Raw genomic sequence first — 72,089 nt, forward strand, 5'->3', positions numbered from 1 at the left:
CACTGTAACGACGTTCCTACGTGAAGCAGCGTCCCCGTGTTTCACTGGCTCGCGAGATGTTGGTGAGTAAACAGGACAACGTACCAATGGATAACAACTTCTGGTTTGTTGAAAACAGCGACGTTCCGATGGAGATTCTTACACCATTATCAAACTAGAGTCGCTACAACCAAGTGATGAGAGCATGTCAATCTGCTTCGTATTGGAACCTATCATCCACATACACCTCTCAGTTCGTGCTTGGCACGTTGTTCCCATTCAAAGAAGTAAATGCTGGAGCGCAGGCCTCCCACGAGAAAGTGACGTCAATATCAAAGGCTTGTTGGCGATGAACTTCCTTTTCCTTTTGCCAATCATCCCAAGCCATCTGTATTTGTAACATGTGAACACTAGAGTGGACCTTTTTGTAAATCAAATCTATATTCGCCCGTCAGCATCGTTTTTTAATGGAAGCAATTTTGCAATATGGAACAAAATACTCTTATAAAGCCGATTGCATTCAGTTTATTTCCTTCAATATTTTTAATTTCTTTGGCAACATATTTTTATATGTGAATACTAAAAAGGCTGCTGAGAATTAAACATTAGAAACACGTAACGGCCGTTAGCGTTCTGTGAAATTGGTTTCATGGGAATCTAAAAAATAATTAACTATAATTCATCAAAATTTCGTTATTCATTTTATTCAAATATTTTGACGAAACTCTTAACTATATTTAAAATCTAATTTTTGTGAAGGAATTTCTAACAGCCATTCATTCAACGTTTTGACGTGTTCATCAATAAATCCCTCGTCTTGTAAAACTCACAGCGAATAACGGTATAAGAAACGTTTTGAAAGCATTCGTTTCTCCAGTTTGCCCTGCTATTCCAATAAACTGTATTCAGATGATAATTTGGAAAGAAAGTATTTTATACAGCTAATCTGGTTCTTTTTGTTCGTCGTGTGATGTCAAGCTGTTTCCTCGCCTCATGTCAATACAGCTAATTTATCATCCCACCTCCAACGGCTGTGCTGCACCTACACAAGGCCATGACGAAGATTAGCGTTAAACGTCCTCGTTGGTCTTCATATCCGCTATTAACCTTTTAATCTGCTATTGACCCAATTCAGCAATCCCCCCTAAGCTTTGTTGAGAGAACAGCTAAGCGGTGATCAGATCAGTCGGAAATGAATCATTACCATTTATATAGATGGGATCTGTATGTGGGACAAGCATCTGATCAGTTTCGAGCATCCCCATTTTTCCAAGGGCAGGTGTTAACTATCTCATCAAACTGAGAGCGTGAGTGAATGCTGGTATTCCTTAGTATTACAGCTGGGGACACATTGCGCTTCAAACGTCGTACTCATGTGGGACGCATCTACTTCACAGATTTGGGAAACATACCTATTTCACAGATCTGGGTTAACACACCTACATGTGTACTTCACAGACCTGGGTTAACAAACCTACTTCACAGATCAGCGTTAACACACCTACTTCACAGATTTGGATTAACACACCTACTTCACAGATCTGCGTTAACACACCTACCTCACAGATCTGGGTTAACACACCTACATCACAGATCTGCGTTAACACACCTACCTCACAGATCTGCGTTAACACACCTACCTCACAGATCTGGGTTAACACACCTGATTCATGACATTATTCTCTCGTGGTTACGCGTTTAAAGTGGCAAAAGTGTCAGGTACTCGTTAGTTTCACCAACACGTTTCCTTCACTCGGTTGTGTTTAGACTCAATGCATCTACCACCGCAGGTCAGGTGAAATTGGGTTTAACGTCGCGTCCAAGATTGTTCCACTTACATAGCGACGTGCATGCACGTGTGTGTGTATGTATGTGTCTGCTTGTACTAGTCCGGACTAATGCCGATTTATAGTGCTAGCTCATTGAGATACCATGCCGCAGTTTAACATGAATACCCCACTCAGACACAGTATACTGACTCCGAGCCGACCGGTCCTTGTTTTAGCCCCTTTATGCCGAGCGTCAGACAGGGTAACAACAAGTACCATCTTTTCACGTCTTTTGGTATGACGCGGCCTTCCGCTCTCCTGGCGGACGCTCTACCACTAGACCACAGAGGCGGTCTACCACAGCAGGAGACGGGGCCGACATTGTATATGCGTCGTGTGTCAGGAGGGACCAGCAAGGCTGTACTTGGCAACAACACAAAAGCTATGGGAATGGAACTGGTATAAATATTTAATGATTAAGTGATTCGTGTTCGCCGCTTTCAGCAGTTTTTCACAAGATCCAAACATTTGTGCGCGATGTGTAGTGACCAGCTCCCGGACTTACCATTGTGAAACCTGACCACTCCTACATACCAGCAAGTGTCAGCTGCTGTCCCACCCACCCACTCGACTACTGCCTCACTACCCCACCTCACTATCTCACACACTACTGCCTCAATACCCCACCTCACTATCTCACACACTACTGCCTCAATACGATACGGTTTAGAATTGGTCTTCAGCAACCTCTGCAAGGCGACTGTGCTTCTCGTAAGAGGCGACTAACGGGATCGGGTGGTCAGGCTAACTGACTCGGCTGATGCATGTCATCGTATCCCAATTGTGTGGATCGATGCTCATGATGTCCATCACTGGATTGTCTGGCCCAGGCTCCGTTTATTTACAGACCGCTGTGACATTGTTGGAATATTGCTGAGTGCAGCATTAAAAACAAACAAAACAAAAACCTCACTATCACACCTCACTATACCACACACTACTGCCTCACTGCCCCACCTCACTGCTCCACCTAACTACCTCATCTCACTATCCTAACCGATTACTGCCTCGCTACCCCATCTCACTATCCAACCCGAATACTGTCTCACCTCACTATCCCAACCCGAATACTGTCTCACCTCACTATCCAACCAGACTACTGTCTCACCTCACTATCCAGCCCGACTACTGCCTCACCTCACAATCCAACCAGACTACTGCCTCACCTCACTATCCCACCCGACTACTGCCTTTCCTCACTATCCAACCAGACTACTGCCTCACCTCACTATCCAACCAGACTACTGTCTCGCCTCACTATCCTACCCGAATACTGTCTCACCTCACTATCCAACCAGACTACTGTCTCACCTCACTATCCAGCCCGACTACTGCCTCACCTCACAATCCAACCAGACTACTGCCTCACCTCACTATCCCACCCGACTACTGCCTTTCCTCACTATCCCGACCGACTACTGTCTCACCTCACTATCCAACCAGACTACTGCCTCACCTCACAATCCAACCAGACTACTGCCTCACCTCACTATCCAACCAGACTACTGTCTCACCTCACTATCCAACCAGACTACTACCTCACCTCACTATCCAACCAGACTACTGCCTTTCCTCATTATCCAACCAGACTACTGCCTCACCTCATTTTCCAACCAGACTACTGCCTCACTGCCTCACCTCACCATCCAACACGAATACTCACCTCACGCCAACCCACTACCTACAATACCCCTCTACCCATCACGCGTGCATCTGGAGTGTCACGGGAAAGAAAAGACCGTTACCTGGACTTTTTAGTAAGAGACAGAATATGTGTCTGTTACTGCTTCAATGAATATCTGTTTCCTCTGAAACGACGAGGTTCAGAAGCCGCCCAGCACATCCAGTGAGTAATGGTTGTTGGGTGAAAAAAAAAATTCTTAAAAATTCTAGACATCCCCGAAAGTCCTCCACCCCCACCTCCATCCCCAACCCCTAGAATATCAAACCGCCATGCTGCCTCTACCACCTCCACCCCCACCTCCATCCCCAATCCCTAGAATATCAAACCGCCGTGCTGCCACTACCACCCAGAAATGTGACATCCATATATTCCTGGAATAAATAGTTTCTTTGTTTTTAGACTTGTCATTTCAGGTGGGAAAAGACATGGTGTTTGTTCGAGGTAAATATTAAAATAACAACTCCACCAGGTGGTAATTTCTCGCTCCATCAACTTTAAACAACGCATATGTTACATATGCATGAACTGTGCTCCCTCAATGGGTTCATGGTAATGACTATCTTCGGTGTATGGAAATGGAATGACTCGTTGCATTGACAGTGAGTTTGTTGCTGATAGGAACACAGGCGTGTGTGTCTAGAGGGGGCGTCTGTATGTTTGCGGTGTGTAAGGCGGACTATTTTATCACATTAGGCTGATCGTCAGGACTAGTTGTTAGTCGAGCTGTATAGCAGAAAAAAAGCAACATACGGATGACAAGTCGCACTGTACGGAGGAAGGAAACAACATATAGCACTGGACGACGTGCCGTGCTGTAGAATATACACAGTACGAAGGACGTATTAACATTCGTCTAGTTGTTGAATGGCGTGTAAACTCATGGACAGTACCTCATCCAGCACCGGAAGTAGACATCCCTTCTTGCAACTGTATCCTGGTAGGTGTAGTCGTGTGGTTGACCAGATCGTCGCCATGATTTCTGTTGTTAAAGGTGTTGGTGTACTGTCCGGCACCTCTACTTTGTATTGTATTAGATTGTAGCTTTTCTCAACAAGAGCACACCAATGTATTCATACAACACGCACACGGCAATGTTAACACACATCCATTTGCACGGGCGTATTGTGTCTCCAGCAGCATGTAAATGCTAGTCGTACCAGGCGACTAAAATGATCGGGTGGTCATGTTCGGGGACTTGGTAATTTTGAGTGTCAACTTACCCCGACAGCTTGGGACATTTCTCATGATATTGTTACAAGATGACTCCCCGTGAAGAAATGAGCTGCGTCCCAGAGAGTACAGGTCCTGCCCTGAAAACGAGCAGCATTGCGGGGAACAAAAGTACTTTCATTTGAAGAAAATGAATCCTGAAGTGAATGATCCATGGAACTAGCAGCAAGACCAAAGTGGTATGTCTGATTTCAAATCCTGCGCGAAAGAACGCGTCACAGCCCATGAAGCAAACATACCAGGAACGACTCCCTGAAGAGATTTAGTGCTCTCCGAAGTGCTTGCATTAACATTACCCAGTGCAATTGTGACCATTACAATTTTTTAATCTTTCATAAAGTGCAAGAAGAAATATCAATTTTCGCGAAAACCTGGTGTAATCATTGATTTTCGGTGGACCATTAATATACGTTTCGCAACTATTTTGCCTTTTAAACCAAATGGAATCTGTTCTGGCGGATAATCAAAACTGTTTTTTCTCTTGTATTTTCGTTATATATTTAAGTGGGGATCACTCCGACCTTTCTTGTCACTTCAAAGTAATTTTGATGACGTTGAGTGAATTATTTTTGTTTTAAACTTCCAGTTCCAATAATATGAAATTTAATTCAATTCTTTCAAAAATCTTTCTCGTCTCTCTATCTTTCTCTTTTTGAAATTCTAATTCTAGCTTCTTCAATAAAACGCTTTCTCACTTCCCTCCAAAAACCAACGCTAAAGCTGATTAAACCAACAATTCCTCCTCAACCAAGTTTTCCACGAAAAGTAGATTAATTTTACTTCTTTCCATTGAAGGTTTGGCACTAAGGCGATAACGTCTAGCAACAGCCAACGATCTTGATTTCCCCCTCGCTTGGAGACTCAACACGTGTCTCAACCTTAAAATGTTATGATATCGCAATAATCATGTGCGGATAGAATTGAAATGGGGAAACGTGGCACTATGATAGTTCTGTTTACGAAATTAGAATTCTCACCAAATGTCATTCAAATGCCAGACGAGCCCCCAATCGCTGCTACGAGGCGAATCCCAAGTTGAAACGCGAAGTTGGTACGTACAGAGTTAAATTATGATACCAGTAGATAGACACACAAGATCAAAGAATAACTACCACATTATCTTGAGAGACACGGGATTTGGTTCACAATCACAAGAGGCAATACAATAGGTGGACTTAGTGGCAACAGCAATACATGGCAGGCCCTATAACAAATGGCAGTGCACTTACGGGTGCCCAGAATAAACTCGAGTGTGTAAAATGAGTCACGTGCTCCGTTCTTGAATCCGGAATGGTGATGAAGTCTGGCTTACTTGGTGTTTCCCGATATCCTGACGGCACGGGGCAAGTAAGAAAAAGGGCAGGTCAAGTCAACACTTCACCCTCCTTTCACTCTTATACTGGAACAACCAGAAGAAACGGTCACCTGTCTAAACTTCTTGAATGATGTAGTCTCACACAGTTTCAACAACAACTAAGGGAAGGTAACTCTAATCCGGAGCAGGTAGATACATTTTACGAGAGCCTCAATCATTTTGCTGCTACATAAAATATCAATTACTGGTTTGTCTGGCCTTGTCTAGATTATTCACAAGTCGAATACAGTAAACTACGGTTATAACGAACACGCTTATAACGAACTAACGGATATAACGAACTAACTTTTTAGTCCCGACTATTTGCTGTAGTTATACTGTATATATGCTTATAACGAATTACGGTTATAACGAACTAAAATTAGTAGTCCCTTTGAGTTCGTTATAACCGTAGTTTACTGTAGCTGAATATTGCTGAGTGCAGCGTTAAACAACAAACAAAATAACCACACAAAGATCTTGCCAAGGTTTGGAGAAGATTGCATTTGTGTATAACTAGATAACGTGTGAAGATCGTTCTATACTCCACATTGTGTTGCGCATTACGTATTTCGAATTCAGTTCAATCAAAATCAAAGTCAAATTGATCCTGTCGAAGAAATGTCGCAGGTTCTCCCTTGAGGTGTCATAACTGTTCTAAGGTAGCTCAGTGGTAGCCTAGTGGTAAAAGCGGTTGCTCGTCAATCTGAAGGAGCAATTGCAGGTACGATGGGTTTGTAAATCTATGTTACAATATCATTATGGTTGTTACCACTAGTTATTGAAGTACCGAGCATTAGACAGTCTGCGTGTCAGGAATTACATAAAATCGTTCCAGGAAATATATAATATTTAAAAAATAAAATTTAAATATTTTTGCGAAATTATACAAAAAACATATTCGGTGGACATGCTCGAAGTCCTGACTTAAATGTGAAAAAAACCCTTTCTACTCTTCTCAGTAAGAAAAAAATGTATTTCTTGAAATAGATACCAAAAAATATTTTGTCTCCAACAACAATCCATCCCCTTACCCCAACCCTGAATATTAAATTATCAGTCCACTATGACGTGTCTGTATTGCTGTAAAAAACATTGCGTTACCCTCAGGTACAGCACCAAAGATGTCAGAGTATGATACCAACGAACACCTCCCTATCCTGGCGCGGGGACACCCGGTGCGCATACATCTAGACGTCGTGAAGGGCAGCTGTGACAGTCTCCCTGTGAAGGCCGTGGCGAGTGACGAAGGCTACCACGGTTCATCGAATAACTCTCCTCGTGATTGCAAATATGAAACATTTGCCACGCATAACTCTGGCCTTGACCCCATCACACTGTCCTGGCAGAATATAACGGTCAGTGTCAAGGGCAAGGAGAAGGCTTGTTGCCTTGGAGATGGCGTTGCGACGCCGAAGCAGATCTTGAAGAATGGTGAGATAAAATATGGGATACATATCTGGGTTAATACGTAAAGATATCATGTGCTCAGGAACTGGAATTATAGTCATTAACACGTTCTGGTGAAGGTTCTTTAACTAAGCGTACATGTACGTACATCAGAACAAGATATATTTCTGATTAATGACGAATCTTCTACATGAAACTGCATAAATAGTTTATATAAATGTAGAATCTTTAACTAATTAAGAAGGAATTAGCGGGGTTTTAATAAGTGGATGAACACGTACGAATCGTGAAGCGAGCAAGGTGTAACTAAGTAACGCTATGTCTTTTGGAGGTGAATAATCTAATTGTGATTTTACCATATGGTCTTACTGGATGCCGCAGTCAGTTATGGACAGACACGTTTGTACCCCAGGTGCCTGGCTGTCAGCTCGAAATCATTAATCGAAACACTAGATGATCCAGTATTCTAAACGTCAACCATGGCGTGATTATGTATGTACGGAGTGATGTAGATTTATGGACAAATCTGTTATGTTCGAGTTGAAAATTCTATGAATCATCTTATAACATTATTGTAGTGATTGACGTGTAAGTGACATGGTGTCTCTTCAGTGACTGGCCTTGTGAAGCCGGGGATGCTGACAGCAGTGATGGGAGTCAGGTATGTCGACAGGTGTGATGGGAGTCAGGTATGTCGACAGGTGTGATGGGAGTCAGGTATGTTGCCAGGTGTGATTTGTATGTTAACAGGTGTGATAGGTATGTTGACATGTGTGATAGGTATGTTGACAGGTGTGATAGGTATGTTGGCAGGTGTTATATGTATGTTGACAGTTGTGATAGGTATATTGACATGAGTGATAGGTATATTGACAGGTGTGATAGGTATATTGACAGGTGTAATATGTATGTTGACAGGTGTGATAGGTATGTTGACAGGTGTGATAGGTATGTTGACAGGTGTGATGGGTATGTTGGCAGGTGTGATAGGTACATTGACAGGTGTGATAGGTATGTTGACAGGTGTGATAGGTATGTTGACAGGTGTGATAGGTATGTTGACAGGAGTGATTGGTATATTGACAGGTGTGATGGGTATGTTGACAGGTGTGATTTGTAAGTTAACAGATATGAATGGCGACAGGGGTGTATGTGATTGACATGGTGACATCAGCATGGAATCTCTCATACCCTCTCACTGACATATTCATGACCACCCATGTCTCCTCGTTGTAGCGGTACCGGAAAGTCTACCCTGATGAACGTGCTGGCCCACAGAAACACACAGCAATATGACGTCACTGGTGACATCAGTGTTAACGGCGTCAATGTAGGCAACGGCATCAGGAACATTTCCGCCTACTGTCAACAGGACGAGATGTTCATAGGAACACTTACAGTAAAGGAACATCTTGAGTTTAGGGTAGGTGATTGACATGTTTGATTTAATCTTTGAATTGAACTGATGTGTTCTTAGAAGTTTACTATTTTGGTGACAGACACCCCAAAACACTTGTACGTTGCTGAGAAACCAGAAATGATAATCAGGGCGTTCTGGGATTTGAACCCACAATGATAGGTTTCTTTCACGCCAAAGGGAAGTAACTCTTTATAACACATTTGAGGCAAGGCGACTTGATACCTGGGCTACCTACGTCTCCTGTTATTGATGATAGCAATGAATACAGCGAGTAAACCATTTCCCTATTCATAAGAAATCTCCGTTGTACGATTCCGACTATATCAGGAGCATGTTTTTATGAAACACTAACAAATGGTGATGACACCACGTGTTCGCTTTTTTCAGACGCTCCGGGTTCGATTCCCCACATGGTTGAAATGTGTTTAGCCCATTTGTAGTATCCCCCGCCGTGATACTGCTAGGCTATTGCTTAAAACGGCCTAAAATAATACTCACACACTTAGACCAAGGAGAACTTAAATATTCAACTATATCGTATTTCAGGAAAAGTTCTTCCCAATTAATTTCGCCAGAAATGTTCTGAAACTAAGACATCTCGCGTATGACGGTGTTTGAAAACAAAAAAAACCGACAATTATAATCTCATTTCCCTGCACAGCTTGTGCTGTCTTGTATGCACTTAAATCGGTTAACAGTTTATGTTTGACATTTCGAACTTGTTTTTAAACCCCAGCTGTCTCTGAAGACCGATGCAAAAATACGTAACTGCCGTGTTATATGTAGTTGTTATGTCGCCATAGCGTGTGCTAGACAGTTATAACGGCCTGGACAGATCTTTAATTGTTTTCACTATTGGTTCTGGAGAATTGAGAGCCTAACGAGTACTAACAAAGATGATGAAAAACTTGGACCCTGCAATGTTAGTGTTTGATGGTCGCTTTGATATTCCTCTGCACAATGCCATGCAACAGAACCGCTTAGAAATATGTCACAATCAAGCCAATTAGTGATCTGAAGGGTGTGTAGCCGTTATAAGAAAATATATGTGGTTTAATTCCTTTTTATTGCTCTTCCACAGGCCCTTCTGCGCATGGACAAGACGTTGCCTGAAAGAGCCAGGAAGCGGAGAGTCGAGGAAGTGATGAGCGAGGTCAGTCAGCTATAGAGCTGATGAGATGTGACTCGGGAGTCAGGAAGATGTTTTTTGTTATCACCTTCCACGTGAAGTTATAAATATCGCAACCCCTCACTTCTGATATCCCTTTCTTAACGGATTGCTAGGTAGACGGTTCTGTTCCGGTGATATCCCTTTCTTAACGGATTGCTAGTTAGACGGTTCTGTTCCCGTGGCTTGTGGGTGTGTCGTTTTGCTAAGGCGTTGACGACAGCCCACACCCCACAGCCCACCATCCCAACCCCTACCCCTTGAAAACACTTGGACCCAAACATTGAAATACTCGTGTTCAATGCCAAGGGCCATAGTGACATGTTGGCAAATCCTAAAAGACGGCATATGTTGGATAACAAAACGAAAACAATAATTGATCAATAGTATTTTACATTTCAATACGTCTAACGGTGATCGATAATAGCGCGGCATCGATGGTATTGATAGGATAACATGGGCAGTTTCGATACATCGTTGATTTGAACGATGGTAACATCCCTCGTATTTGATCACGAGGGATGATAACTCTTCCAAACTGAAAATGATGGCTGACCGACGGTGTGATGACGTGCTCTGAGTATTGATCAAAGCATGTTTTCATAAAGCGACTTCAGAACTAAGACTTTGAACTTCCCTACTTTAACGCCGAGTGGAGGAGGATGAACATTTCTCCTCCACTACAGATCCATGAACTAGGTGATCAACTGTGGCTTGTTTCAACTGAAATAGCCCCCATCAGTCACGCCGTGATACTGAAAAACTGTTCAAAGCAGGGTTAAACCAAGCTCATTCACCCACATCAACAACAACCGCTTGCACCTGTAAATATTATTTACATCAATTAACAAGCTGGGATTTGTGTGGAGACAAGGTATATTTTTCAGTTACAGCTGCAAAACCTTCTTAATATTGTCTTTTATTTAAACAACACCTTGCAACATGCCATTTCTGTGGAAAAAAATGTATTTAATTTCAAAGACACATCTGGGACAGTTTTCATTTTGGCAAAACATCCCAAGTAAAGGGGATAAAGAAAAGTCCCCAGTAAAGGTATACATGTGTTTTAGTGCCGGTACATTCTTGTGTTCTAGACTGGGCTGACGGTGTGTGCTGACACGGAGATCGGGACACCAGGGAAGAAAAAAGGGATTTCGGGTGGACAGATGCGAAGGCTGTCTTTCGCTTCTGAGGTGTATTGTTGATAGAGCTTATTGTTGCATGTTTCTGATCACAAAACTCCCGGGCAAAAGAACGTGTATTGAAAATTGGATTTGACAGACAAATTACAAGTTATCAAAACATTACTTGGCTGAAAACTGCCTCCGAAACACTACAACTTCAGGTCCAAAGCACAACTATGATACCCGTATATACCTGTGAAGATCCGGGGTAGAATAGGTCTTCAGCAACCCATGCTTGTTGTAAAAGGCGACTATGCTTGTCGTAAGAGGCGACTAACGGGATCAGGCTCTCTGACTTGGTTGATGCATGTCATTGTATTCCAATTGCGTGGATCGATGTTCATGATATCCATCACTGGATTGTCTTGTCCAGAATCGACTATTTACAGACCGCCGTCATATAGCTGGACTATTGCTGAGTGCGGCGTTTAAAAAACAACAACGAACAAACAAACAAACAATGTTCCATTTTGAGTGAAAGGTATTGCGACGGGATGATACGTATAGGTGTTCCCTCTTTCCCCCCAACACTTATTGTAAACAAAGCACAACAATCAATATCGTATCGTGGTGATATTACGTGTATATGTACATGTATATGTTCAGCGAAACACTTCAGCAAGTCTCGCCATGTTAACGTGTATGTGTGACTTCCACATCGTCCGTACGCATGTGCAGCACACATTCATTCAAGCATGTCATCTTCTCTCTACATTCTAATTGTTGCGCCCATGTTGAAGGACATTTGAAGTGGTATCCGATGTGGTCAAAAGTATAAGGAAACCTTACATTAGAGTCTTGTTTCTGACAAATGTTTCCAATTATTGACAAGGATCAATTGTCACGAGTCTGGATGGTGGTCATTGAGGCCTAATGGGATGACAGATATATAATTATATAGATTCAAGTCCATGTGTTGCAGACATCGAAACAGGATATACTAGTTGGTATCATTTAAATATATGCCTTTTGAATCATGCCTCTTTTCAACTTTTGTGAATGTGTACACGGTACCGGTAGTAATATGAGCTAGCAATGTGTCTGCAAACCCTTTAGCGCCGCATACGGCAGCCGGGTTCGTGTAATAAACTTACGGCCAAAAGAAACGTTACCAACGATATTTCTAGGATAAAATATGATCAACACAATTCGAAGCAGCAATAGCAATTGTATTGTAGAAATTCATCATTCAGAACAGTAAAATGCGAATTTACTAATTTAACAACAAAGTCCTTGACCTCCAACAGTGACATTTCTTGACAAGGGGTCATTTGTCCAGTATTCGATCAACAACATTGGTTACAACTTTAAGGTGACGACGGCCCAGACCGTTCAATACGGGATATGACCTCCATGAGCGGCAATGCATCTTCGAATGCGGCATCGAACTGAGTAGACAAGCGTCCTCACATCGACTGCAGGTATCCGATTCCATTCCTCACGGAGGGCAACGATCAACGCTTGTCTCGTGAAGGGAGGATGTTGACGTTTCCGAAGACGACGCCCCAGCTGGTCCCAGAGATGTTCTATGGGTGACAGATCTGGTGATCGAGCTGGCCACGGCAGGACAGTCACGTTGTTGGCGTTGAGGAAGTCTCTAGTAATACGGGCTTTATTGGGTGTGGCGTTATCTTGTTGGAACACCGTCCGTTGTTGACGCTGGATGAAAGGAAGAACCACTGGCCGTAAGATATTGTCAATGTAGCGTTGTGCTCTCAGATTGCCTTCGATGATGACAAGTTCCGTCTTCTCGTCCCCGCAAATGCCGCCCCAGACCATCACACCTCCGCCCCATGTCGTCGATAAACTCGCGTCCGCCCATCAGGTTTGAAGAGTTGGAACCTGCTCTCGTCACTAAACAGCACTCGCCGCCATTCCCTTTGTTGCCATCGCTGAGTTTGCCTGCACCACGTCAATCTGGCACGTCGATGTTGACGGGTCAAGGTAATGCCCTTGAAAGGGCGATAATCCCGGAGACCATAATGTCGTAGTCGTTTGGTCACTGTTTGTCTGCTGACCGGATGTCCTAAGCTGTTGGCAGCTGATGACGTCGCTCTGTCTGCGGTTCTGCCAGTCTGTCGGAGACGTGCGACCAGTCTGGTAATGGTCATCTTGGAGCAGTTCATGTTAATGGCAACCGCTCTCTGTGTCGCTCCCATCTGAAGCATACCTATGGCTCTCTCCCTCTGGACAGCGGTCAGTCTTGGCATGTTCGTTGGTGTTAATAATCGCAATCAATGATAGGGAACAGATCCGTGCGTAATTTATACCCGCAAATTGCACGATAATTTGGGAAAGAATGTTTTAAAAAATTGCTGACAAACACCAATAGCTCCCAAAATCCGCAAAGCACGTGCAAAGAACGACAGAGAACATGAAGGCTGTATTCGTGAGATGTGTTCTTTACTGTTTTTGAACAGGTTGGCATCTTTGCTTCAAAGTGGCAAATCAGTTAATGTTGGTAACGTTTCTTTTGGCCCTCAGTTTAATAATAAGATTATTTACAGACCGCCTTCATATAGCTGGAATATTGCTGACTTCGCCGTCAAACAACAAACAACAAACAACCAACAATCGAATTACCATTTCGTGTTTGTTTTGATTTTAGCAATTATCAAACATAGGTCTGTACTTTCTCTTTCCCCCAGTTTCTTGAAATTTAGTAAAGGAACAGTATTTTGTGCTGACATTTGAGATTATGGTTGAAAATAATTCAGGTTTTACACTCAAATAATTTTCACTTGACCTGCTGTTTCCTATATACGTGTCACGATGGGAAACATAAGTATATTGCAGGGCAGATTAGCTATAGTAATGTAAAAGAAACGGGTGGTCTTTAACTTCTTTTGAGTAGTATGCAACTGGTACAATAAATGTCTTATTGTGATATCGTCCTAGAATAACCAGATAACGTTGTATGCCTGCCTCAGATATTGACAAATCCTCCTCTGATGTTCTGTGATGAACCTACCTCTGGTCTGGACTGCTTCATGGCGGAGAGCATTGTGAAGACCTTGCAGACTATGGCACAGCGCGGCAGAACAATCGTGTGCACGATCCATCAGCCGTCGTCAGAGGTCTTCCAGCTGTTTGATCAGTGAGTGAACTGGCTCTCCTAGACCATACAGTCTCTGCCAACCCCATGGTCTAACAGTCTCTCCTACCTTGATCTACGTGACTCGGTTGGTTCTACAATCTTCCTGTCTCTTATACTCTGATCTAGCCTTCTTGTCTTGTCTCTGGTCTTACTGTCTCCCCTATCCTGATTTATCTGTATGTTCTAGTCCAAGGGTCTGTATGTCCTAGTCCAAGGATGTGTATGTCCTAGTCCAAGGGTCTGTGTGTTCTAGTCCAAGGGTCCGTGTGTCCTAGTCCAAGGGTCTGTATGACCTAATCCAAGGGTCTGTATGTTCTAGTCCAAGGGTCCTTGTTCTAGTCCAAGGGTCTGTATGTCCTAGTCCAAGGGTCTGTATGTCCTAGTCCAAGGGTCCGTGTGTCCTAGTCCAAGGGTCTGTATGACCTAATCCAAGGGTCTGTATGTTCTAGTCCAAGGGTCCTTGTTCTAGTCCAAGGGTCTGTATGTCCTAGTCCAAGGGTCTGTATGTCCTAGTCCAAGGGTCTGTATGTCCTAGTCCAAGGGTCCGTGTGTCCTAGTCCAAGGGTCCGTGTGTCCTAGTCCAAGGGTCTGTGTGTTCTAGTCCAAGGGTCCGTGTGTCCTAGTCCAAGGGTCTGTATGTCCTAGTCCAAGGGTCCGTGTGTCCTAGTCCAATGGTCCGTGTGTTCTAGTCCAAGGGTCCGTGTGTCCTAGTCCAAGGGTCTGTGTGTCCTAGTCCAAGGGTCCGTGTGTTCTAGTCCAAGGGTCCTTGTGTTCTAGTCCAAGGGTCCGTGTCCTAGTCCAAGGGTCCGTGTGTCCTTCTCAAAGGGTCTGTAGGTCGCACCTAATCCTATGGTGTTACAGTATAGCTCCATGGTCTAGCTGTACTTCCGACTCTGGATTAACTGTATCCCGTCTCTTCTAGTTTGGTTCACCTTGGTCTAAATGTCTCTCCTACTAGGGTTAACCTGTCTCTCCTACTCCCATGGTCTAACTGTCTCTCATTCCGCTGTCTACAAAGTCTCTCCTTCCCCGGTCTACAAAGTCTCTCCTACTCTCATAGTCTCTCCGCCTCTCTTACTCCCAATGCCCAACTTACTCTATTATAAGGAACTACCTGCATCTCTTTCTAAGGCACATCGCTCCCACCTGCAAATTCTAATTGTCGTCCAGAAGTTTTCAACCTAGCTGCCCCGCTACCGGGTTCAGAGTATATCTTGTCATACAGTAGTATGATACTACTACTACTACTACTACTACTACTACTACTACTACTACTACTACACTACTACTACTACTACTACTGCTGCTGCTGCTATTACTACTACTACTACTACTACTACTGCTGCTGCTGCTGCTGCTACTATTACTACCACCACCACTACTACTACTACTACTACTGCTGCTGCTGCTATTACTACTACTACTACTACTACTACTACTACTACTACTGCTGCTGCTGATATTACTACTACTACTACTGCTGCTGCTATTATTATTACTACTACTACTACTACTACTACTACTACTACTACTGCTGCTGCTGCTGCTGTTGCTACTACTACCACTGCTACTATTACTACTGATGTAATAGTCACTAGTTTCTACAACTTCTATCTCCCTCTGTGGGTCCCTCCTCCTCCTCCTCCTCCTCCTCCTACTACGTCTACTATGACTACTACTACAACTGCTGCCACTACGACTAATACTACAACGACTACTACGACTACGACTACTACAACTAGAACTACTACTACGACTACTACTACAACGACTACTACAGCTACAACTACGACTACTACAACTAGTACTACTACAACGACTACTACAACACCAACTACTACTGCTACTACTACAACGACTACTACAGCTACTACTACGACTACTACAACTAGTACTACTACTACGACTACTACAATAACAACTACTACAACGACGACTACAACTAGTACTACTACTACGACAACGAAAACAGGTACTACTACTACTACAACTTCTACTACGACTACTGTAACTAGTACTACTACTACTACTACGTCTACTACTAGGACAACTACTACTACTAGTACGGCTACTACTACGACTACGACTAATACAACCACTACGACTTCAATTACCACTACTACTACTGCTGCTGCTGCTACTACTTCTACTACTACTGCTGCTGCTATTACTTCTACTACTGCTACTACTGCTGCTGCTGCTGCTGCTACTACTACCACTGCTACTATAACTACTGATGTAATAGTCACTAGTTTCTACAACTTCTAACTCCCCCTGTGTGTTCCAGCTTGTGTCTGCTGTCTGAAGGCTATATAGCCTACCTTGGATCAGCCGGGCAAGCGGAGAAATTCTTTCTAAGGTAGAGAGTTCTTTAATCCTGCATACTTACTTTGATTTACTTTCACCATAAAATATTTATTTTGTCTAAAACGGCCTCCATAATTAATAAGTAGTACTTCAATGACCGACACATTGTAACAGATGTCAGGGTACTCATCGGAAGACGTGTGGCTGCAAATGAAAGTATTAATACATAAAAATGAGACACCTGCTAATCTCAGCCGTTGTGTGTTGAAGTCAAGGGCACCTGTGTCCTGCAAACCACAATCTGGCTGACTTCTACATCAACACACTGGCCATTGACCCTGGCAGAGAGGAGGACTGCCGACGGAAAGCAGTGGTGAGTCTTACTTACATCAGATGTCGTGCAAGCTGTAGTGAGTCTTACATCAGATGTCGTGCAAGCTGTAGTGAGTCTTACATCAGATGTAGTGTGAGCTGTAGTGAGTCTTACATTTGATGTAGTGTGAGCTGTAGTGAGTCTTACATAAGATGTAGTGTGAGCTGTAGTGAGTCTTACATCAGATGTCCTGTCAGCTGTAGTGAATCTTACATCAGTTTCGCGTTTCTTTTAGCGGTGAGTATATTACTGCCTCCTCAACTTGTAGCCAAGATACAATTTGTACTGTTTCTAGATGTACATGACAAATACACTGCCTTGAAATGCTCACGTCATATAAAATATGGAACGGGAGTGTGATGGGTGGGGGTTTGGAAACGTGTTTGGATGTGTGTGTGTGTGTGTGTGTGTCTGTGTGTGTGTGCGTGCGTGCGTGCGTGCGTGCGGGGGGTGGATGTGGGGTGTGCGGGGTGGGGGTTTTGAAACGTGTGTGGGTTATGTGGGTGTGGGTGTGTTGTCTGATGTGGGTGTGTTACTACAGACAGAATAATTTGTCTGTCATTGCTTCATTATCTTTGTGTGTAAAGCCTTAGAGCTTAGTTTCAGTATTTTCTAGATCAAATGTTTGTCTCCGTTAGGTCACGTGTTGCTGCTGACTTTACCAATTTCCAAAAACGAAATCCTAAAAAATAGTACACAAAAAAAACATCATCAGAGGATAATTTGTTTTAGCATTTTAGCCTTTAGCATTCCTTGTTTATAAATTCAAACATCTTAAGGAAAAGACTTACTCCAGAACTGTCCCATGGAGGTTATAATGGACTTTCAGTCTATATTCTATTATAGTTTCTGTACATTGTTCATGAACTCGGACAAAAACTGATGGTATTACCCATGGTAATAACCTTGACTTATCACCAGGATTGAACTTTAGCATTACAAACGTGGACGTTTCAATTTTTCAGGCGCTGTGTGACGCCTTCAGGAAGAGCGAGGTTAATCAGACTTTACTCTGTAATCTGCAGGAGGTGACAGGTCAAAGCCAAGCAAACATCAATTCTTCTTTGGTAAGCAGTTAACATATAGTCTCAGCATCAGTCTCTGTTATCTGGCTAGATGGACACTTGACATGTGCCTACGGGAGCGAGAACTGTGCCAAAATCAAAATAACACTACGAATAGTCATTTTTGTAAAATGTTAACCGCTCATAATAACAACGTGCACAGACGGTAAGTTAAATGAGATTAAATTAATAAATAAATGCCATCTGGTCGTCAGAGGTGCTGACAGTGGTAGTTTTTGCTGCTTCTGGTTGACTCTAGGAGGTGATGGGGTAGCGGTGGGGTAGCCGAGAGGTATAAGCGTTTGTTCGTTAAGCCCAAGAGAACCGTGGCATTGCTGGAATAGTTCTAACAGCGTTGTAAAGTCACACTCACTCACTCACAACTGCTTTAATATTAAATCTAGAAAAATCATAGTCCCCTCTGTTACAAGACACGGTGTCAATATATCGTCTGCGAATACATAAACTGCATCTGTCTACCTTGACCATCTTATCAACGTTTTGCGATTTTAAAACTAAAGCAATTATGCTTGTGTTTTATTTCAGTTTCAACACGCCTTTAACAATGGAAATGACAGGTAAGGCAACGTGACTTTGTTCTCAGTACCTTATTCAGTTGTCTCGATGGGCTCAAGGAATGGCTTGAAGCCAAGACTACAAGAGCTGTCCAGTACTCGCCAGCATAATAAACTGGGCGGCAAATAAAGTAAAGGTCGAGTTCCATGATCGATAAAAAAATAACAAGAAGAGGTTTTGTTGTGAATTATAATATAATCGAGGGAGGGTAACAAATGATTGATCAACCATAGTTTGAATGAAATTGTGCAATCACAGGTAATGTTAGCTCAAGGTAAACTATGGTGGGGTAAGAAATTTCATTTTCAAAACTTGTCTGAAATGTCACCCAAAAAGGGTCAGACACACTACAAGTTCATTGTCGACACAGTTACGTTCAATAGCGTGTATGACGTCCAGCTGCCTCAATGCATGCTGTGATACGCCGCCTCATCGATGACGTCAGTCTTCTGATAACGTGGACTGGAATCCGTTGCCACTCGTCTCTCAGGGCCTGCTGCAATTCTTGTCTGTTGACGGGAGGCTGATGGCGTGCTCTAATCTGTCTGTCAAGATGGTACAACAGAAGTTCAATAGGATTCATATCGGGTGAGTGGGCAGGCCAGGGCTAAACGTCAGCGTTCCGAATCAGTCTTGCAGTATGGGTCCTGGCATTGTCGTATTGAAACAATGTCCCCTGCTGTTGGTTTTGTAAGAACGGAAGCACAACTGGCTGCAACACTTGGTCTCTGTACTGCACAGCGTTCAGGTTTCCCTGTATAATCACCAAATCAGTCTTCGAATTCTGATCTCCACAAATACCGCCCCACATCATGACACCTCCCCCGCCGAATGGATGGACCTCTTGAATACACGCCGTAGCCAAACGTTCCCCTCTGCGTCGATAAACTCGTTCTCTGCCGTTATTTTGAAACAAGTTAAACCGGCTTTCATCAGTAAACAGCACTCGACGCCAATTTCTCACTTGCCAGCGTCGAACCTGCCTCGCCCATCGTAGTCTCAGGGGTCGATGTTGAGCAGTCAGTACCATTTCTCGGAAAGGACGATACGCTCGGATTCCAGCAGCACGAAGTCGTCGTAGTACTGTACGTTGGCTAATGGGATGTCCCAACGTTGTTGCTGCCGTCGCCTGTTTCGCAGGTGAATGAGCCGTATCTGACCGTCTTCCAGTGGTGTTGTCACTCGGGGTCGTCCGGTTCTAGGCCTGTCCTGTGTCCTCCCTGTCTGCCTGTACCGTTGAATCAGCCTGGCTACTGTCAATGGTGTACAACCAAACCTTTTGGCAATTTGGACCTGTGTTGCCCCCATTTCGGCCATACCGATGGCTCTCTCTCTGCTCCTGTGACAGTCGTGGCATTTCTTTTGTGTGCTTTCATCACTTGTGGTTATACCCTGCAGACGAACGCATTTTTACGGCTAACGTGCACGTGCAGTTTATGCCATAGGCGGGAAACCTGTTTCACCATTTTTTGTCACCGCACGAGCACCGTCAAAGGTGGCGCGTTCGGGTGAGGTGTTTTTTTTTGTACCTGTTCCTGGGCAGTCATATTCCCAATACCCACTTTCCACTAGTTCGCTGTTTTTAGGAAAATTACAAATTGCCAACCTATACTTTCTTTTACCTCTTAGTTTATAATCCTACACTTTCCCAGGTGTAAGATTTTGGCGACAATTCGATCACTTCACTTCACATTTACCGTGAATATGTTATCATACACTGTGTAGTCTTTTTAGAAGTTGGGAGAATATGAATACAAGAAACTTCTTTTTATAGATAGCAACTTCTTATATTCAATGAACGTCGTTTCAGCGCTACTTTTTGCTCCTTCATCAGGTGTATCCATAAAAAGTGTCATGTATTAATACACTGTGTAAACACTTCCAGTACAATAGAACACTACAGACTGGGCAAGATAGACACTAATATAGCGGAGAACCATATCCCAGCGGCTTAATTTGTTTTGTAAAACCAGAGACAAAGTATTTTCAGCCAGAATTTCCTGGAACAAATTATTTGTTTACCTCACCTCTCAAAAGAATATAAACTGGTCGTCCCTTAGCACATAACAATATTGACCTAAAAGGAATTTTCCTGTCACAACGTAACTGAATAAACAAGCCATATATTATATCCATTGTTAAATCTCTCAAGATCATTCACAGATCCGTTACCTGAAGACAGATCACTGTATGTATGTTGACACTCCGTCACGTTTGAGCGATGTATACACCAGTGTCCGGAGCTGAACAGACAATCCTGTATTATAAGGATTTCGTTAAGTGCACTTGAGTTACCCGGAGAAACAGACGTAGTGCCCTCAACACTGTCAAGAGGTTGGGCTCTGAGGTTTGGAAGGAACCCATTATTTGTTGAAGGATATGGCTGCAAGCATCCATCATCTGCTTCAAGTAACATCCCTAGGAGATGCAGGAGATGACCTGTTTAAGATGGAATAAGGTTTGACAGTTGTGGAGGAGCCACTACATACAAAACTCGCGGTTGATTTTGAAGTTAACAGTATGTCCCTTGGTTTTACAGTATGGCGTTGTTTTACACCGCTGACTTGACGAACACCGGAAGTAAAGCTTCCCGACATAAATGTCAGACATACATTTGACGGAAACCACAAGTCGACGAAGAACGTTTTTTATCGTTAAGAAACTACTTTTCAGTGTATATAATAATATTTCCTGTGCGTCTTCAAAATCCCATCTGCGTCATGGGAAGGTTTCAATAACAAATACAATCTACATTGCAGAAACCAACCATCACATGCTCCTAAACAGCTTGCGATGTCTCCTTCATGGCTGTGTGTTGGTTCTGACATGGCACCGTTGTCCTGTTTCTCTGACATGGCACCGTTGTCCTGTTTCTCTGACATGACAACGTTTAACAAATGTTATATTTGGGATAACGCTTTCTTAGTAAAGTACAGATTCTCGTACTTTATTTGGTTGAGTCCCGTGAAAAGAAAGTGTTATTCCAACTATAACATTTGTTACATTGGACCACTTTCTAAATGGCATGTATGGCATATATTTAGCATATTATGGCACAGTGGTTAAAACATTCGCTTGTCACGCCAATGAACCAGGTTTGACTCCAACATTGGCTGAATTCCGATTCTTGGTGACCTCTGTTGTTATAATTATGGACAGTTCAAAACAGGATTATCTTCAAGGTGAGTGAGTGAGTGAGTTGGGTTTAACGCCGCAGTTATATCACGGCGTGTCAGCTTAATGTGGGAGGAAAGCCCGAAGTGATGCAGGTCTCAGACGTTTACCACTTCGGTGAAACCCACGAGCACGGGTATGGTGCTGACAAACCTAGAAACATAATCGGGGTGAACCGGGATTCGAACCCACAATCATAGGTTTCTGGCGTGTCCAGGGGACGCAACTCTGCACAGCGAATCGCGGCGCCTTAGACGACTGGGCCACCCGTGCTCCCTTCTTCAAGGTGACGTCTCTAACGCATCCGAGCGCCTCCGTTCTCTGCAGTACAAAGAGAAGTAACTAGAAGTAACTCTGCAGTAACTAAAGAATTGAGGCTTTATCACTTTTTTGTCTTGCAGTGTTGACTTAGATTTTAATTTGAATGAAAACCCTTTTTATACTTTAAATGCGTCAGACAGTGGTAATAGTACTGGCATCCACTGTGTGGTTAAATTGTCTCCAATTTAATATGAAATACATATTAATACAATACAAGTTATTCCCTGGCAGTTGATTGGCTAAACAATTGTTTGTGTTCATATTTCCGTGAATCGAAATTTCTTCACCCAACGCCGCTAACGGACTACTGTTTGCTAAGACCCGGAGAACTGGGGTAGAATAGGTCTTCAGCAACCCATGCTTGTCGTAAAAGGCGACTATGCTTGTCGAAAGAGGCGACTAACGGGATCGGGTGTTCAGGCTCGCTGACTTGGTTGATACATGTCAGCGTATCACAATTGTGTGGATCGATGCTCATGATGTCAGTCACAGGATTGTCTTGTCCAGATTTGACTATTTACAGACCGCCGTCATATAGCTGGAATATTGTTCAGTGTTGTGTTAAACAAAAAATAAACAAACAAACAAAAACAGTCACCTGATGATGGGCGTGACCTGTAATGGGATATCATCTGATCTTTGTTCAGGAGTAGCCAGAACTAAGGTCTGACTTTAATGAAATTCTATTAACAGAGGTTAATAATAAACTAGCAAAAAAGTAATATAAAACTATACACTATTTCTGAAGGGTTTTAACCCATTCGGAACACACTGAGCGAGATGGAAAATATGATAAGATGTGTTATACTACATTCACATTTGAAACAGGTACGAACTCGAGTCAGGTGTGATGTGATCACGAGATCTTGCTATCTGCAGGTACAGCTCCCCTGGGCACAAACAGCTGCAGATGCTGCTGTGGAGAAGTGGAATCGGAATGAGGAGGGATGCGGCGGTGTTTGTAGCACAAGGTCTTCAGACTGTCGTGAGTAGACGCATATATGTACTGTCGCTGTTGACGTTGAAATGAGTTGGGCGAGATGTAGTGGGAGCGATGCTGAGTTGGGTGTCACGCCGCTGTGAACAGTATTGCAGTTATATCACGGCGTGTCAGCTTAATTTGTGAGGAAAGCCCAAAGTGATGCAGGTCTCTGATGTTTACCACTTCGGTGAAACCCACGATCTAGCTAGGGTATGGTGCTGACAAACATGCTGACAAACATGATGACAAACATGATGACAAACATTATCGGGGTGACGGTGAACCAGGATTCGAACCAAAACTCATCGCTTCCTGGTGTGCCCAAGGGACACAACTCTGCACAACGAATTGCGGCTCCTTGGACGACTGGACTACCCGTGCACCCCCCCCCCCCTCTTCACCCTCCCCCACCTCTTAGTTGCATTCGTTGTTGTAATGGCAACATTACTGCGGATGCATGATATTGTATCAATATAACAATTAATATTCTTTATAAAATAGTACTTCAAACATATATGTTCAATTCCAACGGAAACAACGTTTGATGGATTAAGACGGAACAGTTTGTAACGAAAGGAAATATGATATTTAAATTGCATTTCTGTTGATTTCGCGGCCTTCTGTGGAGTGAGAGTGAACGAAAATAATATGTTGTCATGACACTATGTCAGTAATTAGTTTTAAAGACGCAACGAAACATCTGGGACAATACAGATCCGTTACTAGGGAACAACAGACGAGGTCACTACCCTGTAGACGCCCCCAGAAGGAGTAATCGTTACACTGATCCCGAGATCATACAATAGAATAGGTCTTGCTTGCCTGTCTGATGTCATACATGATTTCAAATGACAAATTATCGCTGTCATGTTTTATTCCGATATGAAACATTGCCGTGAGTGGTAGCACTAACCTTTTGTGACATTTATATTGAACTGGCGAGTCTTGGTTTGGAGGTCAACGGTTTCTGGAAATTGCAACAAAACCCCGATCGAAATAGATTTTTTAAATAACTTACACTTGTTTGCGTTGCAGGGACCTTTCGTGTCATGCCCTTGCATATTTTACTTAAAGGCAATAAACTGTGGCTTTAAATTAACGCATATTCAGTAAGCAAGATAATATGTTCTCATCAGCCATGACGCGAACTGCCGCAAGATTGATGATGTTTTGTCAAGCAATAAACAAAAATCGTTTAGAAAGTCCAGTTTAGCGCTACGACTGTCGTATGATACACTAATGGGAAAAGACCTTTTGAAAAATGAATATGTATTTTGTCGATATGAACATTAAAATAAAACAATTATATTTGATAATAATTTGTATCGAGCACAAGAGGATAACAAGATTCTACTGTATTGCTGTGACACTGTACGTCAGTCAGTGTATATAATAATGAGGTACAGACACGTATCCGTTCTCCCATATGTTTTATATTTAGAGAATCCTAAAACATTGATAGCGACGTCAACGTATAATACTTTCACGGGCCCCTTTACGATTGCACTTCAAAAGCGCCCCTAAACGTGCCCCTAAATGTCTAATCTCAGTCGAAAACGCTCGGGGTCTGATTATTTTTATTTTGTGCCATGTCCTACACAAATACAAGGTCGAGACAGATGGACCCTTTGTCTGCACCATCGACCCGCTTCATGGAGACAGATGGACCCTTGGTCTGCACCATCGACCCGCGTCATGGAGACAGATGGACCCTCTGTCTGCACCATCGACACGGTTCATGGAGACAGATGGACCCTTTGTCTGCACCATCTACCCCCGTCATGGAGACAGATGGACCCTCTGTCTGCACCATCGACCCGCGTCATGGAGACAGATGGACCCTCTGTCTGCACCATCGACCCGTGTCATGGAGACAGATGGACCCTTGGTCTGCACCATCGACCCGCGTCATGGAGACAGATGGACCCTTTGTCTGCACCATCAACCCGCGTCATGGAGACAGATGGACCCTTTGTCTGCACCATCTACCCGCTTCATGGAGACAGATGGACCCTTTGTCTGCACCATCTACCCGCGTCATGGCGACAGATGGACCCTTTGTCTGCACCATCTACCCGTGTCATGGAGACAGTGGACGCCGATTGTTAGGTTGTGCGGATTTTATGTAATTCCGTCCTGGCAGCACACATTACGCATGATGCATGGAATCTGAGCATTTTAAATTGACTTCTTAATCTTATAATTATTGACTCTAATGAAAACCTTACCATGAATAAGTACGTAAATGTTGTTTTTCGCCGGAGGACGAATCGAGTGACCAACAGCAAGAGCACGAGACACGATGCCCAGCATTCATCCGTGGACTGAACCATTCTCTGTTGGGGTATAAACACGAAAATGCTTGTTTGTGATTTTACTTTTTCTATTCAATGCTCATTACATTCAGTATTTTGACTTGGAGACTTGAATGACGACGTCTCTTTATTGCTGCAAGGTGTGTTGCAGTTGGCGGCGGTGTTCCTTGGGCTAGTGTACCTGATGCAAAAGAACGACCAGAGCGGCGTCATGAACATCGACGCCGCTATCTTCCTCCTCATCACCAACCTCTCCTTCACCTGCATGTTCTCTGTCGTCAACGTGAGTACACACAAGTACACACATCAACACACACCTACACACATCAACACACACCTAAACACATCGACACCTACCTACCCACATCAACAAACATCGACACACACCTAAACACATCAACACATATCAACACACACCTACACACATCAACACACACCTACACACATCAACACACACCTACACACATCAACACAAACCAACACACATCAACACACACCTACACACATCAACACACACCTACACACATCAACACAAACCAACACACATCAACAGATACCTACACACATCAACACACACCTACACACATCAACACACACCTACACACATCAACACACACCTACACACATCAACACACATCTACACACATCAACACACACCTACACACATCAACACACACCTACACACATCAACACACACCTACACACATCAACACACATCTACACACATCAACACACACCTACACACATCAACACACACCTACTCACATCAACACACACCTACACACATCAATACAAACCAACACACATCAACACACACCTACCCACATCAACACACACCTACACACATCAACACACACCTACACACATCAATACAAACCAACACACATCAACACACACCTACCCACATCAACACACACCTACACACATCAACACACACCTACACACATCAACACACACCTACACACATCAATACAAACCTACACACATCAACACACACCTACACACATCAATACAAACCAACACTCATCAACACACACCTACACACATCAACACACACCTACACACATCAACACACACCTACACACATCAACACACATCTACACACATCAACACACACCTACACACATCAACACACACCTACACACATCAGCACACACCTACCCACATCAACACACACCTACACACATCAACACAAACCTGCACACATCAACACACACCTACCCACATGAACACAAACCTACCCACATCAATACAAACCTGCACACATCAACACACACGTACACTAATCTTCACACACCTACCCACATCAACACACACCTATACACATCAACACAAACTTGCACACATCAACACACACGTACACTAATCTTCACACACCTGTATGAGAACAAACATACAGTTGTCCGTATATCATCATACACTCTGCTCAGTACATATTCATCCATACGTTCACACACACACGCACGCGCGCGCACGCACACACACACACGCATGCACGCACGCACGCACGCACGCACGCACGCACGCACACACACACACACACAGCACACACCACACACACACACCACACCACACACACACACACTAGTGGAAAGCGGTGTAATGGACTTAACACAATATCTTACTGAGCAAATTATATCGCTGTGACAAGTTCACACCACCAGATGTAATAAATTCTCTTTATGAAACCTCGTAGCTACACACATCTTCACACATCTACACACATCTACACACATCTACACACATAAACGCATCAGTGAAACTACACGGACTGAAGTGCAGCTGAATCGAACACGCAACTTTTTCACTTTTTACGTCACTCCGAGAAGGAGAAAAAATTGCTTTCATGAGACAACGGCAGCAGGTTATGGTCATTAAGAAATCTGTCACTGTAACCAGCGTATAAGACACATACATGTTCCTAAAGTTCGCTTTATATTTGACGTCAAGAATGTCTCTCAAAACGTCCGTCATATTGTATGTTAACCCATTTCTTTTCAATATAAAAACAGCACCATCCCTTCTCATTTCTCTTTATTCATGATAACATGTCTTCAGGGAGAGAGTCATCCACAGGAGATTCTGTTTCGGAAGCAAATACATTAAAATTGTGTTTCCAATGTGTTAATGTAGGAGCACAACTTAATAGTCAATACTGCGTGGTGTTCAGCATTTAGCTGCTGCTGGCGACTCTACACGCCATTGATCTAAGGGAGACATGACTCGAGCCAGGAACATTGTCCCGACGGATTTAGGATGATATAGGGCTTGAGGCATGCAGTGGTAAAACTAAGTGATCGCTTGTGTCAGAATGGATACCGGTTATTAGCAGAGATCGATAACGCTGTATCTATTACTTACATTGCAACGGGAGACAAGGAAAACACAGTGACCTAAGGTGGGAAAATTTGGTTTGCGGAGTTGCCTCCTATAGTTGTTCCAGGTTCAGCTGGTTCGAAACTAAAGTTTGTCACAATGATCCTGAATGGCCTGCCATATAAAATAGTAAACAGCCATTGCTGTGCAGAGTTGTGGCCGTTGGGCACGCCAGAAACCTATGATTGTGGGTTCGAATCCCGGATTATGTTTCTAGGGGATTAATCAGTTTCCAGTTACAGGAAAAATGTTCTTTACTTTTACCCCAAGTAATAATTGATAAAAGAAATTGATCGGCTCAACTATTTACTTAAAATATTATGCGTGTTTTGACGCAGTAACGAAACGTACATGTACATGTGTATCTACATCTAGCCTATCCCATCCCTCCCCGACCACCACACACACGCACACACCACCAACCTAAATAACCTTGAACGTTACTCTGTGGCTTACACTGAATCAGAGACCAGGATACATCAGTGTATTAATACGTCAAATTGTCAAGAACATCTGTTGTAAGCCTGTTTTTAGCCAGGATTGTGTTAAGACGTCCATTTCGTCTCTCAAACTGACAGTAATTTTATTTATGAACGGAACGTGGTTTCCTTTACAAATGGTAGAACGTCACACAGCATAGGGAATGATAGACACTCCAGTTTGTCTTAGATCATCAAAAATCGTATAAGACGAATCCCTAATCTGATCATGTCAATCAAAACTAGTTTGCGTTGTATTAACCGGGGTGTCCTATTTTACTTGAGCATTTCTACATCGCATGCATTATTCCCAAAGAACACTAAACTGGCTGATGGTGGATAGGGGAACAGGCAATGACAGACATATTGATGTTGCAGTCAAATCAAACAATGTTTAGTGAATGATAGGTCATAGGCCCAAATACATGAAGTTCATACAATACAGTACAGGATGATATTACAAGTAAAATCACGTTTCAACTCTGTACAATTCTGGTCTCGAAACATATTTGAAATATAACATAACTATTGATGATTTGAGGTTGCCACAAGGCGAATAAATTGTTGGACTGACGGTCGAAATACATTTATATTTGATATATGCATTCTTTCGAATATATTTTAAGGGTGGTCATATAAGGGTGAAATGATACAGCTCTTGCTTTCTGTAATATATACATCATCTTTCAGATTTTGGAATTTTGTGGCGTCTCTCGGTGTCAGCATTAGCCTTGTACATCCAACTCGAAAACGTGAAAAATCTGTAGCAAATGTACACAAGGTCGAATTTTTTAACTATTTCTCTGCTTCTAGGCTGATCTTAAGAGATGTACAATATTCATATCTTGCTAGACGATACTATATTGGACCATTCATTCTTGGCTGTACATATCTTTCAATCTGGCAAAGGTTATGGAAACTCACTATACATCCACCATCTTGGTAGAATCAAGCATATCCTTGACCTGAACTGAACAGAATAAGTGTAACATTGCTTACCCAGGTCTGTCTACCTACTGAATCAAGATTAAATATCATGTCCTATGCCTTACGCGGAAGTCTATCAGATGGCATATGAAGTAGTTTCAGCTAGGAGTTAATGCCTTTCACCGATCTGTTTACAAACAGTCGTTCCCGGCGGAGATGCCAGTGTTCATGAGGGAGTACGGCAGTGGCCTCTACAGAGTCGACATCTACTTCATATCGAAGACATTGTCAGAGGTGAGACCATTTGATAGCCATGTGAGGTAGGTTTTGAACAGTTTCTCAATTACATCACGACATGCCATCTTGATGTTGATAGGCAGTTCGAAGTGATGCAGGTCTTCGACCAGGTCTACTTTGATAAAACTCACGAGCACGGGTGTTTAAAAACCTAGAACAATAATCAGGACAAACCTGAGATTCGAACCCAATGGCTAAGGGACGCAACTCTGGAACCTACCTGGTACATCAACATAAGGTTCCTTTGAAATGGACCCGGGTTCGATTCCCGACATGGGCACAAAGTGTGAAGCCCATTTGTGGTGTTCCCCGCCGTGATATTGCTGGGATATTGCTAAAAGCGGCGTAAAACCATACTCACTCACTCACTCATTTGAAATGCGTTTGAATGTTGGATAAGCCATATGGTATAAGAAGCAAACGTCTCAAAATACCTACTCAGTCTCAAAATACCTACTCAGATAAATATTTCCTCCTCAACGTACGAAGTGATATAGATATTTATTTTTCACTTAAATTAAATTTACTTTCATTGCATGATTAAATTTTAAGATGATACTAATGTATTTCACGGTGTAACGTTACTGTTTCAGTTGCCAACTCTCATCATTCTGCCAGCGTTGTTCGCCAGTATAAGCTATTGGATGATAGGTATGTACCTAGTTCCTTGTAGCATGTATTGGATGATAGGTATGTACCTAGTTCCTTGTAACATGTATTGGATAGGTATGTAGCTAGTTCCTTGTAGCATGTATTGGATGATAGGTATGTACCTAGTTCCTTGTAACATGTATTGGATGATAGGTATGTACCTAGTTCCTTGTAACATGTATTGGATGATAGGTATGTACCTAGTTCCTTGTAACATGTATTGGATGATAGGTATGTACCTAGTTCCTTGTAACATGTATTGGATGATAGGTATGTACCTAGTTCCTTGTAACATGTATTGGATGATAGTTATGTACCTAGTTCCTTGTAACATGTATTGGATGATAGGTATGTGCCTAGTTTCTTGTAACATGTATTGGATGATAGATATGTACCTAGTTCCTTGTAACATGTATTGGATGATAGGTATGTACCTAGTTCCTTGTAACATGTATTGGATGATAGGTATGTGCCTAGTTCCTTGTAACATGTATTGGATGATAGGTATGTACCTAGTTCCTTGTAACATGTATTGGATAGGTATGTACCTAGTTCCTTGTAGCATGTATTGGATGATAGGTATGTACCTAGTTCCTTGTAACATGTATTGGATAGGTATGTAGCTAGTTCCTTGTAGCATGTATTGGATGATAGGTATGTACCTAGTTCCTTGTAACATGTATTGGATGATAGGTATGTACCTAGTTCCTTGTAACATGTATTGGATGATAGGTATGTACCTAGTTCCTTGTAACATGTATTGGATGATAGGTATGTACTTAGTTCCTTGTAACATGTATTGGATGATAGGTATGTACCTAGTTCCTTGTAACATGTATTGGATGATAGGTATGTACCTAGTTCCTTGTAACATGTATTTGATGATAGGTATGTACCTAGTTCCTTGTAACATGTATTGGATGATAGGTATGTGCCTAGTTTCTTGTAACATGTATTGGATGATAGGTATGTACCTAGTTCCTTGTAACATGTATTGGATGATAGGTATGTACCTAGTTCCTTGTAACATGTATTGGATGATAGATATGTACCTAGTTCCTTGTAACATGTATTGGATGATAGGTATGTACCTAGTTCCTTGTAACATGTATTGGATGATAGGTATGTGCCTAGTTCCTTGTAGCATGTATTGGATGATAGGTATTTGCCTAGTTCCTTGTAACATGTATTGGATGATAGGTATGTACCTAGTTCCTTGTAACATGTATTGGATGATAGGTATGTACCTAGTTCCTTGTAACATGTATTGGATGATAGGTATGTGCCTAGTTCCTTGTAGCATGTATTGGATGATAGGTATGTACCTAGTTCCTTGTAACATGTATTTGATGATAGGTATGTACCTAGTTCCTTGTAACATGTATTGGATGATAGGTATGTACCTAGTTCCTTGTAACATGTATTTGATGATAGGTATGTACCTAGTTCCTTGTAACATGTATTGGATGATAGGTATGTACCTAGTTCCTTGTAACATGTATTGGATGATAGGTATGTAGCTAGTTCCTTGTAACATGTATTGGATGATAGATATGTACCTAGTTCCTTGTAACATGTATTGGATGATAGGTATGTACCTAGTTCCTTGTAACATGTATTGGATGATAGGTATGTACCTAGTTCCTTGTAACATGTATTGGATGATAGGTATGTACCTAGTTCCTTGTAACATGTATTGGATGATAGGTATGTACCTAGTTCCTTGTAGCATGTATTGGATGATAGGTATGTGCCTAGTTCCTTGTAACATGTATTGGATGATAGGTATGTACCTAGTTCCTTGTAACATGTATTTGATGATAGGTATGTACCTAGTTCCTTGTAACATGTATTTGATGATAGGTATGTACCTAGTTCCTTGTAACATGTATTGGATGATAGTTATGTACCTAGTTCCTTGTAGCATGTATTGGATGATAGGTATGTACCTAGTTCCTTGTAACATGTATTGGATGATAGGTATGTACCTAGTTCCTTGTAACATGTATTGGATGATAGGTATGTGCCTAGTTCCTTGTAGCATGTATTGGATGATAGGTATGTACCTAGTTCCTTGTAACATGTATTGGATGATAGGTATGTACCTAGTTCCTTGTAACATGTATTGGATGATAGGTATGTACCTAGTTCCTTGTAACATGTATTGGATGATAGGTATGTGCCTAGTTCCTTGTAACATGTATTGGATGATAGTTATGTACCTAGTTCCTTGTAACATGTATTGGATGATAGGTATGTACCTAGTTCCTTGTAACATGTATTGGATGATAGTTATGTACCTAGTTCCTTGTAACATGTATTGGATGATAGGTATGTACCTAGTTCCTTGTAACATCTAATTGACGATAGATATGTACCTAGTTCCTTGTAACATCTAATGGACGATAGGTATGTACCTAGTTCCTTGTAACATCTAATGGACGATAGGTATGTACCTAGTTCCTTGTAACATCTAATGGACGATAGGTATGTACCTAGTTCCTTGTAACATCTAATGGACGATAGGTATGTACCTAGTTCCTTGTAACATCTAATGGATGATAGGTATGTGCCTTGTTTCTTGTAACATCTAATGGATGATAGGTTTGTACCTAGTTTCGTCTAATGGATGGTAGGTAGGTTTCAATATAATAGGAAGAAAGAGGTCAATCAGAAGTCGATGAAAGTGTCTCATCACCTCGTCAGTTTCAGTAAAATGCATTACATATTTGAAATGTTCAACCTTTTTCGAAGGTCGTTTAAATATTATCCTTCCTTACTGCAGTCGTTAATGTATTTACTTAATATGCACTACTGTGAAGCAGTGGGGTAGCCTAGTGGTTAAAGCGTTCTCTCGTCACGCCGAAAGCTCGGGTTTGATTTCCCACATGGGCACAATGTGAGAAGTCCATTTATGCTGTCCCCAACCCGGATATTGCTGGAATATAGTAAAACAATCGTAAGACCATACTCAGTCACTAATTATGTTCTATGACGCCAGGTCTTAACCCTTCTGTGACGTGCTTCCTGGTGTTCGTGGCGATGATGATCCTTGTAGCCAATGTTGCGGCTTCTTTCGGTGAGGACTCTTTCCTTTCAGTGAAACTACGACAGTACACCTTTCTCAATGCATTCTCATTACAAACACTTATGAATGAATTGCTTTTGTCTAATTAAAATGCTGAGAATACATAATCTTGGAACGATAAACAAACAACGGTACACGAAACTCGAACCACGAGGACATATTAGACAGGAGACTCCTACAAGATTGAATAGACAAAGGGACACCTGGCCGGTTGACTAGACAAAGGGACACCTACAAAATTGACTTCTTTGAGAGGCATTTAAAGTTGGAGTGCTATCATACTTGTATATATGCTTGTCAACCATACCCTGTATCCCACTTACTTAATAAAAGGCTTAGAACCTACAACGAAACGTCGCTCCTGGCTGTAATAAAGAAGTTGTTCATCCATATATACTCAACAACAAAAGTTCCTGTGATACCAATATTTTAGTGTATTTTTCAAACAAGTAAAGTTTGGTTTTCAATATTGTAGTACTTGTATGGAATCAAGTCACAAAAAACCCAGCTGCTACAGAAAAGCATGTATTCCATGCAAAAGTTGACTTTTATGCAAGCCCCATGTATTCCACTACCCAAGAATGGGTATAAAACTGGTGCGTTAACGGGATTCAATATGCATTGTTTAGCATCGTGCTGACAACAACCACTCAGAAAAACAACAACACAATGCAATTATTCAACATTACAAAATGCCGCGCCTGTCCGAAAATGAGCGTCCAGAGTATGCTTGAAGCAGGATCGAGTCAACGTGATGTTGCAAGACAATTTAACGTCCACAGAAACACCATTTGGTGTTTATGGCAACGTTGGCAACAGACGAATGCAGTCAGAGCCCATCCTCGGAGTGGCGGGCCACGCGTAACCAATAATCGACAAAACAACTGGATTCGAACAACACACTTACGAAATCGATTCCAGCCAGCAACAGTGACTGCAAGAAGCATCCCTGGCCATCGACGAATATCTTCACAAACCGTACGTCGTCGCCTCAGATATGCAGAGTTTGTCGCCAGAAGACCCGCCAGACGTCCCATTTTGACAGGAAACCACCGTCAAGCACGTCTACAGTGGTACAGACAGCGTCTACGCTGGACGGCCATGCAGTGGGGACAAATTCTATTCACTGACGAGTCTCGTATTCACCTCAGCCACAGCGATGGACGGATTCGAGTGTACCGACGTCGCGGTGAACGTTACGTCCATCATCGTATCATGGAAGAAGATCGGTTCGGGGGCGGCAGCGTTATGGTATGGGGTGGGATTACACCAAGACTGGGGACCCGATTGATATTGGTAGAGGGAAATCTCAATGGACAGCGCTACCGCGACGAGATTATCGGCCCTGTTGTTCTACCGTTTTTGCGTCGTCATGGCCCAGGCATCACCTTTCAACATGACAACGCCCGGCCTCATATTGCTCGACTTGTTCAGGACTCTCTTCAACAAAACAACGTGAATGTTATCCCCTGGCCGCCTCGCTCCCCTGATCTCTCACCAATCGAGCACATGTGGGATGAGATGGATCGGCGCATTCGACGTCAACCACGTGTTCCACAGACACTCCAGGAACTTCGAAGCATGCTCCAGCAGATATGGACAGATATCCCACAGGACTTTGTGCGACGCCTGGTCCATTCCATGAGACGAAGATGTGTTGCTTGCATCTCTGGTGGTGGACACACACACTATTAATTTGTAAATTGACATTTTGGCATGTTCAGTTTTTTTTTATGAAATCTCGTATTTTCTGAAGTCAGTATGGCAAATTAAACCGTCTGAACACTTACAGGAGTCTTTTATCTGTTGCAGATCGAAATTGTTTCAGATTTGGTAAAAAACATAACTTTGCATTAAATCTTATTTAATGTCACAGGAACTTTTGTTGTTCAGAATATCTTATCCTAACCTAGCCAATTGACTAGATAACGAGACACAATCCCGACTGACTGGACGGCCTACACAAGAGACACGCCTAGGAGACACCAGACACCAGATGTGTATGTACACCAGACACCAAATACGAGACACCGTACACATGAGACACACAACACCGTACGCGATATGTCAGGGTTACGTTCCGCAAAGCGATTTTAGAGCTACATTGATCGTTACTCCCATGCGGTATCACAGCCTTACGATCATCGTAGCTCTGAGATCGCTTAGTTGAACGGGGTCTTGGCTTCGAAGACGAGAAACATGAGTAATTCATGGTTCACCAGACACTGTATCCGAAACAAAAGCCCCCTTCACGAAACACGATGTACGAGTCCACAAGATGTACACCAGACACAAGACTACATCATTAAACACGAGACTCTGAGATAATACATGTTTCACTTTGTTATCGTTTCGCATACAAAGTGGTAATAAGAATATGTTTAACAATATTTAAATCTCAGCACCGGACAGAAAAGGTTTAATAGAACCTAATGTTACACATGTCCATGGATCCAACATCATTAATCAAACATGGAAGACGTGACTAAAATGTACTTTCTGTTGTCAAGGTTACTTGATCTCTACTGCGTCCGGATCTATTGATGTCGCCCTCAATATAGCACCATCCCTCTTTATAGCGTTCACACTCTTTGGGGGCTTCTTTCTCAATAGCAGGTGAGTATATGCTTCATTTATTATACTTGAAGAGGTATAATGTCAGCATGCGTATATTTCGGACAAGAGATACACTAAGCCACTAGCCTTGTCAAGTTGAGGAATCTACTGTATTAAACGCATATTTGAAACTTATTTAGTTACGACATGCAGATATGAAACGTCTCTGTGAAGTAATATTAAATTGCTGCACTTCTGTGTTATGTTTCAAGGTCTGTCCTGATTTCATAAGAGCACGGAAACGTAGATGCTTGCTGATGAAGGTTGTCCCTATTAATGACACAGATACTCTATCAATCATGTTCATACGAGCTTCTTTTAAGATGGTTCAACATTCATCATATAATACTAGTATTATGTTGCCCGCTTCCCTTATATTTATCTCATTCCCCATCCTTATATGTTTGTGTACCACGTGACTCATAAGACTCTGGTGACGTTTCAGTGTCACAATTTGTGTTCCAATATAATCTGTGCAGGGTGCAGGGTGCAGGGTAGAGGGTGCAGGGTGCAGGGTAGAGGGTGCAGGGTGCAGGGTAGAGGGTGCAGGGTAGAGGGTGCAGGGTGCAGGGTAGAGGGTGCAGGGCGCAGGGTGCAGGGTGCAGGGTAGAGGGTGCAGGGTGCAGGGTAGAGGGTGCAGGGTGCAGGGTAGAGGGTGCAGGGCCCAGGGTGCAGGGTAGAGGGCGCAGGGTGCAGGGTAGAGGGCGCAGGGTGCAGGGTAGAGGGCGCAGGGTGCAGGGTGCAGGGTGCAGGGTGCAGGGTGCAGGGTAGAGGGTGCAGGGTGCAGGGTGCAGGGTAGAGGGTGCAGGGTGCAGGGTGCAGGGTAGAGGGTGCAGGGTGCAGGGTAGAGGGTGCAGGGTAGAGGGTGCAGGGTGCAGGGTAGAGGGTGCAGGGCGCAGGGTGCAGGGTGCAGGGTAGAGGGTGCAGGGTGCAGGGTAGAGGGTGCAGGGTGCAGGGTAGAGGGTGCAGGGCCCAGGGTGCAGGGTAGAGGGCGCAGGGTGCAGGGTAGAGGGCGCAGGGTGCAGGGTAGAGGGCGCAGGGTGCAGGGTAGAGGGTGCAGGGTAGAGGGTGCAGGGCGCAGGGTGCAGGGTGCAGGGTGCAGGGTAGAGGGCGCAGGGTGCAGGGTAGAGGGCGCAGGGTGCAGGGTGCAGGGTGCATGTTGCGACTGGTAGGGCAGGACATGCTTACCCTTTTCGCGAACACCTTGTGACCTCAGTAATCCGTTCATATAATTTTGCCTTTTACGCCAATTGAAATCAGTATCGACAGATAACCGAGGCCGATTTTACTCTGGCCTTGACGTTAAAATATTATATTCAATATGTTATTCAAAAAAACATTATTCATAAAATATCACATCATATTTTTTTAAGAGAAAACTTTTCATGTTTGCACAGCAACGAGCACATGTATCGTTTTTCAGAAGTACATCGTTATATATCAAACAAATCTTACAGACTATTCTATCATATTGACACAGATGGTCATCAGATGTACATTTATATGTCACGATACAGACAAGATGACATTTCTGATACGGGGGCATGTAATACTCTAAACGATGGAGATCTGAGATTATGCATTTTCATTTCCAGTTCGTTAGGTCAATTTTCAGAAACATTATTCAACTAACCAAGTATAGTCAGCAGGCGTAGTTAGACGAATGTTTGTGTTGTTTTTCAGCTCAGTACCTGTCTATTTCATTTGGCTGCAATATTTGTCATGGTTCAATTATGCAAATGAGGTTCTCGTGATTACCAGTGGGACACCATCGACTACATAGGTGAGGCAACGTTTCGAGGAAAACATATTATGAATATGAATATTATTTTTAAAGAAAGAAACCCCGAAATGAATAGTTTCTTGGCAATGGTGAAATATATGAATAGTTTGTTTTGTGGAAAATATCCAAACGTCAAACATTTTGTGCTAATAGAGAAAATGATGAATCGAATGATCGATTGTTTGGTGGTGCTCAGTAAAACCGACACCAATGCACATCACATGGATGCTCCTTACATCAGTTCCACCAGTGCCTGAATATTTTCAGCTTGCGGCGAAGCTTCTAACTCTACTTCTGATGTATGTTTTCGGGATGGGCATGACATAATAGATTACCTTCATTTTCACCAGGTGAGTGATGAAGTGTCGGGAAACTGTATTGTGCTAAAGGTGGATATTTATGTGTTCACATGTGTTGTTAATGTGTGATAGTGAATATTTATGTGTTCACATGTGTTGTTAATGTGCGATACGTGAATATTAATGTTCACATGTGTTGTTAATGTGCGATACGTGAATATTTATGTGTTCACATGTGTTGTTAATGTGTGATACACTAAATGAGATGCAGTATTATTAATCGAGAGTTTATGCAGAAGTTTTAAGGCCATAACACCATAGACATGCAAAGTCATGATATTTGGTATAGCAATGGATATATACATATAACTTATATATAGAGAGTTCCGGTTCAAGTGTGTATTTAAAAATTGAATAGGCTTGGAGTTTCGATTTAAGAAATATATTGCTGTGGCATTCTTGAAAGTCACAGTCCAGAACTCTTTGTTTAAGTTGAGATAGAAACATTGTTGAATTTCAAACTACTTGTATTGTCTATACATATCCAAATCCGTATTTAAAAATAATGTTCTTGTTGTAGAAGCCAAAGATACACGACCAACCTCATTCAGTCCATACAGCATTAGAAAGGCTGGTTTAGATAATCGATTGGTGTTCATAGCAAGTGGTTTGGTCCAGTATTTTATCCATTTGATATGACATACATACGGTTTATGTCTTCCACATTCGCCTAGAAGGGCGTCGCTACTTGCGGTGTTTGGCAGCTGAAGTATATGTTTGAAGTATTTAGTCTGTATCCTTTCTACGTATTCGCAGTAATGTAGTCCCCACAATTCTGAACTGTAAGTTGAAGTTGGAAGACACATTGTATCGGTGCTGTATGTACAGTAAAACGCCAGAGGGAGGATTGATTGTGTATAGCCAAAAGCATGGTTGTTGTGCTAAGTGAGTTGTTGCTCTTGTCCAGATTAGTGAAGAATAAATCCAGGTACTTGTATGAAGAGACTTGAATTCCTCTGTAATGCCATTTTTCATAGTGCCGAAGTGGTCCTCCATTTGTGAAAACAGTGACTTTTTTTATTTTTCGGCATTTTAAGCCATATCCCATCTCATACAAATATCCCTGATGCAGTTAATCTGCTTCTGTAATCTCTCTGCACAGTCAGCTGAATTTGCGACGTCATCGGCATATAGCAACGAACGAACATTTTTCTCTTTGCTAAAATAAAAATTCCTCCGCAATTTGCTTGATGCAGTTCGGTGACAATTTCACTGATAAATAGTATGAATAATGTAGGGCTTATCATGCATCTTTGACGTGTTCCGACACAACAATTGAAATACTCCGTAAGACCACTTGCACTCCTAACACATGATTTAAGTTTAGAGTACATATCACGAAGCACCGTCAGAACATTTACAGACTTCAGAAGACGATGCCACAGGAAGGAGTGATTTACGCAATCAGAAGCTTGACTAAAGTCGATGAAAAAACAGTAGCATCTTCCTCCTTTCGCTTTTTATAAATATTTCCTCACCATTCTATCTATCGTTAACATACTATCTACTGTTTTGTTCGAAATCTGAACTGATCTTCAGAGATGATGTCGTTTTCGTCTGACCATATTGAAAGTCTTTCATTTAAGAATTTGGTGAATATTTTCCCTATGGCCGGAATTTAGAGATTACTTGTTAAACTATCTAGTGAAGGTTACATATAATCGCTCTGCACCATTTTTGAGGGAACACACCCGACCTGATTATCTCGTTGTGCAGTTTTACACATAGAGGAGCAGTAATATCGAGCGCATTTTTAAATAGTTGTTCTGGAAAGCCATCACATCCGGACCTTTAATTTGTTTTAGTTTCCGAATTGCTTGTGTCACTTCTTGTTCTGTGATCGTTGTGATGACTTGTTCAGGTTGTCCACCATGACAGTCAGGACATGGATCGGTGTCACGCGCCAGGAACTCGCGATGGACAATATCTGCCATAAAAGAGTTGGCCAGAGACGAGTTAAATGTTGTTCGAAGAAGTTAAACCATTTTATAAAATTGATGTTGTTTGTAACGTTAAAGAATCCTGTCGCGATGGGCAATATATTGTTTGTAACGTTAATGAGTCCTTGCCTTTCCTGATTTCCTTCCACAGTTTATTTGTACGCAGTATTTTTGATACGCTTACAAACACACTGAAAAGAGAAACCCCATTACTCCAGAGTCCCCAATAAACTGTTCTGGTCATTATGTCCGCTTTAGAGTATCAGGAGAAGAGGGTAACTGGGCCTGAGTAGTACCACTTTGGAGTGAGTGAGTGAGTGAGTGAGAGAGTGTGTGAGTATGGTTTTATTCCGCTTTTAGCAATATACCAGGGATATCATGGCGGGGAACACCAGAAATGTCGGAAATCGAACCCGGGTGTTCAGCGTGACTACCTAGGCTACCCGACCGCCCCAGTGCCACTTTGGATATGTGTCAGCATTCGCAGTAGGTGTCATCCGTTAGATGGGGTTTCCTGATTAAGGGGGTACCGGCTAGCGAGGCTTCATTGTATAGGAGAGATCATATACATGTCAGTTTCTAAACATATTCTTAGTTTTGATGAGTGCGTGCTTGAGTTAGTTCGTGAGTGAGTTCTTAGTAAGTTTTTGAAAGACTTCTTGGAAGAGATCTTGATTGAGTTCGTGAGTGTGTTCGAGTTTTCGTGAATGAGTTTATGAATGAGTTCGTTCGTGAGTTTCGCGAATGAGTTTTTGAATGTGTTCTTGTGTGAGTTCGTGAGTGGGGGGTGGGGGGACACCAGGAAGAGGCTGCACACATGTACCCTATTTGTGTAAACATCCAATCAAACGTAGTAGGCGTCATGCAAATTCAGTGACGATATTAAAGATTGGGAAATGATCTACCACACATAGGAAGAGAAATGATCTGTTCAGTGTCATGACAAGAACCAATTTATTATCTTTCAGGGATCGTATTACCTGGACATCGGCCTGCTGTTTGTACTGCTGGTGGGCTTCAGGCTTCTGGCCTTCCTACTGTTACTTCTGAAGGCGAAACGATCAAAGGCATAACCTGCTTCCATGGTTTCACGCCGACCTGTTGATGAGTTTCCGTTGCAGGCCAACACGTGACTGATAGTGGGGGCATTGATCGCCTGTCAAGACACGTTATATCCGCCAGGCATTAGAGCCGACCAGCAATGACCGTCTGATGTGACGAATTGAAGCGTCCATCTGTTCAATGTGGTTTGACCCTTGAAGAACTTTTGTCATACGTGGATAACATCATAGCTGTACATCGTGACCATAACGGAACAGAGTAAACTATTTGTTTCATAAGCCGACAAAATGCTGTTACATCATTTGAACAAAAAAATCCTTGTGTTAGAATGAACGTTGTCCCAGGCTTTCAAAGACATGTAAACACACCGGTCTTACCAGGCAAACATGTATGTAATGGCACACATAATGATCCTCTCTGTCGGAATAGGATGTCGCACAATGTCGGAATAGGATGTCGCACAATGTCGGAATAGGATGTCGCACAATGTCGGAATAGGATGACACACAATGGGCAAGATGGCAATCTGTGACATCCGATCCTAATGTGAGTACATTTGACCAGAAGAGGTCCTTGTGACATGCTGTGTCCCGGGCTCCAAATGTATGTAGCTCACAAAAGTACTGAGGTTCAAAGTACCTCAGTTCAGAGAAACCCTGAAGTTAGATCATGTAAACAAAAGTAAAGGTCGTGGTTAAGGTACAGACCTGAGCGTCGTACTTTAATATGGCGGATGAGACCCGTGAAAATCCGGGTAAAATAGGTCCACAGCAACCCATGCATGCTGTAAAAGGCGACTATGCTTGTCGTAAGTGGCAACTAATGGGATCGGGTGGTCATGCTCGCTGACTTGGTTGATGCACATCATCGTATTTAAATAGCGTGGATCGATGCTCATGATGTCAATCACTGGATTGTCTGGTCCAGACTCGATTATTTGCAGACCCCGTCATGTAGCTGGAATATTGCTGAGTGCGGCGTTAAACAACAAACAAACAAATAATACGGCGGATGAACGTGGTATCTTAATATGGCGGGCGAGACGGTTTTCACAGAGTCACAGATTTAGCACTGCCGGTTGTATGTCGATCACCATAGCATACGGATGTGTGCTTAATATATTGGATAATCTTTAATTTGAACATGCATGTACACCAACGTAAAATAATATCTATAAAACATAATCGTGACGTTATGTGTACCCATTACGGTATTGACTATGTACTGCATCACGCACACTAGACATCATTGTGTATACCGCTAACCCAATAAAGAGGTACAATAACATTAAAGATGTGTTTTATTGGATGTTTTGGTTCAAAAAGATATACAAATGTGTGTTAATGGAATTAAAAAACAACGGTATTGACGTTTTTATTTACTTCATTCATGGATGAAGACAGTTACAAGATGACAGGCCCTGAGGGAGGGCAAAAACCGTTCACATCTCACAGGACATGGCCTACATTGTCTTATGTTCTATTAAGCGAGTAATTCTTATAAAACAAGCGTGATTAGACACAAAACGTGTCACGTGGATGACCTCCCTGTAGGTTAACTGTAAGATGTCAAAGTTATCTGTGATGGGCATAGTGTGTGGTCATGTGAAAGATCGTTAAACGGCCACCGACATTGCCGAATTGCACCCTGGGATCCAGTTATACAACGATGTTTGGGTGAAGCAGGCAGTCAATGTATCATCCCGTACATGGGCGGATACAGCTTTTTTGAAAAGAGGGGTTGCACAATTAAGATCTATTTATTGTCTTTGGTGGTAATTTATACAGAAATAAATATTTTTTTCGAAATAAAAAGCCCCCCCCCCCCCCCTCTGTATCCGCCCATGCTGTATACATAGTTTCACGGAATAGTAATCAGTATTATATTGATATTCAACCACCTGTAACCGGTAGGAGGACACGAATGTCGGGCTTGAAGGTCTACAATCGGTGTCGGTCTGCCTGTTAAATTAGTTACAACGAGTGACAACGGTCTGTACATGAATTTTAAACAAAGAGCACATATGAATAACTTACCAAAAATTTGAACGCGTAAGTAGTTAGTGAGGCTGATTTATGCTGCTTTCTCTTCTTCGCCACTTTAGTGAAACGCACAAGCATGGGCGGCTGACTGGAAACATTAAGTAGGGTGAATCTGGGATTCGAACCCTCGATCGTTTGTTTCTGGCTTACTCAAGGGAAGCAACTCTTCACAGAGAATAATTATTGCTTGCCTTAGACGACTGTATCACCCGGGCCCCGGGTAGGTGGGTATGCGCATCTGATTTAACCACTTTCAGTTATCCAGCCATAGGGAGAGATACGACGTATAAGTCTCACACTGGCATGTGGAGAATCGCGCTTGGCGTGCTGAGCGCACGCTTTAACCACCAGGCTACCTCACCGACACTTAATGTGTGTTTAAAACTACATTATGTTAGTTATATCACACCATGTCATGTAACGTGGAAGGCCCCGGTGACGATCCGGGTTCGAATTGGTCAAAAGTTGCGAGATGTAGACATCAAGGGCTGGGGATGCTGGAGTACTGCTCGGCGTTAAGGGGAAATAGACTAATGGAAAGTCCATGAAAAGTCGTATCGCATACAGTCTTGTGGATAATATTGAATCTGTGAATCTGAAAAACAGATAAGGCGGTTTCATTTGTCGCTTATATTTCCAGCTCTGATGGGTAAATCAGTGGAAGGGAATTGGCTATTTGACCATCATTGAAGATATCAGAATATCGATATAACTGAAGCTTAAGCTAAAATATCTTGCCTAGCTTCTCTTGTTTTCATTTTGCAAACAACATTGTGTAACACGCATTGAAAGTACAGACCCGTAGAGATCCGAGGCGACTATGCTTGTCGTGAGAGGCGACTAACGGGGTCGGGTGGTCAGGCTAGCTGACTTTGTTGATGCATGTCATCGTATCCCGATTGTCCGGATCGATGCTCATGATGTCAATCACTAGATGGTCTGGTCCAAACTCGATTATTTACAGACCGCCGTCATATAGCTGGAATATGGCTCAGCACGGCGTTTAACAACAAACAACCAACCATTGGAAGTACAAGATTTTACTTGTTTTGTCCCGGCTCTACTTGATGTAGACACAAAACACAGACAGTAAGATTGACTTGTATTGTTGTGGTCTGTGTGAAGAGAAATTGCGTTGAGCAAACTAAGGAAACGCGCTGTAAATAGAATGTAGTTTATTGGAATAGGACAGACACACATTCTGAACGTTGTGGCTGAAAGGCATGCGAACTGTCCGTTAGAAAGGGCTCGATTACACTGCATGACCCGCTCCATAATTTGACAGTCTGGAAGGAAAACAACACAACCATAAAAGTAGACCGTCACGAATGCTGGCGCGCGTTAATAAGTTTGTTGCATGTTTGACATTTAATCAAAAGTGTTATACAAGTGTTATATAAGTGTTATATGTTCGCAGGACAAAGTAAATCAATTCAGTGTGCAGATGAAATTAAGTTTCTAATAAAATATTCTTTTCTGTGTTTATATACGTTTTATATGGCGTGCTACTCTGATTATGCGCAAAAAAGTTTATGATCTGCTGCAATGCGCTTGGCCCGAGGTTCCGCTTATCCAGACCCAAGGCTGGTAATAATGTGCCCAGACAAGTCACACATCAATATGTGCGCCCACCTCTCGAACTGATTATACCCTTCAGCAACACACAGATCTAAGCTTGTGTATATTGACAAATCCAACGCCTGTCTCATCCTCTAACACCCACCATACCATTTACTGGAAGCAGTGCATCCTGAGAGTGTATAAATCTGGAAGAAATTGGAAGAAAATCAGTATTATGATTTTTTGCGAGTTTGTCTCCGGGCATGTTATGATTGAAGGATGTCCAGGATGATCTCGCTCTATGACATCGCAGTAATATTATGTTAAATGGCCTCTGAACTCTGTGGCGGGATGTTGCCTTTGTTATGATATCCCCCCGGTTTAAAATTATATCCCAGAAATAGCGACTAGTTTTCGAACTATGCTGCGCGACAGTTAAACGCATATGTCGTTTTTATTGATAGTGTGAGGGTGTATCATCACATTTGTTGTTTTTATTGATAGTGTGAGGGTGTATCATCACATTTGTTGTTTTTATTGATAGTGTGAGGGTGCATCATCACATTTGTTGTTTTTATTGATAGTGTGAGGGTGCATCATCACATTTGTTGTTTTTATTGATAGTGTGAGGGTGCATCACCACATTTGTTTTTTTTATTGATAGTGTGAGGGTGCATCATCACATTTGTTGTTTTTATTGATAGTGTGAGGGTGCATCATCACATTTGTCGTTTTTATTGATAGTGTGAGGGTGCATCATCACATTTGTTGTTTTTATTGATAGTGTGAGGGTGCATCATCACATTTGTTGTTTTTATTGATAGTGTGAGGGTGCATCATCACATTTGTCGTTTTTATTGATAGTGTGAGGGTGCATCATCACATTTGTTGTTTTTATTGATAGTGTGAGGGTGCATCATCACATGTGTCGTTTTTATTGATAGTGTGAGGGTGAATCATCACATTTGTTGTTTTTATTGATAGTGTGAGGGTGCATCATCACATTTGTCGTTTTTATTGATAGTGTGAGGGTGCATCATCACATTTGTTGTTTTTATTGATAGTGTGAGGGTGCATCATCACATTTGTCGTTTTTATTGATAGTGTGAGGGTGCATCATCACATTTGTTGTTTTTATTGATAGTGTGAGGGTGCATCATCACATTTGTTGTTTTTATTGATAGTGTGAGGGTGCATCATCACATTTGTTGTTTTTATTGATAGTGTGAGGGTGCATCATCACATTTGTCGTTTTTATTGATAGTGTGAGGGTGCATCATCACATTTGTTGTTTTTATTGATAGTGTGAGGGTGCATCATCACATTTGTTGTTTTTATTGATAGTGTGAGGGTGCATCATCACATTTGTCGTTTTTATTGATAGTGTGAGGGCGCATCATCACATTTGTCGTTTTTATTGATAGTGTGAAATACATGTTGTTTTGGAATTAATAAGCAAATGAAAGCATCTTTGGGGGTTGCATCGGAAATTGTCATGTTTTTATTTATATGTCAGTTACATGTTTTTTCTGCAAATTTCGTTGACTTGTAATACAAACTAATGATTTCACCATTGTGTATCATATCCTATGTACAGGTTACAGTCAAAGTGTAAATTGTGTCCGCGGTTGTCCTACAAAAGTAAAAATACCGTCATTTGAATTCGTTAACTACTTGCGCATATCAATTATCCCGATTGAGTGGATCTATGCTTATGATGTCAATCACTGGATTGTATGGTCCAGACTCGATTATTTACAAACCGCCGTCATATAGCTGGAATATTGCTGAGCGCGGCGTTAAACAACTAACAAACAAACAAACGAGCTGGTCAATCCTATGATTGAATGGATGCGAAGGTTATGAATATCAGGCTTTAACCCTTCTATACAAAAACTGTTATATTTTCAACTGAATTATTCAAGAGCGTGTCGTCAACAATTAGGTCTAATATGCCACTTCTGAAAGCGTTTTTACATATATTGAATCAAACACAAGTCTCAGGTTTTCAGACAAATTGTATGATCATTACTGACAAGAGACAGACTTGTATTGGGGACACTTGATTGCATGATATGTCTCAGACATGCGGCTTTCTCGCCAGACTGATGAGAGAAAGGTTTAGCATCTGTACAGACTAAGAAGGCTCACAGGTGGAGACGTCCACACATGCATGCAGGACGTAGAGCAGGTTGCGCGCTCTTCAACTACAAAACACACATTAACTTTTGATTATGGAAAGTGTTTTTTCCAGATTTATCCATAAACTGAATTGGCTATATTCAATCCGGCAAATTTACATCGCTATCGACGTTACGTCTGTTCGCCTCCACAACCAATATTTATAAATGTGTTATTAGGATCAGCTGAAAAAGAACCGGCTGTCTGTGAAGCTTGAATATTCATATATTCTCATTGAACATCAGTGATTGTATGTCGATTTGCCCTTTCTTGCGATGTCTCATCATACTGTCACTGTATAGTTCAGCGACATTAAGGGACGATACCACGACATTGTAGGGTGGTTGACTGCTTGTTGTTTAACGCCGCACTCAACAATATTGCAGCTATATGACGGTGGTCAGACAAGGACCTGGACCAGACAATCCAGTGATTGACATCATGAGCATCGATCTACGCAATTTGGAAACGCTGATATATATCAACCAAGTCAGCGAGCCTGACCTCCCGATCCACTTCCTCGCCTCCTACGACAAGCATGGGTTGCTGATGACCAGTTCTATTCTAGATTTTCTAGGACGAGTATTAATGCTCGTTTATACGACTCTAATTTGCGCATCACTAGAAGTACATGGTGTTTTATTGTCCGTTTATTGCAACAATTCAGCTTGCCCCTCCTTGCTTGAAAATAGGATTATGGTTGATGTTTCAGACAGAAATGTCTTGATACATGTATTTTATTTTATTTTATCTCAGAACGGATTTTTATGAAGCAATGGAATCCTGTACAAAGAGGAATAACATGTCTTCAGGTTTAAGAGTCAACTCCAAAGTTGAAAATACAGATGCGTGGTTTTGGCAGATTTCTTCTTAGAAAATACAACATTTAGCATATATGACAACGCTATTGGTAATCCACATCCAATTGAAGTAGCATTGATGTTAGGGTCGCTGGACAAGGCTTTAGGACAAAACAATCGTTCTGTTACTTCTATATTGCTGTCTCGATGTAGATTGTAACAGATATTCACATCTATGCACGCTTAAATCATATAGTCGTAAAAGGCGACTATGCTGGGTGTAAGAGGCGACTAACGAGATCGGGTGGTCAGGATCGGTGACTCGGATGATGCATGTCATCGTAGTCCAATTGTGTGGATCGATGCGCATGACATCAATCACTGGATTGTTTGGTCCAGACTTCATTATTTACAGATAGCCTTCTTATTGCTGGAATATTGCTGCGTGCGGCGTTAAACAACAAACAAACAAAACATTATATAGGAGGAACACATGTTGCCTATTTGTGTAGGCATTGTTATTTGTGCCCCGACACACTTAGCCTCACCCCGACAGGCTAACGGTGAGCACCCCCCCCCCCCCCCCCACACACACACACACCCCGACACACACACACACACACACACACTCCCCCCAAACACACACACACATACACACACTGGGTCGAGGCTTAGATAACCAAGTATATATGAGTCTTATCTATAAACATGACATATAAAAAATGTTGAATGGCTTCGTTTCACAGCTCATCTCCTGTGGCTGATAGTAAATGCACAATACAGTGGATATGATGATTAACACAAATCATCTTGTAGTTAATAGCAGTCAAGCCATATGCATGTCATGGTTACATGATACTGAGCCACCGAAGGCCCGAGTTCGATTCCCCACATGTGTGAAGCCTATACCAGGTGCCCCCCCCCCCCCCCCCGTGAAATTGCGGGTGTAATGCTAAACACGGCGTACACGGTGGTCACTCACTCACTGATAATGAGCCTTTTGATGAATGTATTGTTATTTCAGATACGGTTGCCATGAATGGGCAGTTTTGTTGAGTGTCAGGAACTAGTTTTTAGCGAATATATACATACGCTCTTTATGTCTCTCGTTATGAGGAGCTATGCTTTCCATGATGAAAAAGCTAGAATATTCCTGTTGCTTAAAACTACATTCACACAGTCATGCAATGTGGTGTGACATATCTTCATATATATTTTACATCAATATTGTCAACAAGAGTATATGTGCATAACATAATAAAACATTTCATCAAGTTCATGATGTGACTATGCAGCCCTAGATCGAGGTTGTATGAGAACAATCACAATATATGTATTACTAATTAATGCACAGGATCACATTGCTTTGTCTTGATATGAAAATGACATCTTGACACTGTAATAAGAGGCTTATTGTTAAATTAGTTAAAAATCACCACAAATTTGGGGTAAAAATTGTTTGGGGTACAAAATCACTACATTCCGTATAAACTACAGAAAATAGACCTACCATGATGAGGATAAAACCCACAGTGCAACTTGAGAAAACGAAAATAATTGTTTGGGTCTCAATGTCTAAATATGACCAAAATATATCATTCCCGTGGTACCTGGACTTACGAAGTGTAATGATGGAAGGTTGGAAAACGTCTAGGTTATTATTCGACCACATGGATTCCCTGCTACTCACTACGGCCTTGTCTGCCACATATGTATGTACATTTAATGATGACGGAAGCCAAACCCCTCAAAACCGATCCAAACAAACACGCACTGCCGCGGAACTTCGACCACGTACCTGCCACGCCTCCTGTCGCTCCAAGGAGGTGATGCCGGGGCCAAACTTTCCTTCAAGCACCACCTTGTTTGCTGCCACCAACTCTGCTAGAAGTAACGATTCTTCTTTGGTAAAGTTTGGCCGTCTCTTGTTCGCGTCTTCGGTCATGGTGTTGGTCTATCTTGGAGCTCGCCGCAATGTTTATTATCGTCTGCGCTGTCCGCGAATTCCCCGATGACGTTTTTCTCTCTCTTAGTGAGAAGAGTTCCACTGGTAGGCTAAAAATAGATGGGATAGTCCTTAGTGATCACGTGTTTGCATTCGGTGAATTCGACTTAGTTTCTCACGGCAGACTTAGCTAAGGTTTTGACTTAGACCGTTCGGGAATACCAACTTAAGTTTTTGACTTGGCTAAGTCAATTTTCAGAAACTTAAGTGTTTTCTTAAGTCAAAACTAAATTGTTTGATAAATACCGTCCCAAAACTGGCTCCCACAGGAAATATCGCTTGGGTGAGATCAAGCATTGTAAATATCGCTGCAATGAAATTGCAACACAATGCTTTGCAGACCATTATGACGTCATTGTTACCATGACGTCACAACTAAATGACATCATTAATGGCTTTGCTACTGACGCTGTTAGCAGTACTTTTTACATTTAAGACACTGCTTATAACTATTGACAATCTGAAAAAGTTGTAAGAATGATGTTTGATGATAAATAAATTCTCACCCTCGTGCCTTTTGATATCAAGTATACCAACACTCGTATATATATGTGATATCAAAAGACACTCGGATGGGATTCTCTATATGTATCCCTTCTGTTTGATCAAACACGTCATTCATATCCAATGTGCATGATCTATTAGACGGATATTGGTTTGACGTGCTAGACAAGTATAGTCACGAGCGAAGTGATGCATGTGGCTTAAACAGGCAGAAAAATAATATATACAGTATTGTGATTCTTATAACAACAAGCACGATCTATGTATGTTTCAAACATTGTATATATTAACGAACAGGCGCTGTTCTGTGATAACCTCTTTGAATATGTATAAATGTGGTTCTTGTTTATTTGTAAATAATCTGTTTTGTCCAGATTACTGCAGCATACATACACATGCACGCAGAGCGCCAGGAAATAACGCCGACCGTTTTCTTCAACTGTAATGTCATGTTACTTCGAAAGGTTGGTTAGATGTATGAATAACTGTTTAAGTGACCCCTGCTTATTCACTGTGCTCGTATTGATTATATTAAAAAACCCTCTTTGTTACCTTTGTATGACGACGAGTGTTGAAGATGAACTCATCTACAATATATATGTAGCAGCAGCAGCTTGTAGATTTCACCAAAACGGAAAACGTCAGAGACCTGCATTTCCTCCAACATTAGGCTGACACGCCGTGATATCGATCACTGGAATACCGCTTAAAGCGGCGTTGAAACCAATAGCTCACTGAAGCAATAATTGCGAATAAAGAAGCATAATTGTTTGGGGAAAATATGGCTTTCTGTGCACATCATGATCTGTTGTAAAAAGTACTGCTTACAGCTTCAGGAGCAGAACCATTAGTGATGTCATTTGATTGTGACGTCATGGTAACAATGACGTCACAATGGTCTGCAAAGCAGTGTGATGCAATTTCATTGCAGCAATATTTACAATGCAGATATCGCTTGAATTCATCCAAGCGATATCTCCTGTGGGAGCCATTTTTGGATGATAAATTTCAATGTACTTTTTAATTATTCTTTTTACTATTTATTGAAAGATCATTCCGTCCGCGAAGTAAACCATCCAACGGAGGTGTGGTCAACTCAGAAATGTCAATATACCGTGCACCTCTGAGAGAGGGACAAGAGTAGCCGGTCGTCTAAGGCGCTGTAATTTGCTCGTCAGAGTTGCGTCCCCTAGTCGTGAGTGGGTTTGAATTCCAGATCAACCTTAGTTAAGTTTCCAAGTTTGTAAGCACCATATCCGTGGGAAACGTGATTTTCCATATCGAGCTGACACGCCTTACTGAAGTACAACTGGACGTGACACTACAACTCACTCACTCACTCAGGCCCAGAGAAACGTTGCGCTGTTCATTGCATTGCATCACATGTTGATTTCATCATAAAAAGGTGAGTTGAAATAGGTTTTAACGTCGCGTCCAAGATTGCATTCACATGTGTGTGTGTCTGTGGCTACTTGTACTAGTCCTGACTGATGTCGATTTATAGTGCTAGCACAATGAGATACCATGCCGCAGTTTAACATGAATACCCCACTCAGACACAGTATACTGACTCCGAGCCGACTAGTCCTCGTTTTAGCCCCTTAATGCCGAACGGCAGACAGGGTAGCAAAAAGTACCATCTATTAACGTCTTTTGGTATGACGCGGCCCGGGATCGAACCCTGGACCTTCCGCTCTGCGGGCGGACACTCTACACACTACACAACGAAGGCGATCTTCATCTTAAAAAGGCATTGATTGCGTTTTTCTACATTACAAAGTGTTCCTGGTGATCAATCCAATCTAACGCGTTTTTCAGCACCAGACAAAATAATGTGGTTCGAATAGTTTTCCTTGTCGCTGTCGACATCAGCATGGTTATCTGCTCATGCTATCAATCTCTGGTCCTATCCAAACGCGACTGTTTTCAGACCGCTGTGACATATATCATTTTATTGCACTGATATTCACTTACTCATCAGCATGTGTGTGTGTGAACATTTATCATAGCGTTGTACGTGTTTCATCCGTGTTAGAATTGGTCTTCCGCAACCAAGAGGCGACTAACGGTATGCTGTGTCCCGGGCTCCAGATGGTATTTGGCTCACACAAGTACTGAGATTGCAAGCACCCCATTCAGAGAAACCCTGAAGTTAGATCATATTAACATAAGTAAAGGCAGCGGTTAGGGTACAGACCTGAGCGTCGTACCTTAATGCGGCGGATGATACCCGTGAACATCCGGGTTAGAATAGGTCTTCAGCAACGGTTATCTCCCAAAACCCCTACATCCCATTCCCCCTACAACCCAGTTCCCCTACAATTAGTTAAAATAACACGTGGCATTTACCTGTCTGGCATTATGAACTCACCTAAAGGAGAGATTAAGGTCTGGAGTAGAGGTAGTAGAAATGAAAGGGGTAGAGCTTTAGGGGATTAGGGGACTTAAAGGAAAGTTAAAAAAAAAAAAAATTAATGTAAGTGTAATGAAAGATGCCTGTATGATGAGAAGACAATTTTTAGAAATTACAAAAATAACAATAGGAAGAAACAATTATTACACTGAGAAACTGAGATGAGACGATTTACAGTTGAGATGAAAAATGAACACTTTGTTATAATGTATTATGAATTTTGAAAAATGAACATTTTATTATAATCTATAATTATGAATTTTGAAAAATGAACATTTTATTATAATGTATTATGAATTTTGAATAATATTGTAATCGTAATTATAATTAAATATTTATCTCAATCTATTCGAGTTTCTTGGGTTGTTCCATAGTATGAAATAGTTAACAGACTAGGGATTAGCAGTGCCATGGACCGTGAACTTTGTTGTCTTAAGCTGTAGGGGAAATGGGGTGTAGGGGTTTTGGGAGGTTACCTCAGCAACCAATGCTTGCTGTAAAAGGCGACTATGCTTGTCGAAAGAGGCGACTAACGGGATCGGGTGGCTGACTTGGTTGATGCATGTCATCGTATCCAAATTGCGTATCCGATGCCCGTGATGTCAATCACTGGATTGTCAGGCCCAGACTCAGTTATTTACAGACAGCCGTCATAAAGCTGGAATATTGTTGAGTTGGGAGTTATACCAGAAACACTCAAACATAATTAGGTAATGAGTGACATAAACACGGACCTTCGTCTTTGTGTAGAAAATAGGGAATTGGTATTTTATGACTGGCATTTCCATATAAACAATTTTAGAAAGGACGATGCAAACTTTCAACTGAACAATGCCCACCCATCCACGTGTGATCAACTGACATTATGTCATCTTCTTATTTCAAATATGTCAAATGTCATCTGGATGGCATGTTGGACGCCTCCAAAATCTACATTGATAACAGAAAGGTTTGAAAAAAGTTTCTCAAGTGACATCTGCGAAGTGTCTACAGATGTCGGAAATCCGACTTTAACTCATGGACGACTGTCTGTTCAAGATGGAAGGGAAGTCTCAGCTGTCAATCTGTTTCGAGACTTGTCACCTACAACTCACCAAACGACCCCGACTACCCCATCTACATCAAGAGCCTACTGTCAACACACAAGCCGTGTCGCGCTCTACGTTCACCCGATCAGGTGAAGCTAAAGGTTCCAGAGGCCGGAACGAAACTATAGGAGACAAATTCTTCTCTGTTGCAGCCCCATAATCTAGGAAACCCTCCTCTACTCTCCATAAACACAGCTGAGACAACTGACCACTCTCGCAAACTGCCAAAGACGCATTTGTTTCAAGAAGCATATATGCCTTAGAGACCAAACCTCTTTAACTACTCGTGGACCAGTTCGTAACAGAATCACTGAGCAGCTCTTAAGTTGGAATTATTTAAATGATACCAACTAGTATATCCTGTTTCGATGTCTGCAACACATGGACTAGAATCTATATAATTATATATCTGTCATCCCATTAGGCCTCAATGACCACCATCCAGACTCGTGACAATTGATACTTGTCAATAATTGGAAAACATTTTTTCAGAAACAAGGAGAAAATGGAATCTGTAATGTAAGGTTTCCATATACTTATGACCACATCGGATACCACTTTAAATGTCCTTCACCATGGGCGCAACAATTAGAATGTAGAGAGAAGATGACATGCTTGAATGAATGTGTGCTGCACATACGTACATGTACGGACGATGTAGAAGTCACACATACAGGTTAACATGGCGAGACTTGCTGAAGTGTTTCGCTGAACATATACATGTATATATACACGTAAAAGCACCACGATACGATATTGATTGTTGTGCTTTGTTTACGATAAGTGCTGGGGATAGAGAAACACCTATACGTATCATCCCGTCGCAATACCTTTCACTCAAATGTGGAACATTGTTTGTTTGTTTGTTCTTTAACGCCGCAATTAGCAATAATATAGCTATATGAAGACGGTCTGTAAATAGTCGAGTCTGGACCAGACAATCCAGTGATTGACACCATAAGCATATATGCACGCAATTGGGATACGATGACATGCATCAACCAAGTCAGCGAGGCTGACCACCCGATCCCGTTAGTTGCCTCTTGCGACAAGCATGGGTTGCTGAAGACCTATTCTACCCAGGATCTTAACGGGTCGGAATATTTAATGGCATACCATCTCATTAATGTCGTGTGAGTGAGTGAGGTCTTACGCCACTTTTAGCAATATTCCAGCAATAATATGGCGGGGGACGCCAGAAAAGGGCTTCACATATTGTACCCATGTCGGGAATCGAACCCAGGTCTTCGGCGTGACGAGCGTACACTTTAAACACTAGGCTACCCGACCGCCCCGCATTAATGTCGGGAAATATTCAAGCATCTCCAGCCTTTCGTGTCAACATTTCACAACATTTGATGTACAAACGAGCAAGCTCTTTCTGTGATGCTTTCTAAGAGTTTTGACTTTTGCTTAATAGTTCTTCGATCAGGTTTATATCATTCACAGTATTAGTAAATTTTACAAAAGAAATTATGGTAGACACGTGGAGGACATTTCCAAATTTGACGCATCAGTGACCCAAATGAAAATGAATCCGATGAAATTCCCTATTATGCCTTCGTTAACGAGGAGGAGTAGCTACATTTGGCGTACGCCATGGTCACATTATATATCCTAGTGTCTCCGAATGACGCCAGTACATCGTCCTATCAATCAAATCGAGCTATTCTGTAATAATACGTCTTGAACTGTTCACATGTAATATAATGCCGCAAGGGACGATTAGTTCCAGCAGTAACATTTGCTTCATTACATTCATATAGCTGTGTAAAATATTAAGTACTGTCCTAATGACGTATCTGAAAGAGGCTTGAAAACGATAGCCAAACGGAATAAATCAGACGTGACTAATGATGCTATCTTTAAGAACCGTGTCTCATTCAATGTCAATTGTGGAACGAAAATACATGTAGTTCTTTGCATACACTTATTCATATTCTTAACTTACCTTGCCCTACCGGTACAAATGTCAAATACTGCGTGTGTTCGTACATACGAGCCACAAAACTGTGTCCACGTTCATGACAAATCGCAATCCATTGTATGATTTCGACTATATCGTAAACTTGTGTTTATGAATCACTGTCAAAAATTGATGATACCGTGTTTGTGCGTGTGCGTGACCTGTGCGTGTGCATGGCCTGTGCTTGTGCGTGTGCGTGTGCGTGGCCTGTGCTTATGCATGTGCGTGACGTGTGCGTGACCTGTGCATGTGCGTGACCTGAGCTTGTGCGTGTGCGTGACCTGTGCTTGTGCGTGTGTGCCGTGTGCGTGTGCGTGGCCTGTGCGTGTGTGTGTTGTTCAACGCCAAACATCCTAGCTACATGACCGTTGTGTACTGGAAGTAATAATTACATCTCTGTTGTAAATGCTTGTCAGTCCTAATGTACTTTGTTGTGGATATATTTACGGTAAATTTTCATTTCCTTTTAAAAAATATGTTAAAAAACAATTATTATTCTCTTGTTATATTACTTGACATATGTGAAATTTCTACCGGTAACAATAACAAGTATTGTTGTCATAACAGGCGCGAAATTTACTTTCCCATTGAGATGAAACGCATGTGGCGACTTGCCGACCTGTCGGTAATCCGGTAAACAAAAACGAAATGTGAGTTTGAAGAAATCGTTTTATTTAACACTGCTTAAAAGTACACACGGATGAGGGTAGTGTGTCATTCTAGAGAGGAGATAGGAGTGGATGGTCATGGAAACAAACTGTATGTTAAGTTCATCCACAGGCTCAAACCTACGCCTTTCGTACATACATTCAGATTTGTACATACATTCAGATTAGTACATACATTCAGATTTGTACATACATTCAGATTAGTACATACATTCAGGATAGTACATACATTCAGATTAGTACATACATTCAGATTTGTACATACATTCAGATTTGTACATACATTCAGATTTGTACATACATTCAGATTAGTACATACATTCAGATTTGTACACATTCAGATTTGTACATACATTCAGATTTGTACATACATTCAGATTTGCACATACATTCAGATTTGTACATACATTCAGATTTGTACATACATTCAGATTTGTACACATTCAGATTTGTACATACATTCAGATTTGTACATACATTCAGATTTGCACATACATTCAGATTTGTACATACATTCAGATTAGTACATACATTCAGATTAGTACATACTTTCAGATTTGTACATACATTCAGATTTGTACATACATTCAGATTTGTACATACATTCAAATTTGTACATAAATTCAGATTTGTACACATTCAGATTTGTACATACATTCAGATTTGTACATACATTCAGATTTGTACATACATTCAGATTTATACATTCAGATTTGTACATACATTCAGATTAGTACATACATTCAGATTTGTACACATTCAGATTTGTACATACATTCAGATTTGCACATACATTCAGATTTGTACATACATTCAGATTTGTACATACATTCAGATTTGTACACATTCAGATTTGTACATACATTCAGATTTGCACATACATTCAGATTTGTACATACATTCAGATTTGTACATACATTCAGATTTGTACATACATTCAGATTTGTACACATTCAGATTTGTACATACATTCAGATTAGTACATACATTCAGATTAGTACATACTTTCAGATTTGTACATACATTCAGATTTGTACATACATTCAGATTTGTACATACATTCAAATTTGTACATAAATTCAGATTTGTACACATTCAGATTTGTACATACATTCAGATTTGTACATACATTCAGATTTGTACATACATTCAGATTTATACATTCAGATTTGTACATACATTCAGATTTGTACATACATTCAGATTTATACATTCAGATTTGTACATACATTCAGATTTGCACATACATTCAGATTTGTACATACATTCAGATTTATACATTCAGATTTGTACATTCATTTAGATTTGTACATACATTCAAATTTGTACATACTTTCAAATTTGTACATACATTCAGATTTGTACACATTCAGATTTGTACATACATTCAGATTTGTACATACATTCAGATTTGTACATACATTCGACTATACAGTTGATCAGTTTTCTGTTGGAAACAAAATATAAGGACTGCACATTCTCCTTACTCGACTTCACCATGGCAACAACACTTGTCTGGCGACATTATTTCTTCAATGACGTCATCTGCATTAAACACCGGAGAGATGCTGGCACCGAATGAGACCCAAGTATCTTATGTCGCGCTAATTATGGCTGACTGCTCGGGATCGGTTGGTTATAAATACAACGTGTGAACCTATCTGAGTGTCATCGTGCTCCGACATGTTTGTTCATGCTTTCAGCCACTGGGTTGCCTGGTTTTGACTCCAGTATTTACAGATCACCCATATCAAATCGTAAGTCTTGGTATGGTAGTGTCAATGTCGTTTATTTCTAGTATAGGTCCCACTCCACTAAGTGGTCGTAGCCCTAAGGTGATCGTAACTCCCATACTTATATCATTAACTTATGATAGTCGTAGTGCGACGTTCGCTACGTGGCCCGTGGTGAGGAATGCTGTTGTACGCCGCTACTAGGATTACAACAGCTGCTTCATACGAAGGACGTTCGAAAGTTCTTTGTCAGATAAAGACAACATTTCATACATCCCATACATCTACACTTCCTAAAACGTGAATATGGTGACATCCCCTAGAGACTCTTTCAGTGAGAATACAAACAGTAAAGTCAAAACGTCAACGCCAGAGAACAATCAGTCTTCAATGGGCGTCAAAGGCAAACTAGTGCTGGAAATCATATGGATGTATAACTGAAAGGGGTAAGCATGTCGTGCACTACCTGTAAACACAATGCCGCTCACACAATTTTCACAAATATGAAAGGGTCTCTACATGCAGACGTGGCAATCTCAGCTATCAACAAAAATGCCACTGAAAAAAATAAAAGCGTGTGTTTGTTGCCACACCCAGAATACTCCGTCATACGACCATTGCATGTAAACAATGGAGTCATTGTCATCACCAACGATCCACGTCGTTGTGGTCAACCACGCCAAGACTACATCCATTGTAAATAGCAAGACGCACAACAACAGTTAAAGCGAATCAACGCCAACATCCAATGTAAGACTTTGAACAAGCATAACAGTCGTTGTAGTTCCTATTCATCTCGTTGAACCTACACCCCGAATAGTGATGTCGTAGAGGTATGGGGGTAAAGATATGACAACAGTGCTGCTATTATATTGACCCTGAAGAGTTATTTTAGTCGGAAGATACACTTGCAGACTTGTTACCACCCCATCGTCACAGGGAAAGCGTGTACACTGGTGTCAAAGTGTCAAAGTCGAGTATTCATGGACACTAGGCTTTGGTATAGGCTAGTGGACACTCTTGTTACCACCCCTTCTCCCCCCCCCCCCCCCCCCCAAACCCTCTACCCCACCTATCCTCATCCAATTGAAAGAATATACTTAGATTCAATTTTGTTTTCAACACCGAACTCTTCCTTAACGGAGCCATGATATATACATAATCCTGTAAGCAACATGCATATTGACCGATCACAGATGAGAGTATATTTGGTACCAGACTGTAACCCACCCAAGCATAGGTCATACTCAACAATGTGCCCACCTCTCGTCGGTGGGTGACCTTTTATGACAGGCGAACATTTTCCTCCGTTCTCAACAGTGTCCGGGGTTTGAATCCTGTCTCGCCTCGGATGACTTCAGGTCTTCTCTGCAGCGTTACAGCACCCAGCGTCCGACAACCGGATATTATGACTGTCATTTACTCCGTTAACTTCATCCATTAGAACCCGCCCCTTTCATTATCATGTGTAATAGGTACAGGATGTATATACAATTCTGCCGGACCCGCTGGACACCCCCTCCATCTTGATTCGCGAGTCCAATGACGCGAAGGCGGAACTGAGTTGTTAAAGTGACACGACACGAGAGCGGCACGAACCGCCATTCGGCTTGTCCCAAGAATTCTTCGAAATGACTTCGAAAACCTGTTTTCTGATGAAGCGGTGTGTAGGCTTACTAAGGAAGAGTCAAGTGTCATAAGAGGGGTCAGTGACATATGATGAATTTTAATATTTTTTTTAAAATACAGAGAATGATTCGCGTGAGTACACATGTACTACTGTTTCTGAAAAGATGTTTCACCGATCCTTTTGAGGTCGATGAATTGTATTTTTGTAATGACTATAAATCTTACACGAAAACAAGATGCATTCCTAAAGGGGATTTTCCCAAACGTGTTCTGAAGAACCGGAGACCAATTTCTCTTCTTATCTGACCGTACAAAATTCTTTCTTCATTTGCTGTTGAAATGATTAAGTCTGTCCTTCCTAACCTGATAAGTACTGATCAAAAGGTCTCATTTCGGCAGATATATTGAGGATAATTATGATTGATATATGATTCGATGAATGATACTGAATCTAACAATGTTCCTGGGAAGACTCTTGTTTCTGTTGCGTGTTCGTTTCTAACAACACATTTTCTTTCTTTGGCTTTTGCAAGGACAAATGATTCATTATTTTTTATAATGATGCCCATTCTTAGTTTGGTTATTACTGGTTCATGGTCGCCTGGGTTTAGGCAAGGCGATCCATTGTTCCCCTATATATGTATCTTGTGTTGTTGAACCAACAACTTCTTAGTGTTCAAAATCTTTATTCTTCTTCGTAACAGGCTCTTATTCTTATTCTTTCTTGAACATGTCTTACCGTACTAACATATTGACTAAAAAAGCGAAAAATTAAATAAATACAATCAAAACATTTCCAATTTTCAATTGTGACAAATGTGAAGACTCTCACTTATAAACTTAAAATGGCTAAATACAAAAGTCAGCTTCTCAATAAGAACTATACATTTAAGTGGTCACCATACAGACAAATGTGCCTATCATAAAATGTATGTTAAAACTCAACAGATACAAGAGCTTTCAAAATGGGTATTCTGCATGTGAAAATCACCCAGCATAATTGTTCTCATGAACCAGAAAGATACCACTCCCCATTACTCTTTTCCCTTATATTTGAACTGGCCCTGTTGGCTGTTTGCTTCTGTGTGCATAAAAACCACAGGTGTCGTGCTTTCCGTGACTATAACCCTAATTATCTCCCTTAGCTGAAAATAGTATAGGGTACTGAAAGACAATCAACTGGGTTATCAGGCCTGAGCTAAGATAGGACATCACAACAAACAGATTAACCCTTGTTACTAATTAACCACTATTACTGACTCTTTTAATCCAAACTGACATAAAAAGCATAAAACAAAACTTGCCTTTTTGACCATTACATGTGTGTTGAAATGTTGCCTTTAATTATCAGGATGGATGTGAATATCAACTGACATACAACAAGACATAACTGGTACCTGATACCGCAGTGTGCAGATGATGCGGAGTTTATACTACAAGACGGATCTTAAGAATATTGTGAAGCTACAATTGACACATTACAAATATATGCTGACATGTCAGGTTTAAAATTAACAATGGCAGATCTCAGGTAGTGTGAATATCAAGAACTGTTCCATTCGGTATTTGCCGAGTTGAAGAAAATGAATGTAGTCCAGCCAGTTCTAAGTTGCCTGGAGTTGCTTTTCAACAGACTTAAGTGTCCTCGAATTTTGAAAATACACCTTTTGAAATACAAGTAATAATAAAAAAATGATGAAAAGAAACATTATTTCTCTTGGTAGACTTGCAATCATCAAGGTCTTGCTCATTGGAAAATTGAATTATTTCTTTCTTACACTCTCAAGCCCTCATGGTCATTTCCTGAAAGAGTTCAATAAAATGTTATTTAAGTTTCTCTGAACCTATCGTTGATGATAAAACTGTTGGACATCACAAATTAATCTGAATGGTAAACGTTTTTGCTTCCTTTCCTCACTGTCAAAATCTATCTGTTTGCTTTTCCAAATAAAATTTTAAAAGAAATCAATAACGCTTTTTGGGTGGACACTGTAATTGCCTTCACAGCAAATTTGATTTGAACCATTTGATATTACGGAACCTATGTTTTACAACAATTACATCACCATTGGAAAAGAGATTATCTCCTGTTCTAAATGGTTTGATAGAGGTGTCAGCCAAGAAGGGACTTTATTCACCCTGACGGAATCTCACGCTTGAGCCATTCCAATACACTTTTGAACTTGATGTCAACGACCTTCTTTATCACCGGTTAATCAAAGCTACAAAAATACCGAGATAAGTTGAAATAAGTAAACCCACATTTCTTGCCCAAATGGATAATAATCACGTTATCAGGAAAATGTTGTCTGTTAAGAGAGGAGCAAAGTCTTGAATGTATCTTATACTCACCCCAAAGTTAAATATTAGTGGAAGGAATGTGTTCTTGCGGAGTTAGAGTGGGAACAAAACATTTGCAAAACCACTTAAAGGGGCACTTATCTAAAGCAATTCCCCAGGACTGGTTGTTGCCTTTGTTATTGTTTTTTGCCCCTTGAGTACCCGGATGATGCAGCAGAAATCCAGACAAGTTCGCGACCTGTACTGAGCCATTCGTAAGCGCATTGTCACTTTTATTGATGGTATAAGGGCGTATGGTCACATTGATCAACACAATTAAATACAGCTTTGGAAATAATAAGGAAATGTAGGTATCTTTGTGGGTATCATCGGTAATGGTGATGACGTTTTGATAAGTCACTTGCTCGGTAATTGTGCGATTTGTGTTTACACTATTTTGACTTGCAACACAAAGTAAACATTTCACCCGAATGAGCATTGCTTATTGTATCGTGTGTATATTTTTAAAGTCACAATGTGTAAACGTTTCACTTGGGAAATTTTTAAAACGTCTAAATTTTCAGTTATTTTACAAATTGAATGAAAATTATGTCCATCTGTATTATTATGAAAACGAATTCCAAACATTATTATGTTTAATATCATCACCAAGTGACGGAACATGTTAGGATTAAAAGTACATTTCTATATTGTTGGGCTTCAAATCTTAACATAATTAATCGATTGTGATGTTTTTAAGCCGTTTGAATGTCTTCATCATTTTTAGTCAATCTGTTAAATAAATGGACAGATTTTTCAGTCAATTTGTAAAATATTAAGTAGACATTTTATAAACTGCCTGTGTGAATCACATTTTACACATTGACTGTAACATATGCACGCTTACAAAGGAAAAGACTTGTGAAAACAGCGTCTATCGCATATTACATAAAACACATTTCACCTCACTTCAAACCTGGATTTAGATTGAATAATTACCCCAGACACAAGAAATGCGAAATGAGAACCTTTATCAGCTAATCTGAGTGGTGCTACCACTAATAATACCTGTAATAAATTCATTAATTGAGCATCAAGTGAATGACAACAAATACATAAGTGTAGGGTTATACGAGAAAACATGGATGACAACAAGGGAGCAGAAATTGTTTTATCCAAGCAATCCGGAATCAAAAAACTGCTTTCACTACAGGGATACTTGGGTTATTATTAAACTATAACCATCAGGGGTATTTCCAAATAACGACATCTGGTGAGTTTCCACCGTTCTGTCTGTCTGTTTGTTTAGGCTGAAGAAATTAATTAACATGCGCCCTTTAACATCACGGGTAACCAATCAGTGTTAAAAATGCGTAAAACAAATATTGCCTACGAGTTTATTTAGCTGTCCTTACAGACGGTAGCCCAGTCTCCTGTCACGCTCAGTTGCGGTAGCGAGCAAAGTGTCAGACAGCCAAGAAGCCAGAGATCAGTGCCCCTTTAAGACTACTTTAGGTAACAACTTGAGATGGTTGCAGTTCCGAATTGTCCACTGGACTGCACCAGCTGATTCTTTTTATTTAGAATCAAGGTATCGGGTCGCAATGTATGCTATTAGCACTAATGTGAAGTTGAAACAATTACCCACGTATTTTGAGGGAGTACACAAGTTCAAGATTTATAGCAATCTCTAATTTGATTACTTAATGAAAAGTGTCCACATATCGATAATATGAATTTTGACCTTCAGCTTATTCTGTTTATTCTGACCTATTGTTGTGAAATACATTATGTAAATTCTTTATGTATAGATGTTAGCTAATAGATGTAAAGGTTTGAATAATACCCAAAATATTAAACAGTATTTTCTCAATATACATATATTATTAGAAGAAATATTTCTTATAGCAAAAGCAAACAAGGTAAGTTCTGTATCGGGGAATGTTTTACCATGAACTTGCTAATGTAGATTTGACTTCTTCTGGAGCTCAGTGATCTTGGTTTAGTATGTATGTTGCTTTTGCTTACTTCAATTCCTGGTTCTATTTCATTATTTTAATTCTTTTTATGGTTTAGTACAGAAAGTGAGGTGATGTGAGTGTGAATGGGTGTCTATTACAATGCCCGATTTGAAACAAATATCTGAGTCCATAATATAATATATCTAATACCAATCTTACCATTAATATCAACGTGCATAACAATGTTTTCTGAAATTTTGGTTGTGGTTTCAAACATTGCCTTCATATCTCTTCTTAATTACTTGGGCCAGCCACCACCTGATCTTATCTGTAACGGGAAATAAAATACCAACTTAAAAAAGTTTTTTTATACTTGACAAAACTGTCATTGAACCTTTTCTTTTTAATGCATCTGAAAGGACAAGACAGTTCATAATAACACTTAGAACAGTTATACGAAGCAGGGATGCAATGTCATCATCAAAGTTGTATTACTGATTCTAAAGTATGTATTGATATCAACCAATGAAGAGAACCTTCCCTTCTAAGAATTCGTACATACTATCGTAGTAGTTTATTCAGAAGTAAACTGTTGATGATAAAAGCATGGTCTTCCATTAACAATCTCCAGGCTTCCAGCCTTTAGCTGACCTATAGCATATTCTAAAAAGAGCAATCAAATCTTGCTTACGTTCCCTTCTCGCAAAGACCTTGTGTGATTATTCATTTTCAGCTGACCATTCATGTAACTTACATCCTTATTCTGCCGTTTACGCCAAATGTAATCTGTTTCGAGACTGACTATTCTCTGGTGTTGACATTTTAAAGTCAATTGTCCAAAGGACAGAACGACAGAACGTAATAAATACGATCCCTTGTGGCGTTCATGTGACGGCAAAAGTAGAGCCTTGTTATTACATTGTATTATAAAAATGGTCATGGCGGCGTTAAGCACTGTAGTGGGTGGTAATTGTATTTGCTGGTTCATTCTCTCCTAAGTGACTGCGACTACTTCTCCACTTCAAATGTAACTGTGGTAAGCCCCGGTAAACGAGGTGCAAGACTCTTCCCAATTCAATAAGGCTTCAAGACGAGAACCCAGACTTTGTCTGATGCTCTAAAACCTCTGACTTGCCCCGATAATGGGTCTCCTCAAGTTGGCAATGGACATGTCTATGGCCTGTGCCCCGTTGTTCAATTCTCACCACAGTACCCTGATGAGGTGGTTGGGATTTTGTATCGAGATCAGATATTTTGTCATCTACAGCTACAACACTATTTATGTATTTATTTACAAAGGCGAACATGGATTTTCTTTATAGAAAGACACATTGCAACAATGTAGTTTTTGTAGAAAGCAGTTCTTTTTTTTCAACAGTCGAAAGCATATATATATATAATTATTATATTCAAGAATCTCCGGGTACAATGTATTTTAGTCGATACAATTCCAGCCCATGCCACAACAAATGCCACCTTAAGTATAATGAGAAAACAATATGTGACATGCTTCACGTTCTCATTGATAACATCTACGTAAAGTTGTGGTACGGCAGTTAGACAAGTAGCAGGTATCTTCTCTTCTGTTTCTGTATGCACATGATAAGGAACTGCTGGTCGGATTAGTAAAGTCGAAACAAAGGAATTTACCCAGGAACGTAAGCTTCTTGTATATCGAAGATCTGATATCGTTCAATAACCATCACAGATCCAATTCCCTTCCACTGATTTACCCACCTGAACTAGAAATAAAGGAGACCAGTGATACCATCTGTTTCATATTTACATCCATGCATAAATAGATTCCGTGTGACAAAACACTTTCAACAAGACCCTATGACAAGAGGAATGAATTCAACTTTCAAATACCCGCAGTCAACTTTCCATTTTTGTCGAGCAATATTCCAGCAGCTCCAGCCTTTGGTTACTACATTCGCAACTGTTGAGGTGCAATCGAACATGCTATTTGTACGAAGATGTCAAAGAGCGTCATAGGGCTCTTACTCAAAAGTTGTTTCATCAAGGTTAAAATTAAAAAATAAAATCTTTGAAAATGTTTTACGGTAGATACATTGTTTGTGGAGGAGACTTCCATATTTGACGCATCAATAACAAAAATGCCCGATGCTTTTCCCTATTGTGACTTGTACCCGTGTTTTCTCAGGTGAACAATTGACTTGCCCTTGCATGTGTTTGTGACGGGTGTCATCGGAGGGCAGGATAAACACCTAGTGTCATCACTATTGATAGTAATTCATAAACACATGCTTATGATGGCGTCGGAATCGTACAGTGGATTTCGTACAGTGTGTTTTTCCGGAGTGAGCTGATGATTACGGAAAGGGATTTGCCGCTTGTATGTATTCTTTGCACCTTGACGTCTTCACAAAGTGAAATGTCATCTGCCACTTTGTAGTCGACACTCCATGTATAGAACGAGTTGTCCAGACAGGAGTAACTGTAAAGAGCAGACCAACATGTCCCTAACATACATGAACCCTTAATCAGTCGTAATTCCTGACAGCCTTACTTGTGTTGGCGTCAGCGTTTCTGGGAGCAATTGGACGTATCTGCAATACACTTGTCAGTGCGGTAATTGCAGGATCTCAGACGGTTCTCAGTTGATGATATCTACTTTGTCGTTTTACGTGGCGACCACTGTCATTTTAGGTCATTCCTGTCAATAAGCGCAGCGAGTTGAAGCTCCTTTCGCCAGGAAGGTTTCGTCATCAAATGATGAGATGTGAATTGTCAAAGTGTTTAATGTGTGGCAGGGTTTCTAGACGTTTGGCGACAAGGCTGAACATGTAGAGTCAAATGTTTTCGTACATGTTCCAGGATGTTGAAGCACGAGAGAGTTGCATCCGCGAACAGTGCCATGATCTGCTGACCGGGGGTTCGAATCTCAGTTTGGTAGTAATCCTTGGCTTGCAGTACGCCTGTGTTCGTGGCTCCATCAAAGTAGTGAATGACTACGATGTGGCACTCTTGAGGCGTACCCTGGTCACCTGATTATCACTGATTGTCCTGATGGTGAGTGGTGGATCAGCTCTATCCAACTACTAAACTGGTGACGCAAGACTGCTGCTACATGCTATGGCTGTTACCATGGTTATAGACAGTCTTTGATCAGGAAAATACTTGTCATCAAGTGTCTGCGTGCGCCAGATTGTTGCCAGTAACCCTCTATTTCCAATCACGACGCATACCAGTATGTCAGTAATGTAATCCCAATTGTCATTATTTCTCCCCATCAGTACCGAGGCTATGTGCAAATGCACATGTACCAATAAACCTATTTAAATACAAGTACTTTCTGTCGGCCTCAAGCAAAGTGCATGTGCACGTTGTCGTGGGGATCGGTGGGGTTGTAAATCAGTAAATCTCTAAAGTGCGGACATAGTAACCTGGAACTTCTTTGATGGTTTCATTTCTGTTCATAGTAGCCATGTTATCAAAATTCAGACAGAATTGTTTCACGAAAACTACCAGAACAAGGTGGTAGGTTGTCATGCAAACACCTGGCTTATATCTCTGTGGTAATCTTTGACAACTTGTGACCAAACCACTGGTGTAATGTGTGCACGTCTGACAGCGGGAACATTTATATAACGGGCTGAAGTGCTTGTCAAACACTCGCGCCTCATGCCTTTCACTTAACGGAGAAGATGTTGAAGATGAGTGTGTTAGACGTGATGATTCTGTCAGATCCAGTAGGTTTGGTTTGTGTAAGCTGTCAGCCCGAAAAGATGTCAATGAAATATGGAGTAACAATCTTGAGTCATGTGTGTTTGAGTCTGTGATATGCTCAATATCTCTGATCTGTTTCAGCAATGTGAGTTATTCTGCAGGGGGCACGGGTGGCCCAGTCTTCTCAGGCGCCGCCATTCGATGTGCATTGTTGCCCTCCTTGGGCACGCCTAAAACGTATGATTGTGGGTTCGAATCCCGGTTCGCCTCAATTATGTTTCTAGGTTGTCAGCACCATACCCGTACTCGTAGGTTTCACCGAAGTGGTAAATGTCTGAGACCTGCATCACTTCGGGCTTTCCTCCTACATTAAGCTGAACCGCCATGATATAACCGGAATACTGTTAAATGCGGCGTTAAACCCAACACACCCACTCACCAGGTATTCTGCTGACCGATTGTGTGCTTGTGTTACCTTCTCGTTATCGAAACAACCTCAATCGTATTCCTGACTAGAATTAGTCCAGTGGACGGTGTTTGTAAGATATGACTACATGGCTCGGTGACCTAGTTAATTCTATGGATTGTACCCCGACGGCTTTGGACGTTGCTCATTACATCAATCACTGGTTTGTCTGGTACAGGCAGATATTGCTGATGGTGGCATAAAGCAACAAACAAAACAACCCACTCGAAACAGATATAACATGGCAGCTCTTGTGCAAAGACTCATAAGATCTATAACAAATTCAACCTTTTCAGTCTGCTAGTTTCAGCTAATTCGTCAATATCTCTATGTTCTTGTAAAGCCACAAACATATTTCTCATCAATTCCAGACTTTGAACATGACAAGGTGGCCAGGCATTTTAACCACATGTTTGTGTAAATGACATTGTTTGCAAACAGCGAATTAAAGACGACAACCCGAGACTTGGAATGACGTTGTTTGCAAACAGCGAATGAAAGACGACAACCCGAGACTTGGAATGACGTTGTTTGCAAACAGCGAATGAAAGACGACAACCCGAGACTTGGAATGACGTTGTTTGCAAACAGCAAATGAAAGACGGAAACCCGAGACAATGAATGACGTTGTTTGCAAACAGCGAATGAAAGACGACAATCCGAGACTTTATGATTGACGTTGTTTGCAAACAGCGAATGAAAGACAACAACCCGGGACTTTATGATTGACGTTGTTTGCAAACAGCAAATGAAAGACGACAACCCGAGACTTGGAATGACGTTGTTTGCAAACAGCGAATGAAAGACGACAATCCGTGACTTGGAATGACGTTGTTTGCAAACAGCGAATGAAAGACGGCAACTCGAGACTTTATGATTGACGTTGTTTGCAAACAGCAAATGAAAGACGACAACCCGAGACTTTATGATTGACGTTGTTTGCAAACAGCGAATGAAAGACGACAACCCGAGACTTTATGATTGACGTTGTTTGCAAACAGCGAATGAAAGACAACAACCCGGGATTTATGATTGACGTTGTTTGCAAACAGCAAATGAAAGACGACAACCCGAGACTTGGAATGACGTTGTTTGCAAACAGCGAATGAAAGACGACAATCCGTGACTTGGAATGACGTTGTTTGCAAACAGCGAATGAAAGACGGCAACTCGAGACTTTATGATTGACGTTGTTTGCAAACAGCAAATGAAAGACGACAACCCGAGACTTTATGATTGACGTTGTTTGCAAACAGCGAATAAAAGACGACAACCCGAGACTTTATGATTGACGTTGTTTGCAAACAGCGAATGAAAGACGACAATCCGTGACTTTACGAATGACGTTGTTTGCAAACAGCGAATGAAAGACGACAACTCGAGACTTTATGATTGACGTTGTTTGCAAACAGCGAATGAAAGACGACAACCCGGGACTTTATGATTGACGTTGTTTGCAAACAGCGAATGAAAGACGACAATCCGTGACTTTACGAATGACGTTTGCAAACAGCGAATGAAAGACGACAACTCGAGACTTGGAATGACGTTGTTTGCAAACAGCGAATGAAAGACGACAACTCGAGACTTTATGATTGACGTTGTTTGCAAACAGCGAATGAAAGACGACAATCCGTGACTCTACGAATGACGTTGTTTGCAAACAGCGAATGAAAGACGACAGCTCGAGATTTGGAATGACGTTGTTTGCAAACAGCGAATGAAAGACGACAATCCGAGACTTTATGATTGACGTTGTTTGGAAACAGCGAATGAAAGACGACAACCCGAGACTTTATGATTGACGTTGTTTGCAAACAGCGAATGAAAGACGACAACCCGAGACTTTATGATTGACGTTGTTTGCAAACAGCGAATGAAAGACGACAATCCGTGACTTTACGAATGACGTTGTTTGCAAACAGCGAATGAAAGACGACAATCCGAGACTTTATGATTGACGTTGTTTGCAAACAGCGAATGAAAGACGACAATCCGTGACTTTATGATTGACGTTGTTTGGAAACAGCGAATGAAAGACGACAATCCGAGACTTTATGATTGACGTTGTTTACAAACAACAAATGAAAGACGACAACCCGAGACTTTACGAATGACGTTGTTTGCAAACAGCGAATGAAAGACGACAATCCGAGACTTTACGATTGACGTTGTTTGCAAACAGCGAATGAAAGACGACAACCCGAGACTTTACGAATGACGTTGTTTGCAAACAGCGAATGAAAGACGACAACCCGGGACTTTATGAATGACGTTGTTTGCAAACAGCAAATGAAAGACGGAAACCCGAGACAATGAATGACGTTGTTTGCAAACAGCGAATGAAAGACGACAACCCGAGACTTTATGACTGACGCTGTTTGCAAACAGCAAATGAAAGACAACAATCCAAGACTTCGAATGACGTCGTTTGCAAACAGCGAATGAACATCAATAATGGTAGCCATGTGCGAGCCATTGCTTCAAGCATGTGAATGTACATATACCCCGACTCATGAAATTGTGACATTTTGAGTAAAGATTAATCCGACTGTTCCCCAAATTACGCTCATTAATCTCAGCAGTCTCTTCAGCACATTTGACCGATTTGTACCTCGGGCCCGTTTTATATCCTTTAAGTACACGATTGCGATGCTTATTATGCAAAGGCTTCGCACTCCAATACAGTGCATGGGCTTCAGATAATCGTTACTACGTTCTGTTTTCGGTTAGCCCTGATTATGTTTCTAGGTTTGTTAACACCATACCCGTGCTCGTGGGTTTCACCGAAGTGGTGAACGTCGGAGACATGCATCACCTCGGGCTTTCCTCCCACAATAAGTCGACACGCCTTGATATAACTGAAATACTGTTAAAAGCGGCGTTAAACCCAACTCACTCACTCACCACGTTATGTTTTCTCCTTGTGTAACTATGTTTGTCTACAGGTCAATAGATGTAACTTGTTCATGGCTCATGGTGATATTTTATGAAAATTAATGGTGATGTTTATGAAAATTAATGGTGATGTTTATGAAAGCCCAGGGTGAGATTTATGAAAACTCAAGGTGACATTTATGAAAACTCATGATGTTTGTTTATGAACACTTATGATGATGTTTATGAACCCCAAAGGAGATATTCATGAAAATTGATCTTGATGTTTATGAAAACCCAGAGTGAGGTCTATGAAAACTGAAAGTGATATTAATGAAAACTTAAGGTGACATTTATGAAAACTTATGGTGATATTTATGAAAACTTATGATGATGTTTATGAAACCCAAAGGTAGTGTTAATAAAAAATTGATGGTAATGTTTATGAAAACCAAGGGTGACATTTATGAAAACTCAAGGTGATGTTTATGAAAATTGATGTCGTTTATGAAAGCTAAAGGAGGTGTTTATGAAAATCGATGCAGATGTTTATGAAAATCGATGCATATGTTTATGAAAACTCAAGGTGATATTTATTAAAACCTATGAGGATGTTCATGAAAACCAAGCGTGAGGTTTATGAAAACTCAAGGTGATATTAATAAAAACGCATGGGGATATTTATGAAAACTCAAAGTGATGTTTAAGAAAATTGATGTTGTCATTTATGAAAGCCAAACGTGATGTTTATGAAAAATGATGGTGATGTTTAGGAACACCCTCTTTGTGATGTTTATGAAACCTAAAAGATGTGTTTATGAAAACATATGAAACCCAGAGGTAATGTTTATGAAAATGGATGGTGATGTTTAGGAACACCCTCTTTGTGATGTTTATGAAACCTAAAAGAGGTTTTTATGAAAACCTATGAAACCCAGAGGTAATGTTTATGAAAATGGATGGTGATGTTTAGGAACACCCTCTTTGTGATGTTTATGAAACCTAAAAGATGTGTTTATGAAAACCTTTGAAACCCAGAGGTAATGTTTATGAAAATGGATGGTGATGTTTAGGAACACCCTCTTTGTGATGTTTATGAAACCTAAAAGAGGTGTTTATGAAAATCTTTGAAACCCAGAGGTAATGTTTGTGAAAATGGATGGTGATGTTTAGGAACACCC

The 72,089-nt window shown here is 41.3% G+C and overlaps 1 pseudogene; it reads left to right on the top strand.

Annotated features, from left to right (window-relative positions):
* Positions 1-7,200: 7,200 nt before the first annotated feature.
* On the top strand, positions 7,201-41,900 carry LOC124126723 (annotated as a pseudogene).
* Positions 41,901-72,089: the final 30,189 nt, after the last annotated feature.

The sequence above is a fragment of the Haliotis rufescens genome, unplaced genomic scaffold, assembly GCF_023055435.1.
Source record: "Haliotis rufescens isolate VD_foot unplaced genomic scaffold, xgHalRufe1.0.p SCAF_10, whole genome shotgun sequence".
In the NCBI taxonomy this organism is placed as follows: Eukaryota; Metazoa; Mollusca; class Gastropoda; order Lepetellida; family Haliotidae; genus Haliotis; species Haliotis rufescens.